Genomic DNA, 60,238 nt, shown 5'->3' with positions numbered 1-60,238 from the left:
CAACCCGCTCAGACATGAACAAGGTCAAAGTTCCAACCCCGAACACTTACACGCTCGCTAACAAATCACATCTAAACATGACCCCGGGCCCCGGGGCTCCAACAATGAGGCCATACAACACGGTTCCCTGAACCCATTGTGCCTGAGTGTGGCGATAATTCCACATGAAAAAGTTGGACCTGGGAAATAATGACATGAAGTCATCAATCAAAGGCTAACAAAGCCGAGGCCAAAGCACTCGGAGGAAATCTGGGAGAACAAACCTTTAAGTCTCTTATCAGCTGATGAAGGAAATTACACGGCTGCAACCCTGAAACATTTAATTAGCAATTTATGTACAATCGTGCTGTATCGCATCTCTTCCACCACTTCTCCGCAGTCGCTCTCAATGCCTGAAGCAATTTACTGTTGCTGAACACTTCTCTCAGCTCTTTTGTTTCTGTTGGTATCTGCCTTCTGCCGCTGTCTCATTGTCAACTCCAACCAAAAGTTCCTCTGTCAGATATCCTTATTCCAGAGTACAACAGAACTCATAACAACTGCAACAACTGAGGGCACCCAGCAAATTAACCTCAACGACGTAACAGATTTGGGAGATTTTCCAAAGGGAAGATCCCATCTTCACAGCACAGCTTCCCCCCACTCCTCCCAGTGATCCCAATCGGAGTTGTGTGTTCATTGCGGCTGAGCGTGCACGCGGGTGCACGGCTGCTAAATTTGTCTTGCCGGGTCACCTTGAGCATTGCGGCGCACATGGCATGAGGGTCCCGTCGCTCTCTCCGGCGCGCTTCGCTGAGTACTTCCTCAAGCGCGACACTCCCACTCCAGCAGGGATTTCCACACACCAACACTCGAATCTCCCTTTTGGACCCCATTGCTAACCATTAGCGGTGGATTAGGAGAGCTGGTAAACGGAGGAGGAACAGCCTTGGGGGTCCGGCTATCAGGTGGCTCTAATAACTGATTTCCTCACATGACCGTCCGGGGTTGGAGACTAGATAAGTTGTGGATTTAAACTTGCTCATATCTGCCTCCATTTCAACAAAATGTTGGATGAAACGTGGCAAAGTACAGATTGTGGCTTTCATGTTTTCCAAAGAAAAGTCTTCACCTCCCATAGTGAGAGTGAACCGGTTTACTGTTTTATAAAGTGATTGGCCGTACACTCCTAACAATACAGTGACATTAAGACGTGCAGAGTGACAAGACAAGAGTACAAATTTCCCCAAAGTACGATATAAAATCAAAGCAAACAAAAGACAAGGAACCACGACATAAAATGTGTTTTTAAAAGAGACTTAAAAACAGGATGCAAACACGCCAGTCTGATATTTAATGGTAATGTACGCCAACATATTTGAGCAACAACTGAAAACGTTTGACGTCCTCTAAGTCTCTGCCTGGTTTGTAGGAGTTTATGGTTTAATGAGTTTCATTAGATGAGTGAATACCTGACAGGATGTTCTGAAAACAGACTTCTTCTTACCGCGTCTGAGTTTGCCGTTGTGTCCCTGCCTAAATCACTGCAGTGCTTTGCCTGTTAGCCGGGGTTAGAGGGCACAGAGGTGCCGACTCAGTGGCAGCTTCGCTTCCGTCAGACTGCCCCACGACAGATGTGGCTACAAAGTAGCTTACGGCCACCACTGAGTGGATGAATGAATGACTGATTATAGCGTAAAGCGCTTTGGAGTCCTCTGACTTAAATTACTGTACAAGTGCAGGTCATTTACTATTTATGGCATTAAGTTAAATTGTACATAAAAACAGAAAAAAACTGTTTACTTACTTTTGTTGGCATCTGAGAGGCAACAAAAGTATGTTGCAGTTCTGTCATTACTTTTTAAAACAAAAACAACTACTTTGTTGATTGAAAATAATTTTTAATCAAAATGTGCCAGGGTGTGAACAATAGTAAGTTTAACTGTAGTTTCAGTTAAAAGAAAAACATTTTACTTAGATGTATGAGTGGTTCATCTGAAGTATATCACCTTTTTTGCTCTTTTAATCATTTGTGTCTAATTAAGTCTGTCAAACATGCAGTGTTATAAAACGTTTTAGCGAAGAGGTTGCTAGAATGTACAAATGCTGAAATATTTATTATTATTTGCTTATTTAAAAAAAAAGTTTGATATACATAAAGCAAGACCATTGTGGCGAAGGCAGTGAAATAGTTTATACTCTATTAATGTTGAAAGAAAAGCAATTTTGTAATTGCAGTGTTTCCATTAACTGAGAAACGCAATTAAAGTCACACGTGAATAAGTGTGTTCAGGGGATAAGTAATTATAAAAAAACATGCAATCATCCCCCAACTACTTCCTGTTGTCTTCTTTGTCTGCCAATAAAGACTACTAAATAGGGATGCACGATACTGGACTTTTTGTCGTTATCCGATATGCCGATATATTAAAACTCATCTGGCCAATAACCGATACCGATACTGATTTTTATCCACAGCTTGTAGAATGAACTACTGATGAGATTTTTTTTTCTCCACAATTAACCGCTCTCTCAAGTTTCCTTTTGGTCTCCGTGAACTCATCGTAGTGTTCATAACAGCGGTTCTTGAGATAGTTAATTAGGTTCAAAGTGTTGTAGGACTTTGCTGTTGCTCCTTCTCACATCACTGATGCTCAGCAGTCATTGCAAATAGCAGTTCTGCTGTCAGTTTCTGACACTTTAAAAACTTTCATACTACTGACATTTTCATGTCATGACGTTGTGCTGCAGGTTTGCCTTTTATATTGGTCAATGATTCTGACAGAATGGCCAATGTCTGATATAAAATTTTACAGCTAATTTCGTCCAATACCATGCAGATCATTTTGTGGATCACTGATACTTTTTTATAGCTTAAGTCTATCTGCCTATATAAAACAAATTAATTTAAATATTAATTGAATTCACTGTCTTAGTCAAACTAGTCAAGTTTTTTTTGAATTTACATTTTAGTATTTGAACTTTTTAGCTTCCATTTTTACTACAATAATTATGTTTTTCACTTAGCAAATAAAACTTTAGGACTGTTTTGGTCTTTACTTTGGTTTCTGACCAATTTATGTGCAATATTTTCAGATGTCTTTCCATTGCCACACAACTTTTTTGAGATTTGAAACATGTTGCTGTTCCAGCATGACTCCATCGTACAGTTAGCAATGCTACACAACCAATGTAAAATTTAAAAGGAAAAAAACACAAAAAAAAGCTGTAGAGTTAAGTGGCAAATGTCTTTCTCTGACAAGAGGGTAAACATGTTTTAAGATAAAAAACGAGTTTGATATGCTTCGGTTTCTGGCTCAAAAATCAAGGTTAGAGAGCAAAGCTGTCGCTCAAGCGTCTTCCAGAGGCTGCCACATTGTGACGGCATCAGGAGCCCGCGGGCCCCGAAACCAGGGACCACTGAGGTGTAACCGAGTGAATCCAAACGTTAGCCTCCATTTGTCAGGAAGACAAAGGCCTGAATTTCACACTGAGGTCACAGTTGCATGGAGAAGAAAGCCGGACCCCGCCAGGTAAATAGGATGTCATTGTGCCACGACAAAGGCATAGTCTTAACCCTGTGACCTCATCAGCTTCGGGGGAACGCTCCTCTATTCACAGGCAGCCATCAGAAGAGGGAGCCTTGCTCCTTTCACAGGTATTAGTCCCCTCAGGCCAGACCGCTGCACTTACAGGACACAAGCACTGCAACCTGTGAGAACAGCAGCTTTTCACTTAACGGGTTAATGGGACACAGGGAGACATGTTGGAGGGGAGAAAATATTTTAGCTTTTAGCTTGTTTTACATCTTAGATTTCGAGCCACACTTTAAGAAAAAACACAAGTAATAGGAGTGGCTCCCTTTTTTTTTTAATTTTGTTTTGTTCCTTTGCTGTCCCACATTTTGAAATGTAGCATCACTTGTTCTCTGATCACGCTAATCGGAGCGCCTTAGAAGACAAGAAGCTTTGAAAGCAGCAGCAACTCAAGCTAAAAAGCCTTTTTTTTTTGCTTCATACAGCCTGCAGCCAAATGGCACTTGTGTTCTGACACGGCACATAAACACACACAAAGGAAGTTATTAGCGTAGATGCAAATCAAATTACTAGCAGTGTAAACTGCTATTCCTCCCTGCACTTGGGCCTGTAATTACTCCCGCTTATAGGACTTTAATGAATGCTAATGACACACCACTGCAAGGCCATCAGCTAACTCTTGTGCGAGGTTGGGTGATTTTCACTTAAGTTATGAAAGCTTTCGTTTTCGTCCCGGCAGCTCCTGTGTGCAAGATTGCAGCATACGAGAAAAAACAAACATTTTTTAAGCACATAAGACTTCACCTCCATTACGTCTCAACAGCAAATTGTTTCAAAATTAAAGGCCATAATTGCATGCAATCAAGCATATCATATATAAAGAGCATTTTTGCATTTCAAAAGGGATTACACATTCAGCTACACAAAGACTCGCTTGTGGGAATGACAACGGTTGCATGCGCCTTGGAACCAGCGTCTTTCTTTGTTTCTTATTTCTCGTCGTTTCGATTGGCCGATTTTGAATCAGATCCTAACAACTAAACAAAATGGTGTACATGTCTACCAAAATAAGTGCTCCTATTAAACAAAGTTTTTCTTTCAAAGATCATTTTAGTGTAATTACCAGCACCACAAGGGTACAGGAAACTCCAAAATAATTCAAAAATGTCTCCAGTTTAAACTAAAAAAAAAGGGAATTCATCTCCAACTTAAGAAAAATTGTTAACTGGTCACAAGTAATTGAATGAAGTTTATCAAACTTTATGTACATTTATTTACTTTGACAACTTAATAAACTTCATAAATTTGATTACTTGTGACCAATTAACATACTTTTTTAAAAGTTGGAGCTGCATTCTCTTTTTTAGTGTATAAACTCTAAAACCTCTTTGGACTAGAGACAATTTTTTCAGATCAAGGAAATTTGTTTTGACTTTTTATCTCTTTTGCGCTTTTGAAAACACGCGCACAAATCTAATAGTGCTTAGAGAGTTACGCATTTACACGGGGAGTTACTGCAGAACATAAAGAGCTGCTGCATCAGGACAATTGGCAGAGCAAATGGCCCAACCATAGAGGTCAGGGGGAAACAGAATTTTAAAACACAGAAAGCGACAAAAGGTGTTGATGGCTCCCAGTTGCTGTGTCTAAAACCTGAAACAAGTACAAACAGAACAGGGAGGCCGTAAAAAAGGAAGTGCCCAGGTGGCCAAGGGAGATATCAAAGCCTCAGGACAGGGGAACTCAAAAGCGACTTAAAAACAGAAAATGCACAACAAAACAAATGGAAAACAAACACAAGTCAACGTGTTTGAGGGAACTGTAAAAAACAAACTGCAGAAAATGAGATTTATATACAGAAAAGCCTAATTGGAATCGCCGTTTACACCAAAATGAACGGTGGAGCATTTCATAAAAGATGTACGACAAATTTCCATCCTTCTCTCTCAACGACTACTAGAGAATTTTAGGACCTGATGAACAAAGAATATTGTTTTTTTTATGCATGACGTTTTATTTAACCTTTATTCTACCCGGAAAATCCAATTGAGATTAAAAATCCTGAGTCCAGACCAAGACTGGCAGCAAAAAACACAGAACGTTACAGAACATTAACGAGTCAACGCTGCCAGAAAACCCAGAGAAGGCATTACAACGTGTTATTGTTGTCTTTTAGTTCATGATGCCATATACTTAATATGATAAAGGATACGCATATAATAACTTACAGTATTTATCCGTCTGTTCTTCCATTATCTTTATCCCAGTCTGGGATGAGTGTAAGACATTCCCAGTTTGCTTCCTGCTCAGAAAGGAAACACAGGCTGTTTTAGTTCACTAGACTCTGTTCTATTGAGGGGGAAAGTTTCCAATATTTGTTCCATTTTCTTCTGGCACGGTTCACTTTCAAGCTTCACTGTGTCAAACAAATCGAAACGTTTCATAAACCTGTCCCGCCTGTGATGGCGCTGCACTCAGAACCAATGAAGGAAACGACACGAAAACTTCTGAAGAAGACATTGAGCGCAGAGTCCTTCTTCATGAAATGTTATCAAAGCTGGAGTGGCGTCAGATTTTGCGGTTGTAGGATTTGGTAAAGACCACAGGTAATTTCTCCCTCCAGTGCTAAACACAGGTTTGTTTTGGTTATATTTACCCAGAATGCCCTGCGGTATAGCATTCAAACCACCAGAGATCACTTCAACTAAACTAGCGGTTCTCAACGTGGGCGGTACCGCCCCCCTGTACCGCCCCCAGGGGGTAGAGGACGGCAGGGGGCGCTGGCGGACATTTTTACAAAAGGGGGGCGCTGGGATGCCTTTGGGGGGCGTTTGGTCGAAGGTAAACTTTACACCTTAAATGCACAACAATGCCAGTTTAGACTTTGAGCAACTTGGTAAAACTGTATTGTGTAACATTAAACCATGTTTGGCTGCAACTGTATCGATGGCAACTCTTTATCTATTCGGTGTTTGTTAGCTTCAGTTAGCTTCAACGCATCAGTTCAGCGTTTCACCGGCTGATGACGCTGCTGTGATTCACTTTGTCTGGTATTTTTGTACATATGTTTTGGCAGTTCTGTGACCATGTCTAAGCAACAGCTTATATTAAAAAGAGTTTTATTATCCGTCTGCACGCTTCCATGGAAGGCTAACAGAAAATCGCTCTTATAAACATGTAATTACTAAAATCACGATACCCTGACTTTGTATCACTCTGAAAAATGAACCCATTTAAATAAAGAAATCCCTCCATGGGTGATACCTCGATAGAGAGCGTTCATTTTATAGCGTTAACACCGAAGCTGTAAGTGGTCCGGTATGAAACGGGTGTGATAGAACAACACAGCACTTTTAAATTTCAATAATCAGAATACCGAAATTGTTTCCGTTGTTTTAAAAGGTTTATGTCAGTCTGCCTTTTCCCCGTCGATACGCTTCCCGAACGCTGCGCACCTTAGGGAGTACAAAAAAAAAAAAGAAAACGAGGCGCTTATTGCGCTGAAACAGCAGAAGTGGGACATAAAACGGAGCGACGAACTAGATGTGAATTATGGCATAAAAACAGAGAATCCGACGCTGAACAGTGGAAAATCAACACATGATGTGAAACACATGACGATTAGGCGGAGCAGTGAAGATGACTGATAGTCAATAAACGATAAAATAATTCTAGCAACAGGAAAGAAACTAAAGTGGACATAGCAATAAACCAAGAGAGGATAATACGAATCAAAGGAAACTGAATGGAAATGAACGAAGAACAAAATGCAAGAATAAACTAAGAAACTAAAATAAATACAGAAGAATAAGCTGGTATGGCAAGACCTTTCGAGCAATAATTAATACAGAGGACTGTATGGCATGTTGTACATCTTTTATCTGGTCATTTTGTGGAATATTTAGCAACTAGAAAATGGCAAAGAACAAGAATATTTTTACACTCTGATTGGCTGCTGTTAGGCCTACCAATTTTAAGTTGAATGTTCATTGCATTTTTCTTAGACACCTGTGAAAATAATTTCTATTCCCATGGCTTTTTTGTTCTCTGCTAAATTATTTTTGATGATAAATTCAGAAACAAGCATAAAAATCTAAACATCTACAATAGTGATAGTAATATTAATAATAAAATAATAGTCAGTGCAAAGTAGCCTACAAATTCTCTGGTGGGGGGCGGTGAGGGACCTGGATAAAGGCTGGGGGGGCGCTGGCCCAAAAAAGGTTGAGAAACACTGAACCAAACCAAGACCTGGGTTTTTAGGTGGACCAGAGTTTGCATTTTTGGTCTGATTACTACGGAGCCCTCCAGGGGACATGGGGATTTTTTTTTTCTTTTGCGTTCCCTCGCAATAATCTTGATTAGTTCATGCGGCATAACTGAATACTGTAAGCCTTTCTTATGGTGGCCGCCGTACTTTCTGCTTTAATACAAGCTTATAAGGTTTTTCCATGGACTATTTGAGTTATTATCGCGGGGTAATCAGTCATCTGATTGTGTCTCTGTTGTGTTCGTCTGAATGGTTTAAAGAGCTGCTTTCAGTGCCGTTCTTAGCCTTAACAGACATAAACATGCAGTAAATAAATCGATTTTCAATCAGTTTTTTGCACCAAAGCATTAATAATAATAAACACGTTTTATGATTATAAAACACAGCAAACTAATGGTAGTAGAGGGCCGCACTGGGTTAACTCTGGGAATCTCATCTGTCCGTGTATCAATCAACTCCAAACCTCTTATTTGTTCTGTCACAATTATCGATTTATTTAATTTTGATTATCAAGCTCCAAACTTTGCGAGGACTGACCACCCCGTTCACCCGCTTCCTCAAACAGACAGAGCCAGCAGCCAGTCACCTTCCCATTCATACTGAATGACGTCACGCCCACATCGACACGCCCACCACCAGGTGTCAAAGCCGCTGCTTCTGCATATCAATAATTACTTATTTCATTCATATGGCTCTTACAGAGCCTCAGTGAAAACGTGTTTATTATTATTAACTCTTTGGTGCAGAAAACTGATTGAAAATCGATTTATTTACTGCATGTTTATGTCTGTTAAGGCTAAGAACGGCACTGAAAGCAGCTCTTTAAACCATTCAGAGAACACAATCAGATGACTTATTACCCTGCGATAATAACTCAGAAATAGTCTAGTTTAGATGTATTTTTAATTATTTCCTACTTACGGAAAGTTTCTGTTTATATCATAGGTTTGTGGTGTCTTTCTTTCTATACTAAAGAAAAAGATATAAAATGTCAGATATTTCACGAGATATTAACATTCATGGAACAACCTTACATAACCTTGTATTAAAGCAGAAAGTATTTTAAAAATATGTTTGTTTTTTTACATATTAAAACTGTCATTATGTCCTGACAGTATAATATGAGACAGATGTGAAAAAAATCTAGTTCCTCTGCTTTTTCCCAGAATACACAGCTTGGTCAGAAACAACCAATCAGGGTCTTAGCGCTGTCAATCAGGCTTCTGTATGCACTTCTCACACCCTCCTCCTTGCTCTTTCTGCTACACTAAAACTAGTTTCTCACAACAGAGCCTGTTGTGAATGCTCAAGTTAGCATAGCCACTGATGACAGCCGATAAACAGTTTTCCAGGAACTGTAAGTTGCATCTTCGCTATTATTTCATATATGTTCTTATATTTTTTGGTGTGCAAACTTTTCTGTTTAGATTTTGTTTACTTGCCACTTATTTTCTTGCTTTCTACTGGTAATGTTAATACAAAACGGGAAAAACTGTCATATTGAACAAAACTAAGACACATTTTCACAGAGACAGTAAAGCATTAGACTCCAAAATTAATACTGACCACCTGAGTTTGAGAAACCTGTGGCCTATAATAGCACCGTGCCTCCGTGGCAACGCTGTACTTATCGATGTAGTATTATACATGTCAAATGAAAGAGAAGTGAAGGCAGTAAAACCGAATGCAGACAACAAAATCACTGTCCTGGAGGGAAACTTTCTAATCTTTGATGTGGTTCTTCAATCAGTCATAAAACTCATTTCAGTCCTTTCAAGTAATTAATTTCCTTGAGCTACACAATACACACAGAAAACATTTTTCCTTCTTGTTCCACCTTCATTATTATTATTATTATTTATGTTTTTGCATCGCATGCGAGTACAATTCTTGATGTTTCACATGACACGCCATTTATAGTCCCAACCGAGACATCACAGGGAACACCAGGGCTACGAAAACACCTCCTGTTCCCGCTCTCTTCAGAAGACATGTCGCCCGTGGCGAGGGAAAGTCCAGATATGTCCTGACAGGATCCACGGGGATGGGATACTGGAGATCGTTGGGAACATAAAAGAAATCAGCAGCGCGTCAGAAGAAGAGACTTCAACAAATAGCAGCTCAAGATCAACTGTTTAGCCAAGTTAGATCATTGGTCAGCCATGGGGGAGTGGCTGAAGTATGCTGACTTAGAAAAATATAAGACTGCAAAAACAATATACATAATAAAACTTCATTGTTGAATGTAAGAATTAAAAAAAGAAAACCACTGACTATCATTGGTGATACAATCAAACAGTCAATCCTGCTAAATATAAATACCTTTACCAATCAAAAATGTATGTTTTTGATTGGTAAACAACACTGCGATAATTTGGTTCTAGATAATCCTGATCGTTGGAACATCATACAAGAATGTGGCAATTAATGAAAAAATGATCTAGGGCTAATATTAGCAGGGTAATGTTATGTGAAATCAATGTTCTTGGGTTTTACATCACAAACATGCCTGGAGTGTTACCTTGATTCTATCATGCATGTTTGAGAAATCCTTTAATCTTCATAGCAACCATTCAGCTGTGAAAACGCCTGGATGGACCTAGCTCCACCTTCAGGGAGCTGCAATTTTCAAGTTTTAGAGCTTCCACCTCACTGAGCCCTGCGGCTCCCCCACTCAGCTCCTGGAGACTAGCCAGCAACAATTAGCAAACACCTGGTGACCCTGCGCATCTGCTGAGATCATTATATGAGCAACTTCTCAGTGCAACGCTGGTAAAAACATTGCTAAAGGGTAAATAGATTAGCCATGTTGTGATGACTTCCTGAAGGCGGAGTTTCAGAAAGAGCAGGAGGTTTTAAAGAGACAGAGGCCCAATTTTAAGGTGTGAAATTACAAAGTATCTGGGGATCTTGTTCACAAATGAGGGAAGAAGGGAGTGGGAGGTCGACAGGCGGATTGGGGCAGCATCTGCCGTGAAGCGGGCGCTGTACCGGTCCGTCGTGGTGAAGAGAGAGCTGAGTCAAAAAGCGAAGCTCTAGATTTACCGGTCGATCTACGTTCCCACCCTCATGTACGGTAATGAGCTTTGGGTCATGACCGAAAGAACGAGATCACGGATACAAGCGGCTGAAATGGGTTTCCTCCGCAGGGTGGCTGGGCTCTCCCTTAGAGATAGGGTGAGAAGCTCGGTCATCCGGGAGGGACTCAAAGTAGAGCCGCTGCTCCTCCACGTCGAGAGGACCCAGTTGAGGTGGCTCGGGCATCTGGTCAGGATGCCTCCTGGACGCCTCCCTGGTGAGGTGTTCCGGGCACGTCCCACAGGGAGGAGGCCTCGGGGAAGACCCAGGACACGCTGGAGGGACTATGTCTCTCGGCTGGCCTGGGAACGCCTTGGAGTTCCCCTGGAGGAGCTGGAAGTGGCTGGGAAGAGGGAAGTCTGGGCCTCCCTTCTGAAGCTGCTGCCCCCACGACCCGACCCCGGATAAGCGGAAGAAAATGGATGGATGAAAATTACAAAGTAAATTTTCTTTTAAGTCATATTTGATATACATAGCCTTTTTATAACAACTGAACGTAACATACTTGGTCATACTGTGGAATGGCACCATGTGCCTGGAAAACACATAATACTGCCCCTTTAAGAGTTCTTTGAATCAGAGTATTGGAATCCCAATTTAAACCTGCTAGGTTTTTAGCAACTAGAAGTTTGTTCCCAAAGACACAAAACAAAATTCTCAAAGCTTTCACATCAGTCACCAGTAGATTGACGATAACATTTATAAAGCAAATTGATTCTGTATCTATTTCCATGATGTGGAGAATTAGCAGCCTGGTACTGAAACAATCTGTCAATGAAAAAAACTCAGACCTTCAAACAAATCCAGATCAGTTGCCAAGTGGGCAACAAGAACAATAACCCTTTCGAAACAAAATAGATCTGAGTCAAACACTGAGAACAATGTTAAAACGATGAGTAAAACCACCTATTTAATCCTCTTTTTTTTCTGAAAAATGAATCTTTTCTCTGTCTCTGTTAAAAAAGAAACTATATTTAGCGTCTAAGAAGCTTAATGCAAAACGCCTTGAATCATATTCGGTATTTATTTATTCCGCAAGTCTTTATGTGTAAGTGGCAGATTGGATTTAAATCATCAGATCAGCACACATGCTGATCTGATGAAAAACGATGGCATTGACTTACATCCCAACCGGCTGCCACCTCTGTACGTTTAGATCAACCTAAAGACTCTGGGAACATTCACACCTATCGAACACTGATGACATCACGTGTGTTTTCTGCTGATCCTCCACTCTGAAAACATTGCATGAGGTGATGACACTGGACCTGTCGAGAGCTGTGCTTTTCCAGCAGTCGCTGTTCATCCACATTCCTTTTAACGGTAACGCCCACACCTGCAGAATGAGTTTCCTCTGTCAGACTGCAGTATACTCTGTGTTTTTATCTGCCACTTTGTGTGTTCATTTATTAAACTGTAGTAAACAGTTGACAAAAAACACATATAACTTTTATTCTCACTGAAAAAGTCAGACCAAACTTCTTTTGATTTAGTTCAGTTAAAAATTATTTCTATTTGCAAAATGTCACAACGGTGAGAGAAATAATCTGTTAGACATTTATTTATTTATTTATTTATTTATTTATTTATTTATTTATTCGACAAAGGTTGCAGCTTTGTGGTGTGAAATGATTCGGGTCACAATGTTATCCTTAAAGGGGCAGTATTGTTTTCCAGGCACATGGTGCCATTTTATAGCACAATCAAGTAACTATGAAAGCAAATACGATGTAAAAGGAATTTGACTTTGTAATTTCACACCTTGAAATTTGAGCCTCTGTCTCTTTAAAAACTCCTGCTCTTTCTGAAACTCCGCCTTCAGGAAGTGATCACAACATGGCTCCTATATGAACCCTTTAACAATGTTTTTACCAGTGTTGCACTGAGAAGTAGCTCCTATAATGAGCTCAGCTGATGTGCAGTTTCACCAGGTGTTTGCTAATTGCAGGTGGCTAGTCTAAAGGAACTGACTGGGGGACAGCTGCTCTGTGAGGTGGAAGCTTAAAAACTGTAGCTCAGAGGAGGAGCTGCATCTTGAAGGAGGAACTAGGTCCACCCAGGCATTTTGTACAGCTGAATGGTTGCCATGGGAGATTAAAGGATTTCTCAAACATGCATGAAATCATCAAGGTGTGCCTCTTCAAAATAAAAAAAGAAAACTGGAATTTGTTTGAATTTGAAATGGTGAAACCCAACATCAGTTGTGACTCATTCTGGCCTAATATACTAAAATAACTTAAAGGTAATGTTATCAATCTTTAAAAAAACAACAACAGTGAGGGTTTATTTGGACTGTGAAAGTGTTGAGGACTTCTGAAGAGGCAGCGGCGTGGCCAGCACCGGCCTGTAGCAGGGTGCTGTACAAGCCTCTTTTGTCTCTGTGGAAAATGTCAAGGTGTAATTGATATTTCTCCCCGGGTCCTTTATCTTTGTAGCATGTTTCAGGCTCTCTGATCTGGGTTTACGCTGACCTTTACCAGTGCACTCTTTTTCTCTGGCTTTTTTCTGAGGGGGGCTTGCACTGAAAATAGCTCAATAGGATTTCAATAGGGTGTCTTTCATTTGAGACAATCTTCTCTTCCTTCCCCCAGCAGCAGCCCTCTTTGGCGGCAGCCATTCAAGCTGAGACCCAACTTTTTCAGGATGTTGTTTGATCCAAGATTTACTGCGGATTCTTTGTCTGCTGCGCTTCAAAATGTATCCCTCGACAGAGGCAACATGGGCGTGTTCCTGCTGCTTTCTCCGGCCACTCATCTGCATTTTACCTCACTTTAGATTTCATGCTCCTCTTTAGAGTGTCATATTATCACACTGGTCAACAGCCAAAGAAATTGTCTGGAGTTTTTCAACAGTTTTAGGGGCATTTTGAAGCATCCATCCATTTTCTTGCACCGTTGTCCCTTAATGGGGTCGGGAGGGTTGCTGGTGCCCATCTCCAGCTAACGTTTTGGGCGAGAGGCGGGGTCACCCTGGACAGGTCACCAGTCTGTCGTAGGGCAACACAGAGACACACAGGACAAACAACCATGCACACACACACACACACACACACACACACACACACACACACACACACACACACACACACACACACACACACACTCACACCTAGGGGCAATTTGAAGAGGCCAATTAATCTGACAGTCATGTTTTTGGACTGTGGGAGGAAACCAGAGTACCCGGAGAAAACCCATGCATGCACAGGGAGAACATGCAAACTCCATGCAGAAAGACCGGGGCCGGGAATCGAACTCAGAACCTTCTTGCTGCAAGGCAACAGCTCTACCAACTGCGTCACTGTGCAGCCTCATTTCGAAGCACTAAATCCAAAAATCACATTGGATTTGCTCCATCAGGTCAACTTTCTGAACTATGGACGCAACATGAGCAGGGTTTCCCCCAGTGTATTATAAGCCTGGCGGGCCACCAGGCTTTACTTGTGCCCCCACCAAGCTAAGCATTGTTTTTTTTTAAAGTCTTTTTAAAATGTTTGCATTTTTTAAGACTTAATAGTTGGTGTTTAGATATTAATCTTTCAATCTTCCAATAACAAATAATTATCAAGTAATATTTTCAAATTTCCTGTCAACTTTAAACATTTTTTAACTCAAAAACACAACAAACTCCTGGATGAATGACTGGCCTAGCACCCAACCAAAAGGCTTAGCAGGTTTTCAAGGGAAAACCTTGATGAGCATCAAAACTCATGACTTGTTCTCACATCTGGATCGGTTTCCTGAGATGGGATCAAGGAATGACGAGCAGGAGGAGAGATTCCATCAGGACAGAAAAGAGATGGAGAATTTTGCACAATGAAGACGTGATGATCAATTCACATGTACGTCCCCTTATCAGTGTTTATTATTCAATTTACAGAAATCCAAGTTTGTGAAATTTAATTAATACAATCTGTTAGAACGCATTTTTTGCTCCTACAACTCTTTTTGAATGAGAAATATTAAATGATCTAATAATGTCACAAAAAAGTCATCAGTTTAGTCAGAACATCGGATTCCTCTAAATCAAATTAGGATAAAAGCCTGACCTGAACGAGAAAAATGGATGTCATTTTTTGATTCAGTGGCGCAAAAATAATCCTAATTCAGTTCAAAAACCATAGACAACTTCCAAAAAATATTATTTTTGTAACACAGTGTTATCTTTGTACTTTAAGGCAGGAAGCTGAAAAATGAAACGTTACTCAGTTCATTAGTAAACACGAGCAGCAGCTTCCAGCAGCAGTGCTGCTGCCGTAGAGCCAGTTTTCCTCATCACACGCGGAGCTCCAGACTCAGCAGTGGATGTATTAGCAGGACAGCTTTCACGGCTAACAAGCTTTTTTCTTTTTCTTTAAACTGTATTCGAATCTCTGTGTCTTTGCCGTTTATGTTCACTCGTTCACGGCTTTCATTCGGATTTTTGTTACACTGGTTTTAATCCTGAGTTTAACCGCCGCCCGTACTCCGCGTGTTCCTCACTTATCTGTTTCGGGATTCATGGCACTCTTTCGCCGCATTCTGACAACCCCGATTTGTTCAGCTTTATTTAAAGGAGGCGACTTGTTTACTGTTGCCCCGAGCTCGGAGAAGGAAAATGTTTCACTTTCGTTACATCAGAAAGTATACTGTACCTTCAGGAAGCGTTGAGAATCAGATTCTCTAACTGTATTTACACAATGGTAAAGCAAGATAGTGTGGGATATGTTGCATTCTTACACTTTTTCTGTCACATTTTTTTCCAATAAGAAGTAGAAACAAAACTAATTCAGCCATTCAACTTGTACGCCACGCACAGAGAGGCACCTGAGTCGCACCTTATTCAACAATGTGTTGAACCGAGCTCCTCTACAAGGCTGATATCTCATTCATCTGCTGCTCTGCGCTGCTTTCTGCGTTTGCTGGGATAATTAGTCGGCATAATCAACTGTTCGGCTTTGTGTTGATAACCGTGTCATGCGGCGCGTATCGTTTCCTTTTGCGATCGAAAAAATTAACAGTGAAGGGGGCACCGCTCATTCAGGGGAGAGGTAAATCTGTACAGTAAACTGAGGTGTGTGTGTGTTCTAAACGGCACATCCTGCAAATACTGTGAAAAGCATTTTGATTCATTTCCAGCGTATGAATTTATCTTTAATATTAATATTATCCGTAATATTGTCGTCCTTAAGGTCTGACAGACGATAGGCGGCAGAAAGTGCTGAGATCAGATGTAAACATTGGATAAAAGAAGCAGAGACTGTTGTTGGATCTACTCTTAATCTGGGTTATTACAATTGCAAAACAACTTCAAGGCATTCCAGTAAATCTCATTGTGTCTGTATGCAATAAAGTCTTAAGGTTTCCTTAGTTATTAGGCACTCAGTTACTTTATGTCTGTGCAGACACACCTGACCTGTCAGGTTTCTTTGTGTCTAATAACAAAAGAAACCTTAAGCACTCCAGAGTAGTGACACACAGGTGGATGTAAACTATTGACTGTTTACACTGATTTTCCCAGGTCTGAGCATAAACACCTGCGATGTGAATAAACCTGGCATCAAAAACACCGGTTTTAAAATTACATTATTGATTTATTTGATTCATTTGTGTATTTATATATTTATATTTAGTCATATTTGAATTACCTACATCACTCTTAGGTACATTTTTAGACATTTTATTGCTTATGATTATATTTGTATTATTAATATTTAACACCCTGGATGGAGTAACTTGTCAATTAATAGCTAATTTTCCCTTGGGGATCAATAAAGTCTATTCTATTCTATCCTATCCTATGAACTACTATCCTGATGCAAAAAACTGAAGTAGTGTGTTTGAAAAAGGGGAGGAGCCAAAAGGAAGAATGTTGAGACTAGTTCGCTCTTAGTAAAATGATACATATATACGATATTTAAAAAATGAAATGTCAGTGCTAGGTAAGCTTAGAATACAGTTTGCATCTGTTGGCGTTTCTCCGGTGTAGCAGTTTGAGTTGCCCTACAGCGACACCTACTGTTTCAGGATCAAAGAAACCACTGAAAGAGCAGCTATGCTACCGATAACCGCAGACCTGGTACAGCAGCAGCCTTAAGAACTAGTACAAAACTCAAAACTTTGCAACAGTTGGTCAAGAATGTAACTTACACCAGTCTTGCACAACATTATGGCCACGTACTAGTGTGTTAGTCCCTTACTTTGTTGACCAAGCAACCCTTACTCGTGTTGGTGTAGAGTCCACTAGACCCCTGAAGGTGTGCTGTAGTATCTAGTGCTAACATTTTAGAAGCAGATCCAAGTCCTGAAGGTCATGACTTAGGATCTCCACAGATCAAATTTATCTGTCAAACACTCCCAATGGATGCTTCACTGGACAGATAAAATCAAAACCTCCAATTTTGTTGCTTGCTGCATTCGCCGCAGCTATCAGTAAGCAGTTTCCAAGAAAGGGTGCACATGCAACAGTACCTGGAAGTGTGCTTTGCATAAAAAGTAACTTCCAGAATAATGGAAGAACAAAAGGTTTCCTAGAAGAACATTTCTCTTAAGCCTCACACTGCCTCTCCAGGTTTGCTTGCTTCCCATGGAGCATCTTGGTGCCATGTGTTCCCCACGTAAGTGAGAAACACACCCAGTCATCTATGTTACGCAAAAGAAAACAATCAGACCAGACCCGTTCTTCCATTGGTCGATGATCCACATTCTAATGCTCATGATCTCATAGTAGGTTTTTACCAGGATGTTAAATGCTTTGTTTAGTCTGAATTCTCCAAGTGTTTTTACTACAATCAGTCATTCGTGCACTCATATACACATTCACACACATTGTAGTAAGGCTACAATTCAACCAGGTCCTCTGACCGTCACCACCAGGCAAGGTGGGTGAAGTGTCTTTGCCTAATACTACGACAACGTGACTGTGATGGACAGAGCAGGGGTTCAAACCAGTAACCCACCAGTTGCCCCTTGTCTGGATCAACAGGGGTCAGCATGGGTAGCATCAGAACCAGCATTAACCACTTCAACAACTTCTTGGAACTTACCAAGTGGGAGAGCCTCCCCACATCCATCACCAAGTCTTGGTCATCCATGATCCATTTGCCAGTTCACCATTGTTCCTTCCTTGGACCACCTTTGATAGAGAATGACCGCTGGAGGCAGAGACCAACCCCACAAGAGCTACTGGTGTGCAGATGTTCTGATCCAGTCATGTAACCATCACAGTTTGGCCTTTTGTGTCAAACTTGCTTGAATCCTTAGACTTGGAACATTATTTTCTGCTGATAGTACATCGACTTTGAGAACATCATGTGTATTTGCTACCAAACATATTTCATCAACAAATTATCTATCTGCTGATAGATAATTATCATTGGATCATGGTAGGGTGTAAAAGCTCTTTGAGAGCCATGACTTCAAAAGTGCTGAATGGAGTTGAAACCAGAAGTTTACATACACCAAACACAAAAGACAGGCACACCATTTTGAAATCAGATCAAACTTTTCTTGTTTGGTCTGAACAGTTGTGTTAGGTCAGTTAGAATTACCAACATTACCACATATTTCAGCAACTCCATTATAATGATAGAAAAAAATGTCAAAGGTTTAAATATTAGTGTATGAACAAGCATTCTCAGAGTCTTCTCAGTGAGCTCCTATCTTGGCCTGAACATTCATACCAAGAACTTTAAGAGTTAACAGAAATTCCCATATTAGTGAGATGTGGTTGACCCTGTTGCTAGGTACGGTTGGCCCTGCTGCTTGGTGTAGCCTTGTCTTCTGGAGACTATGACTGCTTTATCGCCACCAACTGGTAAGGAGTGTGGACCAAATTTTACCAAAATAATAAAAGGAAACTCATATTACACAAATTATACTGTCCTAAAAATACAGTATGGCCTGGTAACTTTTACTTCTTGAGTGTTTCTGAAATCAACCAATAAGATCAAGATATTGGTTGACATGTGAAACATAATAAGACACAAAAACCCCCAGTGATCAGTTGGTAGACATGAACCACTCATAGACCTGACTAAGAAACTGTGCCAAACTGATTAACTTGTTGCTACATCAAGTTTGATCACACGTTATTTACATTATTTTTGATTTGTCAATTTCTCGCCGTGTTCATCTTTTTACTGCATCATCTGTACGATGATGTCGCATTTTACTGCGATTGCCTGTTTGTATAAACTTGTTTGATCTTGAGAAACTGCCAACACAAAATGGTGACGTAAACGACAAACAGGACAGCCTGCTGTTGGATCTGCTCTGTCCAGTTTTCAGACTAAGTCTCTCTGTCAGTCTTTCTGCTTTCAACACTCTTAGGATGACTAAAGGTCCTCCTCCCTACACCTAACATTTTGTCACTTAGCCGCTCTCTTGAGGTCTGAGCTGCTTTGAGAATTACTTTTATCTAACTGAGGTGAAATTTCTGAGAATATTCTTCAACTTAAAAAAAATCAAAGCTTTCTGAAAATGATGTAGCTACTTTTAGTATTAAGGTTCTTTGTGCAAAGTGTACATACAGAAATATGACTATCTCTTCCAACACTGACGGAAAGCCCACAATATGATGTCATGGCTTTGAAAACTTCTGATTGGACACATTTGAATTAATTGTATTCTTAAGGATCTTTTTGGCTCTAGTGGCCTTCATTTTGACTGAAGTAAGGTTTTGCAGCCTTTTTGTTTTTGTTTTTGCACCATTTAATATTTTGGCAACCTATTTCGGCTATTTTGTCAATCAGGCATCTGAAACTCCAAGGTTAAATTTATTTTGTTTTCTCTTGAGAATAAGAGATAAACACAAGTCAGCCATCAAGTATCCCTCCTAGAAACAGAGATTAATTTTGAAGGTAATCATAAGTGTGAAAATCGCTGCTATCTTTCTGGTATTGCCTTGAATGCTAACGGCCGTCAGGTTCTGAAGCCCCCCCCCGCCCCCTCTGTAATAAATATTCATTTATCTTTCAGGCTCTTTGTTATTCTGACTACCTTCCATCAGCCAGATCTGTTGTGGCGCGAGAAACAACAAATGGTGGAAATAAATTAGGAAAAAATAATGGTGGTAAATATATAAATATTAAAGACAATGAGTGAAGGGGGTGTGGTTGGGGGGGGGGGGGTATGTTTGGAACATCAAAGGCTCCTCTATCTTTGCAGCTTGTAAACAGTTCATGCCTTCAGTGAGTGGAAGAGCCCCCTTTCCTTAATGATCCCATGGAAGATTGCCACGTCGACAAGAATTCTGTAATAAATCAAATTAACAAACATTTCTGTAGGGTCTGTTCAAAGCAATAGAGAGTCTGATGTTGTGTTTGGCTTTTTTTCCCCCTTCAGATAAGTGGTCCATACATCCCCTGCTCCTTTCTGATTAGTCTAATCCAGTGAGAAGTGCATGCAGGGTTTTGATTGAGTCAGCCGTCGGAGGACCCCAGGGGGAACCCGTCTGATAAGTGCCTTTACCTTTCACCTCCTGGAACCCCACTCACGTCATTTTTTGCCGTATCCCACTCCCTCTAATCTCATTTGGCCCAGGAAGACACGCTCAGGCACAAGACGCTCCTGATTAACGTCCCATTTACCGAGGGATTCCATCGGCTCGGACTGCCCTCAACCTGGGCTGCTGGAGGCGCCGCATCAGCCAGGTAGCAGTATTAGTAAGTGTGTGTGTGCATCGGCATCCTCCCTTTCCAGAACTGTGCTCACAGAATGCTATTTGAGGTATTTCTTTATTTACCTCTACAGAAGGCCTGGACTGTTCTGTAGATCAGGAGTAAAAACACAGAAAGATTTCTAGACATACCGAGGGTTAAAAAGCAGAACTCTTTGATCTCGGGAGTAAAAACTTGCTGAAAACGACACCAAAAAGATTACAATAATTTCTGTCTAAGCATGAAAATTTAATTATAACGTAGAATGATGAAAACACGGCGACCTAGAGAAGTCTGTTGATGTCAAAATATCAGGGATGCACTATCGGCATTAACATTGGTATAGGTTGATAGTCATTCTTTAAACATATCGGTATCGGTCCGATGGATACATTTGGGTCAATATCAAATGTAATCCATTATTTTTGGTTGTCAAAAATTGACAATTGAAGAAAATTGTGAAATCTAAGTCGATTTTCACCAACTTGACTTTATTTTTTGTCAGGAAAATTTCTTGTTGGTGTTTGTTTCTGGAGGGGTGAGGGAAAGGTGATCATGTGGTTTCTGTTTGGTCATATGACAATAAAAGTGAAAAGAAAGGTAATGCAGCACAGGAACATGGCTAGCTCAACTGAAGCAGAAAAGCAGTAGAGTAGTCAGCGGTGTGTATGTTTTTTTTTCCAAGTTCTCAAAATGGTGGTGAAATACATGTAATATTGGTAAATATCAGTTATTAGCACCAAATTTTCATATCAGTGCATCCCTATTAAAACTGAATGGTGATTGGAGTTGACCAAACTTGTCCCCATCCTGAAACAGTAGTGTTTTCAAAAAATTTCCCAAAGCAAAATAAAGACAAAGGCATGCTAACTTCAGAAAAGATGACAAAACTCTGAACATTGTAGCTAAAGAGCTTCACCAATCACTTCCAATTTAGCTTGTATATTTTTTAAAGATCTTTTATGATTCTAACTCTACCTAAACTTTCCAAATCCCCGGCAACCGCTGGCCACCGACGGGTCGAACTCAAACCGGTTCATGTAGCCCAACACGAGGCTCCTCTTTGCAAAAATGTGATTACATTCATCTCTCAGTTCAGCACACTGCAGCAACTGCAGCCTTCACTCCGCCAGGAGTTTGTGTGCGATGTGACGTACGGGCCGTGGCATTTTTTTTTTTTTTTCCACACGGGTATTTCGGTGGAGATAATTGGAACGGATTGTTTGGTTAAGGAACCAAGACCTGATTAAAGAAGGAGAGTCATGTGAGCTGATGCAGCAAAAGCCGTCTGGTGATTATCAATCAGACTCTGTTAATGTCACATGTGACGAGTGCAGAACCCAGAATTTGCCTGACATGTAAACACAAAATGTCAAGTCTAGTTAGGAAAAAGAGAACTTTATTGTGAAATGATGGATAAATTAACCCTGACGGATTCTACTTGAGAGAGATTTTTTGTTGGGGAATCAAAATTGAACATGTCTCTCATAAACGCAGCATTTTATATTTGTATTTGTGTGTATATCTGTGGATTTAAAATCAAAAAGAACCCCTGCAATTTCATTGTACTATTTGATTTTTCAATATATGTAGCCCTCCCATCATGTGACTACACACTAGTAATAAAACACTGATCATGTTGTAAAGTAAGGAGGTTCTGTTAAACAATTCTGAGAATTTATGAGCTGTTTTTCCCAAACGCTCAGGCATTTTTCAGTGTGTGAAGTTTGTCAAATGAAAAAAAAAGCTTGAGAAAATAGTAAAAACACCTCAATGTACACCCAGCTGCAAAAAACCCCAATCAATTATATTATATTATAATTTAGAAGGCTGACAAGAGTACGATCAATGGTTAAACTAACATTCTGTCAATGAAGTCGTCAAATCTTAAAGAAAGGACATGAAGTAAATCAATGTTGCTTAATGATGCATGAAATAAATTAACAAATGGTGTCAAATATAAAAATGTGATTTAAAACTTTGATTGTTGTCTGAGAGTCCTCACTCTGAAGGCCAAAAAAATAAACCCAAAGGGTTTGCAAAGACAGGAAAGGAAAATAAATGCTAAATTAAACTATATATTTCTTATGGCAGAGAAAAAAAACCCATTCATCTTGCAGATATTTTTAAGCCTTTGTGGCTCTCTCTTTAGGTGACATAGAAAAAATTAATAACCCACACGTACTTGAAATGGGTCAAAAGATGAAAAGATTGAAAGCACAGACATCAGATCAGGGATAATTGTTAAACAGAAGCATCAAGAAAAAAATAAATATATATTTCTGTTTCAGCTTGCTATTTCCAATTTTCACCAACTTGACCTGATTTTTTTCCTTGTCAGGAAAAAGATATTCTGATTTGATAAATGGTGGTATGAAACCAACTGGAAATGTGCAACCAGACATATGCCGCTAACAGGGAGCTACATGCTAGTAGTTTTGATGCATTTGATGAACAAAAAGCGTTCATCAAATGGGAGGGGTATTTTTAGGCCAATCACCAATCAGAGTGAATCCAAGGAAAACTGGCCCGATTCCGATCTCGTGCATCGGTGCATTTTTCATCTGGACACATTTCCAGTTCAACATGAGGATATTTTTGTTTTCCGGTAACTTTCTGAATATTAGTCAGCACTTTTGGTCAAACACTGGATTTATTCCCACTGAGAATTTTTGGAAAAATGCACTACTGTAAAATAAATAAACAAACAATTAAAAGTCAGGTGACTCGCTGCAGCTCTGAACTGATGGGAGCAGGAAAGTGGAGCGCAGTGTGAAGACTGCGGATCCTACAGCTTCATGTCTCCAAAATGAAGCATCACATCAACACCGATGCCTCCCGCGTGCCCGGTGATCTGATGATCTCCGTAGACCCCCGCGTGCACGCGCGCAATCGTCCGACAAATAGCAAAAAAAAAAAAAAAAAAAAAAAAAAAGGGGGGGGGGGGGGAGAGAGAGAAATGAAAACAGATGATTTTTCTTCTTTTTACTTGCATCAGTCCGGGGGGAAATAAAGACTTTGTCTAAATCACATTTCCGACCGATGCGGGGCTTTAAACAACCGCAGACTCCTTCCTTCCCTCTGCTTTCTGCCCCTCAATCTGTTTTATTTTATTTCTTTATCAGCATCATTTCTTTCAAATGAGAATTCAGGGACCCCCAAAAATTCAAGCTCCAACCCCCCTCTTCTCCGTGTCTTCAAACAACAGGAACTGTACGGTTCTACTTTTCCTCCCGTCAAAATGGTATCCCAGATTCAATTTTAGATAGAGCAGGATTTAGCCAGTGATGATTTTTTTTTTTGGAGGGGGGGAATGGGTGTTTGAGGGTGTGTGTGTGGGGGGGGTCTCTTAGAGACAATATTTAATATGTTGAAATGAGAATACCCCCCAGTCCCTACTTTTATATATTAGGACTAATCTGGCGCGAGCCGACATTGTCTTTGTTGACAAAACTTTTTTTTTTTTTGATAGGGATCACTGATCATTATTTCACAGCTTAAATTAAAGCACACTACTAGAGACACACACACACACACACACACACACACACACACACACACACACACACTGCCACCTCTTCACTACTTCATACCATCTGACTTTTTCCCAAAAAAATTGTTTGTTTTCCTGTTGTCAGTATTAGGTATGTAAGAAGAAATAAAAACATATATATATATATATATATATATATATATATATATATATATATATATATATATATATATATATATATATAAAGTGAAAGTCAAACAAAGCGGGCTGTATCCCTCCTCCTCCTCGTTGACTTTTATCGCTAAATGAAGCATATAAATGACCTGAAAGCGGCGGCTGTCGCGTTAAATGAAATAAAATAAAGAACAATTATCCTCTCCTTTTTCTCCCCTCTCTGATCTGACGCTGAAAAGGAGTCCTGGAGAGATAAGGCGGATTGAATTCTCTCTGTTGTGCGGCAATAAAAAACGTCGAAGAGGAGGGGGCGGTGGGGGGTTTAGAGTGAGGGGGGGTGGGGGGGTAAATGCACCCCCCTCCCCCACCGCTATAATTTAAAATAATAATTTCCCTCCCCATTATATCCCTCTCAGATGCCGTTTTTTTTTTTTTTTTTTTTTGTACAGGTATTTATTCCAGGGAGTTTGTAACCGCAGTCAATTTCCGTGACTAAGTTGTATAATTACAGGTGTGGCGAACAAATCTGAAAGCTGAAACAAAAGATTTGATTTGATATGAACGAATGTTTTTTTTCTTTTCTTTTCTTCTTCTTAAATATATGACCGACTGCGTGGCTCCAGCTCTGAAAGTAATTATAACAGCGTCGGTTCAGAGCTGAATCGGGATGCTTCAGGGGGCTGATGTAAAACTTGGGTTCAATGAGGTATCATCCTAATTTACAGCTACAGATAAGGGGGCTGAGTCTGTCATAAAATTAAAGAAAAAAAAATCACCCTACTTCCCTCCCCTACCACCATACTCCCACTTCCTCCCTCCCCAGGACTGGATTGCACCCCGGGCAGAATAGCAGAGAACGGGAGCCGATCCGCCATATGTTCTTGGCAGATAAGTAAATAATTTGAATGCGCCATGTTTCTTTCTTTTAATTAATGCCACCCTGCGAATGAGAGCCAAACTATATGAGCCTCCTCGACGAAGGCTGAGCTGTCACCCAAACTGAACAAAAGAATCGCAACAAACGCATTGACAAGTAAAAAAAAAAAAAAAAAACTATAGAAAAAGGAGAAAAAAGAAAAACGCGGGTTCGATTCCCATTCAAGTCCTGCTGTAAAGTCCAAACTCACGAACAGAAAAAGAAGGGGAAAAAAAGAAGTGGGGTGATTTAGCGCTGCATGCTCGACGCGGACATGTTGAAAGGGAAAGTTAAGCGGGGGGAAAAAACACACACAGAAAGAAAGACAGAAATCCCATCGCATTCAGCTCGTGCCATTAAAGCTATAATTAAGCGGCTCCTTGAAGTGATTAAGCAGTCAAACGGGTCGGACGGGGCGGAATCCCTCCAGGGGGAGGCCTCTTGTTGTGAACTGTCAAACATCAAAAAAACCGGTTCATCGCAGGTGGGGTCACAAAAAAACCAAAAAAAACACCTTCACCGTTTACAGGCTGCAGAGCGCAACACGCCCGGACCTCGCTTCTGTAACAACACGAATCAGTATTAATGAAAAAAGAGAGAGAGGTAAAGAGAGGAGGAAGAAGGTAAATGCGGAGGTAATTAAGACTTGTTGAGAAAATGATTTGAGTTGAAGAGGCTTGACAGCTTAAACACCAGAGAGAAACTGGAGAGAGACTGATCCTGATGCTATTCACGCACCAACAAAAGGAATTTTGAAAAGTTAATATTAGGCATCGAATATTTTTAACAACCGGTAAAACTCGAACAATAATAGTTAATATATTTTGGTGAGAAGTCCGACTTTAATCTTTTTGGTTCAAATGGAACGCAACAAATCAGTTCAATCAGATATTATCACACAGTCCAGCAGAGGATTAATGTACATATTTTATATAATGACTAAAATGTGACTTTAATAAAAGTCAAGAACTGTCGGAAGACTCGTGGGTTGAAAAAGTTTTGTGTCAAAACCTGCTGCAGTTTCTTAATCTGACAGTCAACGATCAGCACATTTTAGTGGTTGTCAAGGAAACAGTTTGAACAAATGTAATAAATTGTTCGATTTTAATTCTGTTCAGGGATGATTAATCTGTTTGGTGTTTTTTAACGTGAAATGTGAAATGAGCATATTTTATAATTAGTCAGATTTTTATCTAATGTACTTCAGTAAGTACCAAGTGCTAAAAATGAATTTCTATATTTTTCATTTAACTATTAAACGTGCATAATTCAAAGTCAGTAATATTAATAATAAAAATAATCCTCCATACCCCACAATTTAATTACATTTCTGCAAATGACTATAGAAATTGCATTGGTTTGTTTTTATCAGTGCATTGACAAACTTTCAATCATGTATCATAAAAAATATATATGCAATCTTATGTTACATTGTACGTTATAATCTTATATTTTTATTCCAATCTGGTAAGTAATGTTTTGTTTTTTTGTTGTTTTTTTTTGTAGTTGCCAACCTTATAATTATCTTACTTATTATCTCAATAACCTACAAATGCAGGGCATTGACCTGGTTGAAGACAGATTGTCTTTATTCAAAAAGTCTTTGCTCAGCACTTGAACAAAGAGCCGGAGGTATCAACCTTTCAGATACAGGATCCTTTCCATAACATGACAGCTTTTAAATTACCATCTCAGATAGAAAATACACATAGAACTCCTTGAATTCAATTAGAAGATATTCTTAAAAATAAAAATAAAAAATAAAAAAATGAACTAAAACAATTAAAAAAAAAGAGAACTCAAATGAAATGACGTTTGGGACTATATTAGCACAGAACCACGTGGAGAATGTAAAAATTAAACATTTTGATTCCCCCCGCCCCCTCCTCCTGCTTTGTCATCTTAAATTAGACCGTCAACTTTTATATTTCTTTTTTTTAATTATTATTATTTTTGTTAAATATAAATAATAAAACCCGTATAAAAAGCAGCCTATGAGTCTGGACGTTCTGTACCAAAAACGTCATTCTAAATTTGCCAAAAAGAAAAAAAAAAAACAACAAAAAAACAAAACAAAACAAAAAACGAAAAAAAAAGTGGACTAATTAGGCCTATACAGGTATTTGATCTCTAATTGTGCCAGCCAATTTTTTTTTCTTAAAAAAAAGTAGTAGCCTATATCAGAATCATCAACACAAATCAGCATATCATTGAAATGTACATAATAAATAAAGTTAAAGGCCTCCCTTTCTGGTTGCCATAAACGTTATAACATTTACATTTCTTACAGTTCACTGCGCTCCGTCCTTCACATCCAACTCCAGCTCCTCTGCCCGGACAGGAACTTGTTGGATTTTTTTTTTTATTAAATTTTTTTTTTTTTTTTTTTTTAGTTTTTCGTCTTTTCCCTCATTTTTGCCAGAACAAGTCCCCTTCAGATAACACTGTTCGTGCCTTTTTTTTTTTTAAATTGGCCGCGCTGTCCGTAACATATTTACATGCATTCCTGTATTCAAATGACATTAAAAACATGGGTTGTGTGAGTGTGTGTGTGGGTGTGGGTGTGTGCGTGTGGTGGGGGAGAGGAGCAGAAGAGTCTTGAGGGTTACATGGCGGTGGCGTGTGCGGATGAGTAGGGGTCTATCCCAGTCTTGGTCATACCTGGAAACAGTATGTAAGCCACAGGGGGCTGTAAACTGGACGTCGACCAGGCCGTGCAGTTGCACGGCACGACGTAGCCCGGGTTCGTGGGCGACGGGTGGGTGTGGGTGTGCTGGCTAGGGCACCCGAGGGTGCCGAACGCGCCGTTCTGGTATCCCAGCGAGGAGTAGGGCAAAGTGCTGGTGCTCAACGTGTGGGGCATCTCCTGGGTCATCTTTTGGATGGCGCTGGAGCTGAACTGGGTCGGGTCGAGGAAGGAGTAAGGGGCGGAGGTCGGGGGCAGGAACGCCCGGGCTTTCTCCGAGGAGCCCAGGAGGGAGTCGGCGGCCGACACGGGCAGTCCCTTCAAGTGGTCGGTGTCCCCGAGGTAAGGCAGAGGGAAGACGTAGCGGTCCTTCTTCAGCAGGTTCTTGGGTTTGCGCCTGGGTCGGTACTTGTAGTCGGGGTGTTCCTTCATGTGTTGCGCCCGCAGTCTCTTGGCCTCGTCGATGTACGGTCTCTTCTCGGACTCGGACAGCAGCTTCCACTCGGCGCCCAGCCTCTTGCTGATCTCAGAGTTGTGCATTTTGGGGTTTTCCTGAGCCATTTTCCTCCGCTGGCCCCGAGACCAGACCATGAACGCGTTCATGGGTCTCTTGATGTGATCAGCGGGCTTCGACATCTTTAAACTTAACTTCTTTCTCTGTTTTTTTTTTCTCTTTCTTTTTTATCCCCAGCGGTAATGACAAGGAAAAGTTCTTAATCGGAAAGGAAGGGAAGATATTCACCTGCGTAATTGCCAGGTACCGGTCATGCCAGTATGTTCAGCGTCTTGGGGACAGAAAAAGAAAAACCGGGCAAAAAAGAAAAAAAAAAAAGTAAAAGAAAGATCCAGCGCCCGATCGGTTCTTCCCGAGGTGAAACACTGAAGCGCGATCTCTGCAGTCCGCTCAAAACTCTGTCAGACCTGCGGCATGGAGGAGGAAAAAACAGAAAAGGGAAAAAGAAAACAACGTGCATGCAAGATGCGCACACGTTAAAAATCCACAAAGGTAAAAGCAGCGTTCCGCATTCGGTTTGCAGGAGTCATAAAAAAAGTGTCCAGCCTTAATATTGTTGTTATTAGTAATAATAATATATACTTTTCCCCCCGCTCTCCCCTCTATCACAGACTTTCTCTCTCTCTCCCTCTGTGAGGTTCGTCGTCAAGCACCTGGCTTGGAAATGAGCGGAAGAGCGTGAATACGAGCCAAAAGCGGTGAAGTTCAAAGGCTGGGCTGGTTTGCTTTCTGCACGCAATCTGACATAATCTGCAGGGCGTTCACTCACCAACCTGAACGCCCAATCAGCACCGAGACCGGCTCTTAGAGTACCTTCAGCAAAGAAAAGGGAGAAAATATAGGCTATGTACATTACAACATAAACAAAGACAGGGTGGTTGTAGAAGACAAAAAGAGGGGGGGTTAATGTACGTGGGGAGAGTGTGCGTGTGTGTGTACGTTATGAACACACACACACACACACGCACACACACACACACGCACGCACCCACACACACTCACACACACTGGGGGGTGACGGGATGCTTCCTTGCTTTCATTTCTGGCAAACAGACATGAGCTTTCAGCACCTTTTCTAGTTAAAACACAACTTCAATCCGAAGAGGTGATGAGACTTTGCAATTACGCGCTGACGTAATCAGTACAGTAAAAGTAAAAGTTTTAAATCCCAAATTACACTGGTATATATCGGCCATCATGAAATGCTATCCCGTGTTTTATAAAAACTTTTTTAAAGTTATATTATAATGGATGTATATCGCATTACAATTGGACTGAATTGGATTTATTACGTATGGTTGGCGTGGAATTAACTGGACAAAATAAAATAAATGTGGATTTTACATTGTTTTATTTAAATGTAATAATTGGTAAAATGTGAGGTGAGCTGAACAAATAAAAAATAATAATAGTAAAATAAATAAATAAATAATACAAACTATAAAATAAATAGAAAAAAAAATCCGTGGGCTGTATTTTACCGTTAGGACACTGAAGTTCAACTTGTACCTTTGCTCTCTTTTTCCCCACTGGGAAAGGCGGTTTTCACAAAATCTCACAATTAAAGAAAAAAAAATCTTCATAAATAAAAAAATATATATTAAAAAGACATATTTGCCTTCGAGAAAATCATTACATGTAAAGCTAAAGGAGAATAGCATTTCTTTGTAGTTTCAAAAATACGGCGGACCTAACAAACAAGCGCGTGCTTGCAGGTAATAAATAGGCCCGGCTGGACATCGCGCGCGCCCTCCTCACTGGTACTTCCAGTCACTGGGAAAGTTCGAGTGACGGAACTACGAACAGCCAGAAAGTGTGACGTCAAAATCACAGCGCGTCAGAAAAGGCGCCGTGGTGTGTTTAATTGTTGCATCTTTGACGTCCCGCTTTGACAGTGTGGTTTTAAGCAGAGGTGGTGGTGGTGGGGGGGTCGTTTTAACATGCTAATTTTTAAACGAGGGTAGTTGCCTGATAGCCCTCCGGCTAATGTGGCCTGTGTGATGTATGATTCTTTCAGCTGTGATTGTTAAACGAGAGGAAGACCGTTTTTGTGCCTCCCTCCATCGCCCTCACACATATGTTAAGAGTGCTATTAAAATGAGAACGTTGTACTTACAGTAGGGTACTTATGTTGATTTATTTATGAGAGTCTTTGGTCCATTTTGTTTCCTTTGGTAGTGCGAATTACCCTAGCATTCTGTCCGAAGCCAAAAAAAAAAAAATAAAATAGCTCATTCAACGTGACACTCTAATGATAACAATTCTAAACTTCCCATTTACAAATATATAAAAATGTGGCAGAAAAGGTTTTAGAAAGTTGCATACATATTTTTCATTTATTGCACTATAAAACATAATTTTAATGGGTGTTAAATATTAACAATTAAAATTATTCAGATGTTAATCAGACACATTAGCTTATTTTAATTCTAATATTAGAGATTAATTTTTAGTAATACATTCTAACTAACATCTTGAATCTGGATTCAAATGTTGGTTTGAATTGTGAATTGTGGTTTGCAGTGTTCACCAGAGAATGATAAGGCAGATATGTTTATGCCTTGAGCTATACATCTATTTATACTGTAAAAAATAAATAAATTAATACATTTTGGCGTTAAGAGTGTGACTTAGTGTGTAGCAATAGCGCTAATGATATAGTCAATAATGCTATAAAGTTGGAAGTTGTTGGCAGTGGATGGACCATCTTGGCTTTACAGGGAAAATGCCCACATGCCACACTGTTGCAATATATATTTTAAAAGTTGCTACTTCAGTAATATTTTCTAACTTAATCATTTTTATTATTATTTTAGTTTTTATATGAGAGAACGAATCAGGCAAGAAAACACAACCTTAATAATTAGCAAAAATTGTAGCTAAAGTTACAACATTTCTGATGTCCCGATAACACGTGAACATTTTTACACGTTTTTTATTGGTTAAATCCTACAAATCCGTTTTGTCAGTGTACCTTATCGTTATTAACATTGTCTTATTAATATTATTGTCTTCAGATCCCGATTTTTTTGTGTTTTGTTTTTGATATTGGACCGAATAGTACCCGCCTAATTTTCCAGTATTTTTCTTCTTTTTTTTTTAACCTCCTTCTGGTGTTGTTATTATCTCCATATTTTAAGCCCATCTGTGTCTCTTTCTCACGCCCTCTCCTTCTACATCTCTTCTCATGCGCATGCGTCAGTCGGCAGCTGCTTACAGGAAGATTTCCATCATATTTGTTGTGGCAAAACCTTGAAACAGGTCTAATTGTGAAAAAAAAAAAAAAAAACGAACGTTAAAAGAGGGGGGGAAATGATCCTCTTCATTCAGACTCAGAACAATCAGATGAGGATACCTCTATTTTCTATTTTCATTTTTATTTTTTGTCTGCCAAAAACAAATTAAACATCTCCTCCAGTCCTACCAATCGGCTGTCGATATGTTCATCTGCAACCACGAGGTAGTATAAATATATGCTGCATGTTTTGCACTGTAAATTCCGAGTCGCCTTGAAGTTTTAAATTGCGTTATGCTATCTTACACAGACATGTGGCGTTCGGGCGCGCACATACCCACACCGGCTTATAGACTTCATTTGAGATGGGTGAGTCAGATAACGGGGGAATTATTTTAGGGGCTCAGCCTCCCCACTCACGGGGGAGCAGTCGGCTATGTTTCTTATTCAAACACTGATTGTCTCATAAACGCGCGCCTGAAAGTTCCCTCGACAATTTAACGGGGTAATGAGAAATGCAATAGGTTTTGATTTTCGTCGAGGAGCGAGATGATTATTGGCTCCCGCATTTTCTCTGTTTGGCGTCGCCCGGGTTTCAGATCCGCTTAGTTATAGTCTGCAGTAAATACATGGGAAAATATAATAACCGAGCTGCGTCGTTTAAAAATCCCACCTACTGTGTCCAAACTTGAGGTCATTTGAAATTTGTTCACCGTCGGAGGGAAAAGAAAAAAAGAAAAGTATCAGTTTTAGGCCCATAAAGTGGTTTAGGAACATAGGTTTTGTTGGCTGTCAGTAACCTGTGTATTACTGATATAAACAGCCGTTTTAAATTACACACTAAAGCGCGCGGGGGGAAAGACGGGAAACGTGCGCGCGCATGGTCTAGGAAAAAAAAAAAAAAAAAAACCCCTCGGGATTATCTCCGGACACGTGTCCGTCCATCAGGAGAGAGAGCGGGGAGCGGTCCGACACGCGCAGAGCCTGTTAGTCAACTCGGGCCCCCGCAGAGCTCCGAGGTAAGCTCCGGTTGCTGGAGCTGGCCATGGTGCTGGAGCGGTAAGAGGGTTTCTTCACTGCGATCCCGCGTTGTCCCCCTTTATAAGAAAATAAATAAATAAAAATAAATAATAAAAAAAATAACTCCAGCTAAAAGCTCCGGTTGACATTTCAATGCCTTTCATTGGACTTTCATCCTGTTTGGCGGTTCACCGCGACGAAAAATAAATAAAATGTCAAAAGCGCAGACAACTCGAGTGATGTACAACTTTACATTCTTGAAAAGCTACTTTTGAATGTACAGTGTTTTATGCTATCAGAATTAAGTTGGAACCACTAAAACATTCACATACCATAAACTTGTTTTTTTTTGTCCTGGTTCTGGCTTCCGGTTCTGTGAAAAAGCCAGAACGCGAAAATTCTTACTTTGCTTCACAGAGTAAGAATTCTTCCCTTTCTTTTTTGAAAAATAAATTCTCTCCTGGATTTATGTTTAAATACAGAGTTTTTATCCAAACCGGTTCATTGTAAACATCATCCTGCTCAGAGGTAAGCCTTCAGTCAGCATCACGTCCTCTGGAGGTTTTCTTCCAACTTACCCAGAATCCCTGTTGAAGATCCCCGTAGCATGATGCTGCCACCATGGTTATCTGTGCTCTAATTGTCTTTCTCTCCCCCCCCCACCCCCCACACACACACAGTGTTTTGTAGACCAAAAGGATGCATTTTGGTCTGATGTCTGCCTGATTATTTATGTCAAATTTTAAACATGATGTGTCCTTTAACAATGGCTTTTCTGTTGTCACTCTCCTACACTTAAAAAAAGAGAACAGCTGATCTGACTTAAATATATTGTGTTATCAGGCTACAAGGAACCCAATGACGTTTATCCAAGTTACTTTATCAAGTTTATTAAGTTGTCGAGTAAAACTGACATTAATAAAGTAGGTTTGACAAACTTCAATTAACTGTGACCAATTAAAAAACATTTTGAAGTTGGAGTTCAAGTTCAAGTTTTTCAGGAGCCAAACATTTTGCTGTGCATAAATAATTGTTGTTCAATTGACGTCTTCTTGCACGTCAGCTGGTTCTATGAGGGTTGGACGCTTATCGTATCGTTTATTATTTATCACAATACATTTTCTGTCAGAAGAATTTTGATTTACTGTCGACACAATAAATTCCAGTTAATGATGTTTAAAACTCACTAAAACTGTCTCTGTTTGAGACAGATAGGTTTTACTATTTTTCTCCACTGTGTTTCCAATAAAAGCGTCAATAGGTCTGAAAACACAGTTACTGTGCGCAACTTTGTGACACAAATCTCACTTCTTTACACACAGTAGGAAAGGGAATGTTTCTCAAGAGCATTGTTTGTGTTTGTGGGACTATAATTGCTGTGACACACACAGTCATACAGTTACCTAAAGAAGATGAAATAAATAGTTCTTATCACAACAGTACTGCAAAATATTGTGATAAAACTGAATGTTAAAAAGCCAAATAATCTGATGTTAGCTTGTTTTTACAGCCTATATGGAGTTCCAGTTAATTTTTCAGTGCCATTAAAGCATTTGGTTAAACCAAAATCAAGCAATACACAATATCTACAAGTTTTCATTTGATGGTTTCTGTGAAATTATTAAATGAAGTAAAACATTTCTGGAGAATGCAAACAGTTATTGAGCTTTAGCATAAACCTCTAGTCTGTATTTAGCATAAACTCTTATGGTAAATGAATTTGTTATTTCCTAAAACAAATGAAACAGCAAAGTGAGAAGACAGACAGCTCAAGGTGAAGTTACCCATATATGTGTGTGTGTGTGTGTGTGTGTGGGCAGAGCTCAGTCAGACTCATCTCTGTTGTTCTAATAGTGTTTAACACAAACATGCTCCCCTTTTCTCTGGAAGCAATTAGAAAACTCATATTCTGCTCACAATGCCGCAGACCTTTTGACAGGATCCCTTTTCAGGCTCCATTCACTGACAGCGAGAAGCAATCAGAAACAGCAATAAGCCGCTTCCGAGCCGCATTTCCAACACGTGGCACTATATTATACCACGGATTCGTGTGCATCGCATCTTTGTGATTGGAACGCTTTTTCTCGGCATGATAGTGAAATCAGACCTGAATAAAATTCAAAAAAAAAAAAAAAAAATGGCTGAACTTGAGCTGCTCTCCCTTTTCTTCCGCAGCGCCGGATAACAGAGCAGAGAGCGGGAGAGAGAAGAAAAGTAAGCAGAGGTTCAAGGCATCAGGTAATAATGAAAGAAGCAGGCCAGCGCTTCAAAGACCGCGAGGTCCGCGTCGCCACAATTATACAATACAATTAGGATTAAAGGGGCCAAAACAGAGATAACAGAAGATGGGGATAAATTATCACACAAGGAAAGATGTGACTCTCTCCTGACCTTCATTAAGACAGGGGAGGGGAAAAAAATCTCATTTACAGCCCGCCTTTCCTTGCAGGGGGATTTGAGCTTTCCACATGAGACCGACTCAGAAGATAACATTTGTTTAATGTGAAGTTAAGCTGGAGCCGCTATCAAACGCCAACCAAACAGGTGCGTTGAAAATGCGCAGGAAGTACCGAGAATGTTACAGTTACTCATGAATTAAATGTGCTGAAACTCACTCGGCAGCAACAACTGCCCTGGTTTTTTATCCAGATTTGAATGGATTGGTCCCTCAGGGCTGTGAGATCTATGAACGTAGCTCTATGACGTTTCCTAGTGGCCACATTCAGTCAGGAGAAGATCTAGAGTTCACGATGGTGAGTTTTCCATTTCATCTACAGCTGAAGTATGATTTTAAATGCCATCATCTTTACTTCAGAATACTCACACTTGAATACACATACTTGTTAAACTCTAAAAACAGATGACATCTAATCAAATTAGCATATAATTGAACTAAATAACAGCATCAATGAAAGTGCAAACCTCTAACACTTTTAAATGGGAGATTATGAGCATAAGACAAAAACAAAAAGTGCAACTAACATTATGTAGTATATTTAAAGAATGCCATATGAATAAATGGATCAATTGGGCTGGTTTCTCAGAAGACTAGCACTCGACTCATGAAGGAGACACGGAGTCTGAAGATTTGCAGTGTGCCAGTGTGTTATATTGATGGTGAAAGACAACAATACATATAAATCCAACAAGAAAAACAGACATTTAAAAGGCCATACAAAAACAAAACATGCGCAATACTAGGGAAGAAAACAAACAAACAAAACCAAAGTAAATTAATCCCCACAGTTGACCAAGCCCACACCCTTCAGTCCGTTGACCCCAAGCTGGGGTAATCAAATCCCAAGACAGGCTGACTCTGGGTAAGGTGCTTGCCTTGATGTGGTTTAGGTCCCAGGTGGGAAATCCGAAATCAAGATGAGACAGAAAAAGTTCTCAGGCTACAAGGAGCCTCCTACCATCCTGGCAGGAGAGCGGAAGTCTTCACACACGTAGTGCAATCTTTTTCTTATGGCTCTAGGCCTGGACATTTAGCTCGCCATCTTCTGGCCTGTACAAATAAACAGGACCAATAAACTTTGAAATCCAATTCAATCATTCTGATGTGTACACAAATCTATATTCAATAAATATCAAGTTCATTATCAATCCAATCAATATCCTATTTAGAGACATTAAAACTTCATTATTCAACCCAGTGTGGGTTCACTCAACCCCACACAACCAAGCATATTGCTAACCGCTACGTCAAACACTCACCAGATCCGCCGGTTGCTCTACATACAACTGACATCTCTCCTGGCTGGTCTGGTGGTAATCGGCTCCTATGGCGCCATTATAGTTAGACGATTTTTATATAGAATAAAATAAGGTGAAGAATATAAAGAATAACGCTCAACAAACCTGTAGCTCAGCTCTGCTCTGCTCAGCTCCCCCCAATGCATCTAGTGTTCAAACTTCCTGCTCAAATTAATATAGCCAGCCAATAGGCTGCAATACAACATGTGACCTTAGAAACTGGGCAGTGATTGGTTGCTTCATAGTCTCGTGAGAGCGACACTATTACCAGGATTATCACGTGATTTAATGACGAGTTTGAGAGACCGGTGAAAGCTAGAAATTTACACCCGGGCTACAATTATTTAATACAGATTCAAACATACTTTATTAATAATAAAGTGAAATAAAATCCAAGGTTCTAAAAATAGTTGTCGTAGATTCGGATGGCTGTGAGCGGGAAGGATATCTCCTGTAGCAGTCTGTATTACAGCAGCCCTGAAGAATCCTCTGACTGAAGACACTGTTGTAAAGCAGCTTCATGAAGAGGATGCTGCAAAATCCTTTGTTGTGCCTTCATCTGTCCTAGAACAGAACCATCCTTCTTTATCCCGTTATCTGGTCCCTGTTTGATTCTGCTGCCCCAAAAAATGAAGGCTGAAAATATTACAGTCTCCATGACAGCAGATGCATAGAAGATGATCCTGAAGGACAATATCCAGTGAGGGTGTAATAAAACATCAAATATCCTGTGCATTGGTCTATTGAGGATGAGACAAGATTGAGTTTAACAAAACGTTTAATCAGCTTAGAATGTTTCATTCAAGGTTTGACTAATAATCGTGCTGGAGTAGTATATTACTGTAAGATGCAAAACGGACAGCGGAATGATCAATGTTTGTGTTTTCAGAAACAGAACAAACCTCAAACAAAATTCCACTAAAGATCAGCCGAAATATTTTAGATTTTTAAGAAGACATGATAAATGTGTTCCAGATTCATTAGAAACCCCCCCACAAAAAAACAACGAAGATGCATTTTATTTTGGAGCCAATAAGCAGTAGCCGGCTGTAGGATCCTAACTGTCACTCTGAAATACTGACATTCACACGCGCACGCATTCACACACGCACACACCTACACACCCACGCATACACACGCACACACACTCTGGGTTTAAAGTGGTGAAAGCTTCACTGCTTTTCTAACAAAGTGCTGCTGGTGAGTTCAACAACCTGCCTTTGTAGCCGACTCCATCAAAACAACAAAGGAACTCAAGACCTACTTCCGCTCTTACTTCAAATTAAGAGCATCACAAATAAACACACTGAGTGAATCTTAAAGCACCTTTAAATAGGCAGTGTTATGTGTTTATCAGGCACTTATTGCCATTTCCAGAACAATTAAGTAACAATGCTACTTTCATTTGTTGTAAAAAGCACTATATATATATATATTAAATACAACAAAATAAATTGGACTTTGCAGTTGAACATCTTGAAATTTGGACTTTAAAAACTCCAGGTCTTTCTGAAACTCCGCCTTGAGGAAGTCATGACAACGTCACTTCTCTATTAACCCTTTAAGAACATTTTTTACCAGCGTTGCTCTGAGCAGTAGCTCCTATAACAGGGGTGGGCAATCCTGGTCCTCGAGGGCCGGTGTCCTGCACCTCTTGGATGTCTCCCTGGTCAACACACTTGAATCCAATAGCTGAGTCACCTCCTAAGTGCAGTCAGGTTCTCCAGAGTCCTGCTAATGACCTCATTATTTGACTCAGGTGTGTTGAAGTAGAGACACATCTAAAAGTTGCAGGAGACCGGCCCTCAAGGCCTGGAGTTGCCCACCCTCGTCCTATAATGAGCTCAGCAGATGAGCAGTTCCACCAGGTGTTGCTAATTGCTGCTGGCTAGTCTGAAGGAGCTGAGTGAGGGAGTTGCAGGAGAGTTCTGCACTGTGAGGCAGACGTTTGGGAACTTGGAAACTGCACCTATGTCCTTGAAGGTGGAGCTAGCTCCACCCAGGTATTCTGCACAGCAGAATTTTCGAAACGTGCATGAAAGAATCAAAGCAACACTCCAGGAATGTTTTTGATGAAGTCTGCCTCCAGGATGAAGAAAAGCCCACAGCATGCTACTGCCACCAACATGTCTTGCTTAGAGGATGTTGTACATATTTTTCTACATTGAACAACAAAGCTGAGTTTTGGTCTCTTCTGCTATGTCGTGTTTTGAAGGAAACTGTAAATCCGATGTCTGGTCTCTGTCCTTAAACAAAGTCTTTTTCTCTCTGCTCTTCTGGAAAAGGTTTTAAATGTTGCATCATCACCTGAGCCTGGATATCTGCTGCTCTTCCAGTTACCGAGGATCTCCCTCCTGACTGCTTCTCTGATGAAGTCAAGTTTATTTGTGTCACATTTCAGCAACAAGGCAGCTCAAAGTGCTTTAGGCCACAAAAATATCAGTTATCAGTTATGAAACAAGCAGGAAACATTTACATTCTCTCAAATGCCATCATCAAAATCATCAAGCAAATACATATTGATCGATGTTCCACTTATAATGAATCAAAGTTAACTATTAATCAGGTGGGTTTTTAGACTTGATTTAAATGAACTCAGTGTTTCAGCAGCTTTGCAGTTTTCTGGAAGTTTGTTTCCGATTTTATGCACCTTAGAGGAGCATAAAAACTGAAAGCAGATTCATTTCATTTTCTTTATCAGTCTGGTTGGCCATGTTTAACACCTTGATCTTTACCGAGGTAAAATTACAGACTTTTTAAAAAAACTTTTGCTGTATTACATCTGCATAAAGGAGTCATAATAACAAAACACGGGACACCTTTCAGATTTCTTTTGCTTGTAAAAACTTGAAAACCATCTATTTTTCTTATTCATCCTCCCAACTATACTTTTTTATGCGGGTGTGTCTAAGAAATCCCATTATAATACAATGATGTGTGGAATAGTGTAAAAATAAAGTTTGAGGACTATGCATATATTTTTTTAAAGCACCTGATCTGGCAGATTCTCAGCGGCAGGCCTGAGTAGAAATATGCTGATACAAATAAAACAACAGGTGTGATTTATTCCAATATTACTATTAATATTGGTGCAGTCTTTGAGGCTGTTTTATGGGGAAATCAATACAAAAATAATTTAATCATTAAGTCTGAGCTTCCACGCTCCAGAAACCAATTGAGTCCAATTATTAAAAACATTGTCCTTCATAAAAGGTCCACATAAAAACTTTTCCCTGTAATTAAGGAGGACCAACAGAGCCTGGCCACGCAGCTCCACAGACAAATTACATCCGCTGATGAGATACGGCTCCCAGCTGTAATGAGTCCATGTAAACGTGTCAGAAGTGTTATCACCAGCGTTTGAGTTAGATGGTTGTAAACAGGAGCTGCTTAATGTGACAGAGTCCCCGGACGTAACATCGCTTCCTGGGAGCTTTTAATTCATCCTAAATAAATGTGACATGACCTCAGAATGACGGTCTTTATGCTGGAATTGACTCAACGTCACCATGAAGCAGATTTACTGCTGATCTGAAACAGAATTCTTATTTCTCTTCAATGTTGGGTTTTTACAAAGCGGGGTTCTGCAGAGGGATTATGAGCAGCTAATATGTTTTCTCCACAAGTTAGTAGGGGTCAAACAAGGTTATTAGTCACCATTTTTTATCGAAGTGAAATCTGTCTCATTACATGGAGCCCTACATAACTGCTGCCAGCTGGTGATTGATCAGGTAATTTATTAACAGCCCAAGATGTAAAGGTAAATCATTTAAAGGAGCAGTACTATGTAAAATAGGCTCAACTTTATTTATTTTTTTACAGCTTTACATCATGCTATAGTGTTATTCCCTCATCAAAAACATACCTGGAGTGTTGCCTTGATTCCTTATTTGAGAAATCCTTTAATCTCCCATGGCAACCATTCAGTTGTGCAAAAAGCCTGGGTGGAGCTAGCTCCGCCTTCAATGCGCAGCTCCTCCTCTGAACTGCAGTTTCAAGCTTCCGCCTCACAGAGCAGCCCCTCCCCCTTTACTCCTTCAGACTAGCCAACAGCAATCTGTTGGCTAGTCCGTCAACAGATTGCTGTTGACGGACTAGATATCTGCATCTCATTATAGGAGCTAATTCGCTTGTAAAAACGTTGCTAAAGGTTAAAGAGAAGCCATGTTGTGATGACTTCCTGAAGGCGGTGTTTCAGAAAGAGCAGGAGTTTTTAAAGTCATGTGATATATACAGCATTTTTATAACAACTTAAGCAAGTACTTGACTGTGCTATAAAATGAATCTATGTGCCTGGAAAATACATAATACTGCCCCTTAAAAATTCAAAATTGAATGTGAAAAAAAGAAGCCATTTTTCTTTTCAGCTCTTGGTGTGATCCACTTCCTGTTAGTCGTATTTACTAACCCTAACAACATGAGTTATGAAAGACGGATGCCAAAACGTCAAGTCAGTGCAGATTGAGCCACACAAATGGGCCGAAATGAAGAGAAGATACTCCATGTGTTAGAACGAAGAAGAGAGAAGGAAAATAAAATACAATTTCACTAATCTGTAGCAGTGACTGATTAATTTCAGTCAAATGATCAGTTTTTTTTTACTGAGTGTCTCATGAGGGTGGCGGTTCAAACGGCGCCTCGGCTCGGAGAGCCCGCTGGAGACGGCTTCAGGAAGTCTTTACCGAACATCCAGCTTTGATGTGTCTTAACTGTCCTAATCGGAAAATAAATGTGTTCCACTGTTCCCCCTCCCCTCATCCTCCTCATCATCATCTTCTTCTTCACATTTCATTTAAACCACATCACACATTTGATTATCTTCACTGACATTTCATCCTGGAAGCTTTTAATTGATTCAGAGTTACAGGATGCATTTTTTTTTTACTTTCCTCCAAGTTCCAACCACCTGCTTCTGTCTTCCTCACCTTCCTGCTGAGTAAAAGTCTCTCTCTCTCTCTCTCTCTCTGTCTCTCTCTCTCTCTCTCTCTCTCTCTCAGGTTTTTGTGCATTCTCCTGTGAGATGTGCGATAGCTGTTTATTCACAAGCAAACAAAACTTGAAAAGAGGGTTATAGCCTTGAGCTGAAACTCTGCAGGGGTGGACGGAGATTGAAATTGGTCCGACTCTTCTCTCTCTCTCTCTCTCTCTCTCTCTCTCTCTCTCTCTCTCTCTCTTTTTCTCTCCCTCGCTCTCTCTCGAGTTGAGGGTCCATTGTCGAGTGTCAAACAAAAGGTTTTTATCAGAGGCTCTTAATGTAACCCCCTCCCTTCACCCTCTTGGCCACCAACTCGTTCTTCTCTTCCTCTCTTTTCTCATTCATTTATTCCACTGTGTGTGGAAATAGGCTGGGCAACAATTAATTTCAGAGCGAATTCAGCCAGGATCTATTACCCCCCCCCCTCACCCCACCACCCCTTCCTCTATTGCTCTAATGGAAATCTATTTCACTTCTCTTTTGTGTCCAATATAATTTAATGCCCATTTTATTAATGGCCTGAAATAATTACGGGAGGCTTTTGTGATTCTTGAGTATGTTTCATTTAATTGTGTAATAAATGTCTAATCAGAGCTCCCATCTGAAGCCATTATGGCATTAAAATTAACAATTACGCCACAAATGTCTTGGTGAATGCGTCGGGGTCTATAGAAATCGTCGCTGATAACAAGACACATATAAATCATTCATGAGAATTTCTTTCTTTCTTTTTTTCCCCCCCTTTTTCTTTTTGCAGAGAAAAGCGACGCGAGAGATAGCGGGATGGGAGGGAGAGAAAGAAAAAAAGATGGGAGAAGAAAAGAGGAGAAGAAAGAGGCTGAGTTTTCTTTATTCCATTGAAAAACGGGGATGGCCAGAAGATAGGGCATTCTAAAACTGTGTCACCCTCTCCAGTCCCTTTCTCTTCCCCCCACCCCCTTCTCCCATTTTTCTCTCTCTATCTCCCTTTAATTTGCCTCCTTCTTTATTTTTGAAGTGACAGATTTCACTTTGGGAATTCATTAACCGTTAACTTGAGCGATAAAGTATCTATCAGGCCCCCTCTGCCCGGTTCCCCTCGCTAAGCTGCGTGGCGCTCCGGTTCGACGTTGTGGGTGACCGAAGGCAATTAAAGAGGCTTCACACTCCCTCACTCACCCGGCGACACTCTTCTGCACAAGAACAGGGGGGTGGGGGGGGAGGCTGCTCAACGCACCAGCGAGAATTGTTTTCTTAGTGGCCAAGTATACAAATTTCATGGTATGGGGGGAGAAACTCCGTCTACCACAAAGACCCCGTCGTCAGTTCCTCTGTGTCGTCTTCACGCTAATGTTGCACAATTGGTTTTGGTGAATCTAATCGAATAGTGTAAAGTTTTGGCCTCCTTTGTTCTCTACTGGGATGTATAAAAGGGCCTTAGTGCAGCCAGTGCCTTACTAGGCTCTAGGAAGTGACAGAGATTTGAAGTGAAACCTTAACGAGAGGCTAGATTCATCAGAACAACCGATGTTCTGATGAGTGCCGTACGAAGCTTCTGCTTACGGGTTAAGGCTAGGCAAAGTAACGTTAAGTTATTTCAAATGTTCAGTGCAATTCAATTCAATTAAAAAAGACTTTATGCCAAAGAGAAATGAAACATCGTAACTCATCCAAGTATTTTCAAAGAGTTGTTGTGGGCAGGAAGGATCTGCGGTAGCTGCAGTCAGTTTGAGTTTCCATTCACAGTTCACAGTTGCAGGGTTTTTGTTAAATAGGAAATTAAAATCACATGTGAATAAGTACGGTAAGGCGCTAAAAGACCTGATCCTTGAAGCTACTTCCTGTCTTCTTTCGGTTGTTGATCACTTGAATTGTGAAAAAACTATTTCCATTGTAGTTTTCAGAAATTAACCAATTTCAATACGACTGAAGAACCACCTCATTCTAGCTCCAAAGCTTTTTAGCAAACAAATGAGTGTTTTTGAAATTGCAGTGTTTCTATTAAGGGGATTTTATTTTCGAAATGTGAAATTGGACAATGACATGGTCAATGGAAACACAGCTGGTTTCCATTGACCATGGAAACCAAGTCAATGGTTTCCATGGTCAATGGTCAATGGTGTTATCTCTGCTGTTATCTCTAACAGCAGAGATAACATTCCACAGTCACACTTCCTGGACGAAGCCATCAGCTGTTGGCAAGCTCTGCTAATCCAGCTCATTTGCTTTTGCTGCTTTTTGCCGTCCGTACAGATAGAAAGCATTGCAGAGAGATGATGGAGTAGGGGATCCTTGCCAATTCTGATCAACAGACGAGGTTTGAACTTCTTCCTCCTCTCTCTCCATGAAGCCTCTTTCTCAACTCCTTTGAGATCAGGGTCGTAGTTCATTCAGGTGTTATTTAAACCTTTGAAATGCTCATCAGCTGCTCCCAGTTGTAAAAACAATACCTTGCTGCCATGGTTTTGCCTCATACATGTCCAAAAGTAAGAGCAAAAATCCTTCCAACTGCACAGCATCCAAAACTAGAGGGAATAGTCGATAAAACATGCAAAGAGAAATGCCTGATGTAACAACAGCAAATGAAGGACCTACTTCTTTCAATTTTTACAAAAACAAGGTTTCAAAACCTTAAAGTTAATGTTTAACTACTTTCATCTGTTAAAGAAATGTGTGTGAGTAGAGCAACAAAACTGGTTCTGTCCCAGTGATCCACATCCTGCTGAATCCAGTTTAGTGCAGATTAACTCAATGTAGTCTCTAGACAGATTTTATAAAACAGTTAAATCATTTTAAAAAAGGCACTGGCTGAAACAAAGTCAAAGAATGTTAACAGCTTTAATGTGAAAGATTTTGAAGAAAGAGTCACTGAAGAACAAAAGAGCTCCCTGTTCTGAGTCATGCAAATAAAAAAGGGACAAGACAGAAACCGTCCTCCACCAGCACCATCCTCTACATGCTGAAGGCAGCTGGTAAGGTCATCACGATGCCATTAAGACACAAAAACACTCAATTTATTTCATTACCTGAAGGTATTCAACAAATTTCACTTTTCACAAATTGTCTAGAAGCACAGTTTGGAGTAACAAAAACGGAGGCCGCCGAAAAAGTTTTGTGAAGTAAAGGATGCTATCATTGTGCAGGTAAGTGCCATTACACCTCAGAGTGAATGCACAGACGCGCTGATGGGAGAGAAAGACCCGACGGAGGTAGCAAATAAACCGATTCACTGCAAAGGGCTCAGTTAGAAAGGAGGGCTTTGTTTGAAAGCATGCCAAAGATTTCTTTTACCAATAAAAGAAAAATTTCTGGATCTTTCTTTGAAGAAAAATAACACAAGGCACAGTTTTGAAAACTTCTTGCAACCTTGACAAACCAAACCCAAAGCTTTTCACTTTGATTAGTAAAATGTCTCAGACAAATTTCAAGTGACTTGAATTATGTTGTCGCATTGATATTGCAGGAGAAACGTCGAATAAAAGTCAGAAACAAGTGGTAAAAATATGTTTCTTTGAGATTTGGCAATCTAAAAATAATAATATACTTGACAGACAAACATAGCTATTGTCCATCCAGAGGTACGACTACATGGTACATGGTATACATATTATGTATAGATAGTAGCTACATAGCTGCACATACAGCTCTGGATTAAACCACTGCACTGAGCCCCATTGAAAACCTCCTGGTTGGTTGGTTGGTTGGTTGGATGGATGGACGGACGGACGGATGGATGGATGGATGATGGATGGATGGGTTAGAGAATTATTTAAGTCTAAGCTCGGCGACATGAATGGGACAGGTCAGTCTCTAATGAATAGGGAAGAGGCAGATAAATGTGGATTTCAGTCAAACTTCCTGGATGTTTGTGGTTCTATACATTATGAATTCAGATGAATGCAGAGACATGGTTCATAAATGAGAAATTATTTGAGTTATGCTTCAGATTTGTTTTTGTTTTGTTTGTTTTTTTTTTCATTTTAAGAAGATTTTATTTGTTGCCCTAAAAAACAAACAAGAGTAAATCTGGTCAGAAGTGGCTTTTATCTTTGAACTCTCCCATGAGTCATGACCTTTACCCTTTACTGAAGCAAAGGTCATGACTCATGGGAGAGTCATGATCTCTAGATGTTGTTCTAGAACTTCTGGAGAAAAAGTCTGTAAAAAACTAAGAACATCCTTAAAGCTATATTAGTAGAAAAGCCTGGAGTTCAAATGAGCTTTCTTCTGCCGGGACATTGTCTATCTGAACAGAAATATAACACTGAAGTCATAAGATATAAGACTTTGTAAATTGCTTGCACAACCCAATCTTTTCACGACGCAAGAGAGAACACAGAAACCCGCTTTATGATGAGCGGTGAAGGGGAAATGAAAAACTGTGCAGAAATCGCTCCATCCAGCTCAGCTCTTTTCTGCTTCCCTTTGACCAAAACCATTTGAATATTCCTTTTAACTGCGCCGCAAATTAACCTTGGCATTTTCACAAAGACACAGGCGTCTTTGTGATCATGCCTCGCACCTTTTACCCCTCCTCTTCTTCCAGTCCATTTAACTCCGAGCTCCAGATTTCATGGTCAATTTTATCTCACTTTCTCTCAAAGAGACGATCATCAATTCTTCACAAGTTTCCATGTCCCCTTTCTCTGCAGATCCACTGCGAAATTGTCCATTCAGCTTATTAAATAACTGTGACTGCTATAAATTTCCGGCAACACCCGGGCCTTTAAGTTTGCGTTTGAAACGCTGACCCCCCCCAGCAGTAATTAGTCTTCATCTTTTGTTTATGCCTGCTTTATCCGCAAATCACACACTTCTTTCATTCTTTATTTTTCCACCCTAATTCGTCGCCTTCATCACGGGGAAACAAAAACAGGCGAAACTTCTTTTATTTGTCCGTCCGAGCCCAGACACTGACAGGAACACAACAGTCAGGAAGTGATCAGGCGGCCAGCTGCATTAATGGACATCTGGAAAATCTTCAAATTTACAACATTTTTCAAACATGCGACATCTAATATATGTAAAACAAAAAACTAATTTTGGCCTATTAGGCCAAAATTTGGAAACTGAGTGCAAAATTTAGTTCCCCTAAAGACATTTCTTTGTGGAAAAAAAAATCATAGTTGACACAATTATGTACCTTCAAACTTCCTGAACTGTATAAAGAAAAAAAAAAAGTTTATTTAACAATTATGTTGGAGCCTTTAGTGATAATCAGGAATTAGTGGACCAATCACATTGGTCCAATGTCTCTGAAAACAAAATGTGTATGCACAAAGCCATCACAGAAACTAAATGTGATCTGGATGTTAACCTTAGAAAAACTCTTTTTATTTATTTAAGTTCTTACTTAGAGTACGCCTTTGGTGCCAGTTACAAAAATAGAGTGTCTTCAGTCAGAAACTTCTTGAAATCCACAGTAGTACAGACTGCTACAGGAGAGCCTTCATGTCCACAGCCATCTAGAATAACTCTGAAGAATTGTTTGGGTTATTGTTTTTAAAAACAACCTATACCCATTGATCGAAATTAAAAAAGCCCACAAAAACCTGTATCCCATCAACATTTCACTATATTTATATTCAAAATGACAGAGCAGGACAGGACCAAAGTCCAATTCTAGGTGCAAATGCTTGACCTACATTTACAGCTCGGCCCATACAGATACAAAACTATCGACTTTGTAAAGTTCACCAATTCCTCCAGCAGCAAAACACCAACACAGCATGATGCCACCTCCTCCATACTTCACAGCTGGTACTTTGTGCTTATCTACTTCCTCCAAATCTGACACCGGTCACTAGATTCACTTCCTCTTCCATTATCATTCACACATTGTTTAAAGGTGTCCAATCTTAGAGTGTGCAAACTCCTGACCATAAAGCAGGTCAATAAAACAAAACTAATTATGAGAAAAAAACAAGATGTGATTCTAAAACACCTGGGTTCAACCGCGTATTGTGTGGATCACTTACAAGTTTTTGTGGGCATCAAAAGGCGGGTTTTGGCCGCTTTTAACGTTATTACTCTTTAATAGTGGACAGAGTAATTAAGATAAAAGCAATGTCTTTATGACATTTAGACACAGTCTAAGTCTTTTTCTTTGTCTTGTAAGACACCATGAGCTCTAACTGGAGACCAGTGCACATCATCCGTCGGCTGAGAGGCTAAATGAGGGATCCCTAGACTCCAGGATTACCCTATTATTGAGGAGACGTTCCGCTAAGCCTCCACCGCTGACACATATTCCTGTTCTGTGGCCTATTCACTTTGAAATATGTCTTGTCAGGGAGGCTTACGGAAATCTACATAATCCTTTATCATCACAATTAAAGATACCACTGAACAATAAAATTGCTTGCTCTCTGGTTTGTTTCATGTTGCTTTGACAAAAAAAAAAAAAACAGGACGAGGGAAATGTTGCTACTGGTTGCAGAAGGTTGGGATGAATTGAATAATAATAATAATAATAATAATAATAATAATAATAATAATAATAATAACAACAGTGTTTATTTAAAGTTTTCAGAGGTTAAAGAGAAACAAAAGTGAAAATATAACACCTGAGTTATTTGTTTTTACCAAAGGTATGAGGATGGATGAACACTAGGAATAGAAAATATCATTAGAAGGTTTATGTTTCTTAATACTGGCTATCGGTTGGGTAAATAATTTCATTTCAACCCCGGTTGACATGATGTTAATTTGTCTGAACCGTTTTTACAGCCACAGCCTGGCCCAGTGAGAGACTGCTCATGTTTATTCAGAACAAGTCAGCATTTCACTGTTCAGCTCCCCATCAGTCTGGTCCAGTCAAAGCACAGAAATTCATCTAAAGGACATAAATCTCACCCAATGCTTTCTGTCAGTGGTTTGTATGTGAGTGAGATGAAGTGCTGCAGTCTTTGGTTATGTTTTGCTTAAAGTAGATTTTAAAGGAGCAGCTCATTTTTTTTAATGCTGTTCTGCTCTGTTATGAACCCAACGTAATTTAAAATCTCTTAGAAATATTAAATAAAAAACAAAACAAAACTGTAGTTTTGTTTACATTTTAAAATTGTGCTTTTGTTAACAGTCTGTGGTAATTAATACTCACAGTACGAAGTGGTGCGCTACGAATTGTTTTCCTTGCAAAGTATAATAAAGCTTTAGAAAGGAAGCTGAACTAATGTTTGGTTGGACTGATCCAAAAGTTTTTCTACTTTTGACCCAAAGTTTCAAACAACAAGACAATTTAAAGCTCACCAGCAAGTCTCACTCTGAATGACAAAAAAAAAACACACAGGAAACTGGAGTGGCAAAGTCAAAGTCTGGATGTAAATTCTATTGATAGGCTATGGAATTAAAACAATTCTACAAGGAAGAGTGGGTTGAGTTGGTTGGTTCTTATTGATGGAAGGACTCAATCACACCAGTCCTGTTTAATTCGCTTTAATCGAACTCTGATTCGCTTGTCTAGAAAGTCCTGTTCGTTTGGGAAGGTGTGAATGATTCAAACTCTGGTCCACCTACAGACCTAGGAATCAGTTCACTTAAAATGAACTCTGGTGCTTTTTAAATTCATATGTGAACATTAAACAGACTGGAGACTGCTCCACCAGCAGGAAGTGGACTACAGCGCAAAGCATTCTGGGTAAATGCAACCAAAACAAACACGCTAGTCTAGCTCTAGTGGGACAAATGGCTCAAGTCTTTTACCAAAGACAAAACGGAAATGCTAAAAACTCACACCACTCCTTTTGTGTTTACATTTTGTGAAGACGGAGGACGGAGGATGGTTTTTGTGTCAATTTCTTCTGTGGTTCTTGTTGCAGCGCCACCACAGGTGATGAGGTGAACAAGCTTTGGTTAGTTTCACACAGTGCAGCATGAAAGAGAACCACATCAGCTGAAAATGGAACAAATGTTGCCCTAAAAGATTCTTATTGCAAATGCATGATGGCTGTTTCAGAGTGTCACTACCAGTTATTAGTAGTGACACCATATTGGTAGTGACATGTAAAAACTTCTTGCATATCCAGCCAGGTTGGAACATGTCATCTTTTTCACTTAATGGAATAAATTGTGGTTTGAAAACTGCTTTCCGTGTTTTGCACTGAGGTTAAACCTTCACACTAAATGGATGCTTTGTTTTCATCACAGCGTCCATTACAGTTCTGTACTTGATAAAATAACATTTTATTGAATTATCCTTGCATAATATTCAATCTTTTATGATGATTTGGAAAACTGAAGCATGGTAAAAAAAAAAAAAAAGAAAAAACAGCCTGAAGATGTCTGTGGATGGAATAATATATTTTTTTAAGTCGAGCTAACTTGTTACAAATATGTAAATGTAACATCTTAGATCTTGAACAGAGCTTGTTTTAAATACAGATTCATGGTCAGTGGTGTTAGTTAGTTAGTGTGTTACATCACAGTGAAAGAACCAACGACAAAACGGCGACTCGTGGCCCTGAGGCATTATGGTCTGTTGAAGGGACAGTTTGCAGAGCCGCTAATGTTTCCTCCTCCCTGTCTGACCTGTGAGTGTGTGAGGAAGTCCTTGCTCTTGGATTCGACGGGCCTGACACCAAAACACGGCATTCAGCTCCTGCATTCGCCTGCTTGCCTGTGACCCGGTATGAAAATTTCAAAACCTCCCAGTGTCGGTCCCGTTCATTCACAAGCAGGCTGCGCCGCCGCCACCGCCCATTCTCTGAGTTTTTGACCTCTCTGAAGGAGTAGCGGCAGTAAAGTTAACAAGTGAAGCACATTCCACAGTCTCCTACAGGAGCATTTGAAGTACAGTGCAGAGAGGAGGGCACGGAGAGAAGGGCAAACATAATCTTGTTCAGAATGTCCAAAAGCCCCGGGTTTTACATCCGCCGCGTCTTTCATCTCTTGGATCCTTATTCTCCAAGTCCTTAGCCAGAGCTGGAGGTCAGCTTGTGTCATGGCGGACGTACAGAACGCACACGGCCTGCCCCGTCGCTTGCTCGCTCATTGTCGGCGTGCCTCCCTCGTGACCTCAGCACAGCTGCAAGTCTGTCTGAATGTCTGTTTGTAGGTCATTGTCGGCTACATCTGAAAATAGAAGGAAATATGAGGCTCCCAAGTTTCATTTTGAGATTTAGCTTGAAGGGAACTGAAGCAAATTGTACATTTCTTTTTGTGATTTGAACGAAAAAAAAATATAAAAAAAAAAAATATATATATATATATATATTTTTTTTTTTCCTTTTTTTTTCTCTCTCTCTCTAATTTATTCAACTGTAAAATGATCACGGAATGCATAGTCATCTGTGAGTAACTAGGAAACATTTTGTCACCTTTCTAAAATAATGGCTAAAGTCATTTCTAGCTGAAATTAATTTTGTTAAAAACTAAAAAAAAAACTAAAAAATAAAATTGCCACCTGGTTCTTTCCAAAGATTGATTTAGGCTTCCTTGCAAGTATTGCCTCCTAGCTAGCGATACTTGCTGCAGTCTGACTCGACTTACTAAAGGTCATACCGCGGTCAGTCGTCCCTGTAGTTCATCAAGGTGCTTTACAGGATAAGCATGCTATAAACAAGCCATCTGTATTCAAAGTGGCATTGTGATGCCACTTTGAATACATTGGCATTGTACAATTGTAGTGGAATTGTACATTCTAATTGTACATCCCACAATTAGAATGTAAACTTCTTTTGAACAGCAAGAATTACAGATGTAAACACAAAATGAATAGAAATCTGCAGAGATCAGCTAAACACAACGGAATCATTTAGAAGGTTAGCTGAAGATTAGATCAACTAATTCCACTACATTTCAAAGTAATAATAATAATAGTAATATATTTTATTTGAGCCAGTTGGCTTCATCAGATCGTGATCTGCAGCTCTCACTGGAGCGGTTCGCGGCCGAGTGTGAAGCGGCCGGGATGAGGCTCAGTGCCTCCAAATCCGAGGCCATGGTCTTGAGCTGGAAAAGGGTACAGTGCCTTCTCCGGGTCAGGGGGGTCGTCCTGCCTCAAGTGGAGGAGTTTTAGTATCTGGGGATCTTGTTCACGAATGAGGGAAGAAGGGAGCGGGAGATCGACAGGCGGATTGGGGCAGCGTCTGCCGTGAAGCGGGCGTTGTACCGGTCCTTCGTGGTGAAGAGAGAGCTGAGCCAAAAGGCGAAGCTCTCGATTTACTGGTCGATCTACGTTCCCACCCTCATCTATGGTCATGAGCTTTGGGTCATGACCGAAAGAACGAGATCATGGGTAAATGGGTTTCCTCCGCAGGGTGGCTGGGCTCTCCCTTAGAGATAGGATGAGAAGCTCAGTCATCCGGGAGGGACTCAGAGTAGAGCCGCTACTCCTCCACGTCGAGAGGAGTCAGTTGAGGTGGCTCGGGCATCTGGTCAGGATGCCTCCTGGACGCCTCCCTGGTGAGGTGTTCCGGGCACGTCCCACAGGGAGGAGGCCTCGGGGAAGACCCAGGACACGCTAGAGGGATTATGTCTCTCGGCTGACGTGGGAACGCCTTGGGGTTCCCCTGGAGGAGCTGGAAGTGGCTGGGAAGAGGGAAGTCTGGGCCTCCCTTCTGAAGCAGCTGCCCCCGCCACCCGACCCCGGATAAGCGGAAGAAGATGGATGGATGGATGGATGGATGGATGGATGGATGGATGGATGGATGGATGGATGGATGGATGGATGGATGGATGGATGGATGGATGGATGGATGGATGGATGGATGGATGGATGGATGGATGGATGGATGGATGGATGGATGGATGGATGGATGGATGGATGGATATTTTATTTGTATACCACTTTTATAAACACTTAGACTTTAAAGGGATCAAGTAAGACACTGAGGACATCAAAATAAATCAGAAAAAGACCAACACTTAAATACATAACATGAAAAAATAAATAAATAAAATAAAGAACCTTAAAAAAAGGTATATTATTATTAAATAAGTAGGAGGTCATTTCCTGGGCATTTAGCTAACTTTTTTCTTTATTCTTCACCTGATGAATAAACTGCGGCATGTTTTCTATCTGCCGCAACCTGCATAAGAAACGTTGAATCAATTGAAGGTAGGTGGCCTTGACATCTAGTCAGCTACACAAACACTCGCCTCATTTTTGCTGATCTCGTTTACCATAATTTTGTGGACTTCAATTGAAATTGAATCAAATACTTCTGTTAGATCATGGCTTTCCTTTCACCTTTTCAAAGTCGCAGAAGTGGCATTTAATGAAGAGTAACTTCTGAATATATATACATTTCGGTGACTCTTTTTCTTGTTGTTTTTTTTTTATTTAAAAGCAACATTTACCAAAGTAGCATTTGTTCAGCAGCATTTCAAACTGTCTGTTTAGCTGCATAAAAATCCGCTTGATGAGACGAGAAATCCTGTTAACTTCTCACCAACCAATGTCGTTGGCATGACAAAATCAAATCCTTTCTGCTGCTGACACACAACACAGTCTCCCAGAAGTTTCAGAGACTCTCAGAATAACCCAACCTACTGATTTCAGTTCCTTTTTTTTTGTTGCCATTTTTGTCAGGCATAAGGACATAAAACTACATTTAGGATTACAGTGTCACGTAAAATGGAGATGGAAATAGTAACAGCTCGCTTCAATAGGGTGTATCTCACTGCTGGAGAACCATCAGTCACTCTGTGACTCAGAAGTGTAGAAAACGGATGAATAGATCATTTCCTGTCATTATGTTAGCATTGATAAAGTACGGTATCTCCATTCTTATTTGGTTATAATGTCATTCCCTCATCAAAAACATACCCGTGGCAACCATTCAGCTGGGAACAACTAAAGGTAATGATGTCGTGATGACTTCCTGAAGGCAGAGTTTCAGAAAGAGCAGGAGTTTCTTAAAGAGACAGAGGCCCAATTTCAAGTTGCTAAATTACGAAGTCTAATATCTTTTAAGTCAGGGGTCCCCAAACTTTTTCCTGTGAGGGCCACATAACATTTCCCTTCTCTGGTGGGGGGCCGGAGTCAGTTTGTAACAGAAAAAGTGTTACATGTTTATCACCTGCGCTGCCGGTGTTCTGTCAGATAGCCATACATGTCAGAATAACATACATGTAGTAAGTGCGCATGCGCACGCATGCGCATTCTGCAGGAGGTCTGCGATATCGAGAGGAGCCGTCAGCTCGTCATACGCGAGAAGAAAAAACAAGACCCAATAAAAAGTAAGTAAATAAATCAAATTTAATGCTGCTGCAGCTGCAGTAAACTACAAAACAAGCCCCGTTTAAATTCACGTTCCCCAGTTCATTGATATTTTTGGGTTGGATAACACGTCTGATGTCATTGGTATTAATAAAGATGTTACATAGTCGCTAACAACAAAGTGTATGACAATCAGACAGGTTAACTAATAAATCAGGAAGTCATACAGTCGCTAATAAAGTGTTATTACATTAGCAGCTGTATGACGGTCTAACACTGGCTTAATAAAGATGATTAAATATAAAATATGGTGATCATAGCGTACAATTGTCTGACAGAAATAGCTGTCAGTTTGTCCTACGTGTATCGCGATCTGACAACGCGATACACGTTGTCAGATGGCTCTGATATAGCCATCAGATTGTCATACGTGTATGACAATCTGACAACGCATGGCTATCTGACAGAACACCGGAAATTGTTGACGGTGGGGGGAGGGTTGTGCGCGTTTCTCGATTAAGTTTTACCCAGAAAGCACAAGGGCAAAAACCGTTAGTGAAACAGTCACTTGGGCTGACTAGTATATATTCCATTGAGGGAAAGTAATTTTAACATATGAATTCCTCATATGCCTTACAGGCATTGCTTCGAAGAATTCGACCTGGAACACGTGTGTTCATCTGCTCTACCGCTAGCGTACTTATTAAATAACAAATGACATTAAATAACATAAAAGGCAGTTCCCTAAATGTCCAACAGATGGCAGCAATGCGCCATGCAAAACAAAACACCCACAGTTTACAAGACACACTTCCTGCTAAAGAGCCCCCTGGTGGTCGAAGAAAAATCCACATATAAACCGGAAAATTAAAATATATGAAAACAAATCTTGTTCAGGGGGCCGGACCAAATGTGGAGGACGTAGTTTGGGGACCACTGTTTTAAGTCATATTTTAACAACTGAAGGTAACATAGTTATTTGATTGTGTTATGAAATGGCACCATGTGCCTGGGAAACACACAAAATCGCCCCTTTAAACAATGTTTTTGCAAGTTGCTTTAATATTTACATTTTCCAAACAGTCACAGTACAGAAGAAAATAAAAAAAAAAACAGGTTAAATCCTTTTTGAACACATCTTAAATGATTACATTTATCCCTATCGTTCCCCAACTAGTCTAACTTTTCTTTCCATAATGTTAAATAGCACAAAGTTTGATTTTGCGGTATTACTGGCTGGCGTCTTCAACCCTCATGCCTTGAAAAATATGCAGTTCTGGCTTTGTAGCAGGCAGTGTAATCCTTGAAAGTAAAGCTAATTATATTCCAAATACCAATTTGTAAGTGCCTGTGCAAGCTGGGGGTTGCATAGTATGGATACAGGAGATTTTGTTGGTAATCTCCATTCTCACTGCTCCCTGAAAGGCTCTTGGTGGCTTTAGTTCACAGTGGATCTGACACTGAAGGGAGGGGAAAAAATACTTTTATTTATCTGCCAGGCGCAGGGAGAAGCAGGTGTCAAGGTGTCACTGGCGCCGTGGTGCTCAAAGTGACTCATGACTTCCTGGCATTGCAGCTAAGATGAGTCACAAGTGTGATTAAATTGGACAAGTGCAGTAAAAGACCCTCTAATTTCTCAGTCAATGAAGTGTCTTGCAGTTTTCACGGGAAGATCATTTTCCATAAAATGTAAATCATGTCGGAACCACTAAGATAACCAACCCAGGAAGTCAAAGTTTTGTGGGATGTTTAGTGAACGTTGGATGCTAAGGTTTAACGTGCCAAAAGAAAACTACTGATCTAACCCACATTTTAGCGAATGCTTGAATCTCTATAGATTTCACAAGATTTAGAGAGAGCTCCTATTCAGTCTATTGACTTGACCTAATCTGGTGTGCCTTCCAGCGAACTACTAATCTTGCTTGCTTTTGAACTGGCAAAACATGCTGATACCCTGCCAAGGCAAAAAGAAAACTGATTCAGTAGTGATCCACACCCTCACTCAGAGAGTGTGCATATTTGTAATGTTTTGTGCTAAAGACCATGGAAAAAAAATTGTATTATGGAAGTGCTATCTGAAGCACTCAAGACCAAATCAATGCAAGAATGGATTCTAATACTTAACATGCAGGCTTTAAGAACCAGCTGTGTTTCATCAAGAACAAGTTTAGTAAAACGCTTCTCTGCATTCAGTTCAAGTTATTCTGGGGTCTCATCAGGTTTTCTGGTAATGACCCCTAAGAAAAGATTCCAAAACAGAGTCAGGTCTAGCTGGAGGGACAATATCGGTTCCAGTCTTGCCTATAGATTCTGTTCGATTGGGGACCAAAACTGCAACATTTGCTACATTTTCAGTTAGTGCAGTTCACTTTCACAACGCACTCAGTGAAACTTACCAAACCCTTTGAAAAGCTTGTTCTCCTTCTCCCCTTGTGGTGGCGCTGCACCAAGAACCGCTGAAAACCAGTTCAGCATCATCGTCCACTGCTTAAGATTCAAGGGTTGTGTCAACAGTCATGCTTTGGCTTGTGAGAGGAAGCCAGAGAACCTGGAGAAGACCCACCCATGAATTGGAAGACCAGGCAAACTCAGCACAGAAAAAGATCTGGCTTGGATTTCAACCTTAAACCTTCTTGCTGCACAGCAATGATGCTAAGTATTGTGCAGCCCATTAAAATAGGGATTAATCATCAATCTAATAACAATAGCAATAAAACAATGACTGATATACATGAAAAGTCATAAGGTATTCTGTTTTTAGAGCTTATCTAATGAAGTTGAGGTTTAATTAATCAGGAGGTCCAGAGTTTGAGCCCAGTTAATTCTTCTTCTCCTTTCCTCGTCTTGTCAATGTTGGATCAAACCAGTCAACATTTAACAAACGTCTACAATCACAGCAAAAAAAGTTCACTTTCAGACCAAGTCTACCCAGTTTTATGGATGATTTAGAGCTTGATCAGATGTATTCAACAAACCATCGTCTCTGTGATGCTACCAAATTTCCCCAGTTGTAAATAGGGATTATGTATTTATTAAGGTAAAGGGTATACATTTAGTAATCATATGCGTCAGGACATTTTACCTTTGCCATGAAGTCACTTTTTTTCTTAATTTTTAATGATGCCTTGATCATGATGGTTCAGTCCTCCATACAATCTATGAGTGTGAGGAAGTGGTCAAATAATTATTAGCTGAACTGATTATAGAGTTGGCTAAATGGGGGGAGCCCATGCTCAGGTAAACAGATTTTCATCAGTGTAGACAGAATGTCTGCATAGTGTAGAATGAGTCATGTTAATACTGGGTCATTGTAGATGTAGTAGCAGCAATTCCTGTGTGCTGGGTGTGAGGTATTCCAGAGTTATGATCAAACTTTACGTCACAATAGCAATACAACATACATGCTTTCGTCACTTACAGCGACAGGGTGAATTCCCTTCCACATCTGAGTGGTTCACATTTCTAAAAGCTGCTTTCACAAACACAATTTGAAATGGAATTCTGATCTAAGAACATTAAACAGTCTTTCATTCCTTCTCTGTTACAGCCCATAACATGGGATAGCATGGCCAGATTCTATCATTATATCAACAAAATCTCAGAGTCATTTGTTGACTTTTCTCAGCTGTAAATGCAGGAGGAATGGCAGAAGACCTTGATACTCATTGTCTGTCTAACACAGCGGCTTGAAGCCAATCAAACCGAACTGATGACTTCTGACCTTGATAAAGGAACGCTGAACCCCTACGGTCTCAAAAGCTTTGTGTTAATGGGTCAGAGCAAGCATTTGCTTAGCATATAATTAATGCTTAATAACCCCTGGTTGTTTGTCAACACTTCTCCCACTGTCTTTTTTTTTTTTTTTCTCCACGCCTTATAATCTTCAGAGAGCCTGCAGGCACTGCATTCTCTGATAGCATCTTAAGCCTCTTGTTCCAATACCCTGGCCTGGCAGTAACAACACTGGCCAGTCACTCATTTACAAGCAAAGATAAATGCACAGTCCTTAATCTGTCTCCAGTTAGGGCTGTAGTAACACAACGCAGGCCAGACCCACGCCTTCAGCTCCTCCTTAGGCTTAGCTGCTCCATCAGTCGTGCTGCTGCCACGTAAAGCCGCCTCCACTTTCACCTCTATCACCTGCCACACAGGTACCTCCTGATAAGCACACACACAGCAGATGGTGTGTGTGTGTGTGTGTGTGTGTGTGTGTGTGTGTGTGTGTGCGTGTGCGTGTGTGTGCGTGCGTGTTGCGTGTGCGAAAGAGAGAGAGTACTTGCTCAGTAATTAGGATGAATTCAAAATTTTGCTACTTTTCTGTGCATTTTTAGTCCAGAAGGTAAAACATTTATGCTATTTAGCTAAATGGTAATATACTATAAATACTCATTTAGAAAAATATATTTTGACTTGCATTCATGAACATTACTTGAATCTTGTTGGGTTTAGTTTCTATATATAGCTAGGAACAAAATTTCTCTTTATGAGATTTGATGTTCATTTCACCAAAATATTTTTGGTTTCTGATTGGGAATGGAACAGGAATCCCCGAAAAAACAAGAATGACAATTATTTCACACTAGCTGCACTTCCATTAAAAATGTGTACAACTCTGTAGATATTCTGCTGATGTCAAAAACACACAATTTTGCAACTGTGGTGTGTCCGTTGATTAAGAAATTAAATTAAGATCACATGTGAACAAGCTTGTCCAGGCGATAAGTCATTAAAAATCATGGCAGCGACGGATGTAAACAGTTTGTGTTAGTACTCATCATCCATCAACCATAAGAGGAGACGTCTGAGTCTTATTCAGGCGACAAGCCTCTTATACTTTGTGCGAGTGAAATGTTGACCCCGTACATGCAGACGAGCAAATGCGGGGTAGTGACACAAGAAAGTTGAGAATTTGCCGCTGCTGCTGCTTCTATTCCCCATGTGTTTAGTCCCTCAGGGTGCCGTACGGTTCCCTTTTTGCCTCAGTCCGTCGCTCCCCGCAACTGTCAATGTTTGACAATGGATTTGTTCTAACGACAACGGTTGCTTTTGCTCCTGGAACACTTATTTTTGGCTCCCGCATCTAAGTTGGATTTTTTTTTCTTCGGTTTTGATTAGGATGGTCTTCGACGATGATTGGAAGATTATGGATTGCTTTTGTTGCATTTAAAAATGCAACAAATGTGTCAGGACTTGGTGATGTAAGTCCATGACTTAGAAGTGACCTCCAGGGGAAAAAGTACATCTCAGTTTTCTCTCACTAATCATCTGAATTTAGTTTAATATCTTCACAGGCTGGAGGCCAACATTGTTCTAGCTAGAAAACAACCACTGCTACAAAACCTACATAACAGTGGTGAATGACTGAGTTAAACCTGAAGCACCTCCTATTGCAAGAGATCTCTCTACACGTATTTTGATGGCATCCTCAGGACATAAAATGTATTTAATTTCAGCATATATTTTTGATACCCATGAATATAAACACTTTTGTGTAGGTATGAAAAATCTAAAGCAGCTTCAATTATCAAAGTGTTATTTCACATGTATATCCCGCAGTGGTCGCCACAAAAGTTTGGCTGTTTTTCTCTCCTATCTGGATGAAAATATATATGTATATATATTTGTTCAAAAATAATTTCTGAGTCTTAATTGTTAATATTTCTATCACATACTCCTTTGCCCAAGCAAATCACACTGTTATGGAAGCACAACAAAAATCCCTCTCACTGCTGTCTAATTGCATGAGAAGCCAAAGAATTAAGTGAGTCTGTTACACAAGCTCATTAAAGTTCATGCTATCCACTCTATTTCCTTTTGGTCTGAATGAGACAAAGGAAGAACAATATCCCATTAAAGGCTGTTTCCTCGCCCTATTCATTCCTGCCGGTGGTGAAGTGTCGGTGGTTTTTTTCCGTGGATTAAAGTCTGATAGCGCTCGCGGGAAGAATGACTCCTCCGTTTGAAGACTTGTGAGTACGCCAAGGCGAGAGGCATAGGGAGAAGAGACTAAAAGCGAAGCAGAAATGAGTGCAAGACATAATGGAAGAGCGCGTCTTATGCACTGTCTTGCAGCGGGCGAATTAGGAGGCAAATAGCATGATTATTGTGTGATGTGCTGGTGGTAGCGGCGGTGATGGCGGGACCTCGGCCAGCCCCGGGATGCAGATAGAAACCACCAGGGGTGCAGGAGAGGAGACGAGGCGGTTGTGATTTATGGGTAGCAGCGGGGCAGATAAGGCGGCTCCCTTCATTTAAAGCCTTATCGGCCGCGTTAAAGAAAGGCCACAATTTGCAGCATTCTTAAAACCCCAGATGTAACTAATCTCTGCAACCTTCCAGACGATCTGTCTCAGGGAAAAACTATACATCACTCACTTGTCTTACTGATCCCAGACTCTCCTCCTTTTGGTGTACCAACTGAAACTGGTGAAGGAGAATAATTGTAGAGAATGGAAAGTTGGGACGATTCTGTATGCTTTTATTACAAGAGTAATTCCAATTCCTACGCTAGAAATATTTTGTTTTTTCTCATAATTTCTGTAATTTTTCTTCAGTAAAAACATCTACAGGCAGCTATCTGCTTTATGTCCCTGCTTGGCGAGGCAGGCAGGCAGGCAGGCAGGCAGGCAGGCAGGCAGGCAGGCTGGCTGGCTGGCTGGCTGGCTGGCTGGCTGGCTGGGCTGGCTGGCTGGCTGGCTGGCTGGCTGGCTGGCTGCTGGCTGGCTGGCTGGCTGGGCTGGCTGGCTGGCTGGCTGGCTGGCTGGCTGGCTGGCTGGCTGGCTGGCTGGCTGGCTGGCTGGCTGGCTGGCTGGCTGGCTGGGCTGGCTGGCTGG

The 60,238-nt window shown here is 40.3% G+C and overlaps 1 protein-coding gene and 2 long non-coding RNA genes across 3 annotated transcripts; 1 reads left to right on the top strand and 2 right to left on the bottom strand.

Moving 5' to 3' along the window:
* The first annotated feature begins 25,623 nt into the window (after nucleotides 1–25,623).
* LOC145551503 (uncharacterized) lies at nucleotides 25,624–28,717 on the top strand. Its single transcript, XR_014087363.1, has 2 exons — nucleotides 25,624–25,715; nucleotides 28,458–28,717. It is a non-coding gene; the product is annotated as an uncharacterized LOC145551503 (long non-coding RNA).
* Nucleotides 26,647–28,461, bottom strand: sox14 (SRY-box transcription factor 14). Its single transcript, XM_008407744.3, has one exon. It carries the CDS (start codon nucleotides 28,400–28,402, stop codon nucleotides 27,686–27,688), a length of 717 nt encoding a protein of 238 aa, XP_008405966.1. The 5' UTR covers nucleotides 28,403–28,461; the 3' UTR covers nucleotides 26,647–27,685.
* A 6,905-nt stretch (nucleotides 28,718–35,622) lies between the features above and the next one.
* Nucleotides 35,623–43,696, bottom strand: LOC145551504 (uncharacterized). The gene is made up of 2 exons (XR_014087364.1): nucleotides 36,253–43,696; nucleotides 35,623–36,043 (listed from the first exon to the last, which is right to left on the bottom strand). It is a non-coding gene; the product is annotated as an uncharacterized LOC145551504 (long non-coding RNA).
* Nucleotides 43,697–60,238: the final 16,542 nt, after the last annotated feature.

Source organism: Poecilia reticulata, chromosome 4, assembly GCF_904066995.2.
Source record: "Poecilia reticulata chromosome 4, P_reticulata-male-v2, whole genome shotgun sequence".
Lineage (NCBI taxonomy): Eukaryota > Metazoa > Chordata > Actinopteri > Cyprinodontiformes > Poeciliidae > Poecilia > Poecilia reticulata.
The sequence above is the reverse complement of the archived record's forward strand: the minus strand, read 5'-3'. Positions and strand labels throughout refer to the sequence as shown.

Excerpts from the sequence above, each read along its gene's own strand:
- sox14 (XM_008407744.3), bottom strand. The coding sequence starts at position 28,402 with ATGTCGAAGCCCGCTGATCACATCAAGAGACCCATGAACGCGTTCATG.